This window comes from Salmo trutta, chromosome 28 (genome assembly GCF_901001165.1).
Source record: "Salmo trutta chromosome 28, fSalTru1.1, whole genome shotgun sequence".
Taxonomy (NCBI): Eukaryota; Metazoa; Chordata; class Actinopteri; order Salmoniformes; family Salmonidae; genus Salmo; species Salmo trutta.
The window spans coordinates 10885270-10957358 of NC_042984.1; the positions used below are offsets into that span (position 1 = coordinate 10885270).

The 72089-nt window shown below is 45.0% G+C and overlaps 2 protein-coding genes across 2 annotated transcripts in view; one reads left to right on the top strand and one right to left on the bottom strand.

Moving 5' to 3' along the window:
- Window positions 1-4370: 4370 nt before the first annotated feature.
- Window positions 4371-26509, top strand: rnd1b (Rho family GTPase 1b). Its single transcript, XM_029718590.1, has 5 exons — window positions 4371-4792; window positions 5307-5394; window positions 20618-20727; window positions 21062-21196; window positions 22881-26509. The coding sequence occupies exons 1-5, from the start codon at window positions 4673-4675 to the stop codon at window positions 23124-23126; spliced, it is 699 nt and encodes a 232-aa protein (XP_029574450.1). The 5' UTR covers window positions 4371-4672; the 3' UTR covers window positions 23127-26509.
- Window positions 26510-64421: 37912 nt separating this feature from the next.
- Window positions 64422-72089, bottom strand: part of cacnb3b (calcium channel, voltage-dependent, beta 3b) — a 61621-nt gene continuing 53953 nt past the window's right edge. The window contains exons 7-14 of the mRNA XM_029718591.1: window positions 71748-71828; window positions 70050-70108; window positions 69753-69853; window positions 69091-69242; window positions 68147-68242; window positions 67770-67940; window positions 67486-67541; window positions 64422-65768 (exon numbers count right to left, since the gene is read on the bottom strand). Coding sequence (XP_029574451.1) covers window positions 67512-67541; window positions 67770-67940; window positions 68147-68242; window positions 69091-69242; window positions 69753-69853; window positions 70050-70108; window positions 71748-71828 — 690 coding nt within the window. The 3' untranslated portion in view covers window positions 64422-65768; window positions 67486-67511. The remainder of the gene's footprint in view (window positions 65769-67485; window positions 67542-67769; window positions 67941-68146; window positions 68243-69090; window positions 69243-69752; window positions 69854-70049; window positions 70109-71747; window positions 71829-72089) is intronic.

Consider the following 72089-nt stretch of genomic DNA (forward strand, 5'->3'; position numbering starts at 1 on the left):
TCTCCCTTCTCCTCTGTCCTCTCCCTTCTCCTCTGTCCTCTCCCATCTTTATCTCCTGCACAACCCCAGGCACTTTCATCCCCTGTTGTCATCCATCTGTGGTTTCTGAGGACAGAATAATTGAAATGAAGCCAGAAAGATACATATGTATACAGTATATGCAGAGTAGATTAATATCGTTGGTGTGTTATGAATGCAATGTCCAGAATAGAGTAGGCTACAGTAGGCTACTGTGAACTCAATGGATTGATCCTTGTGAAAGATTGTCCCATGCAGTGAACAAGCTTCCAATGAGCAGACAAGCAGTTTGTTGACAGGCAGACTGATTAGACTAGTGAGGCTGTATGAGGAATAATTCATTTCAGACCAGGGAGAAAGTGTTGTTGTAATAGAAGTGATTTGGAGTCATTTAGCAACACCTCTAAACATCGGCCCCACGGCAGTCTCAGTGAAAAGGTGTTACCAAGGTATCATTATAATCTGTCTGAGCTATTCACACAGTCACCAGACAGGTGGGAGATGACTGGAGTCAGTGTGACAGTTCAGAGCCTGTTGCTGCGTCTGTACCACCCAGCCCAGCTGGTAGGTTTGATGCCGGGAGTGGAACAGCGCAGAAGGGTGTATATGTGTTACAATAGGGTTCTCTCCAGCTCTCACCACTGAGCGCTTTAATTAGACTAGGCCAGGCTGTGGGGAGAGGAGAGCAGCCCTGGCACACTGTCTACAAGCCTGCCTGATAGTCTTTCTCACTCCCTCCCTCCCTCCCTGAATCTCCCCCTCCCTCCCTCCCTCCCTCCCTCCCTCTATCTGCTTTGTCTCCTCCTCATCCTCAGAGCTGCTGCAGCACCTCAGACAGATATCACTGTGTCGCAGCACCCCAGACAGATATCACTGTGTCGCAGCACCCCAGACAGATATCACTGTGTCGCAGCACCCCAGACAGATATCACTGTGTCGCAGCACCCCAGACAGATATCACTGTGTCGCAGCACCCCAGACAGATATCACTGTGTCGCAGCATCCCAGACAGATATCACTGTGTAGCAGCACCCCAGACAGATATCACTGTGTCGCAGCACCCCAGACAGATATCACTGTGTAGCAGCACCCCAGACAGATATCACTGTGTCGCAGCACCCCAGACAGATATCACTGTGTAGCAGCACCCCAGACAGATATCACTGTGTCGCAGCATCCCAGACAGATATCACTGTGTCGCAGCATCCCAGACAGATATCACTGTGTCGCAGCATCCCAGACAGATATCACTGTGTCGCAGCACCCCAGACAGATATCACTGTGTCGCAGCACCCCAGACAGATATCACTGTGTAGCAGCACCCCAGACAGATATCACTGTGTCGCAGCATCCCAGACAGATATCACTGTGTCGCAGCATCCCAGACAGATATCACTGTGTCGCAGCACCCCAGACAGATATCACTGTGTCGCAGCACCCCAGACAGATATCACTGTGTCGCAGCACCCCAGACAGATATCACTGTGTAGCAGCACCCCAGACAGATATCACTGTGTCGCAGCACCCCAGACAGATATCACTGTGTTGCAGCACCCGAGACAGACATGCCAACTGTAAATCTACAATCAGAGCAGTGTGATGGAAACAAGATGTATTGGGCTGTAAACGTCTGACTGATGTCGATAGGAGGATGAATACTGTGTGACTCATACGAACAAAGGCAGATTGGCTTGGCCCAACAGAGCCATAAAACCAGGAGGGGAATGAATTGTTGACAGATAAGTAAATTGGCTAGCTGTGACGGAGGGGGTTCGGTGAACCACACTCATACGATGAGTAACATTGCCTGAGACCTGGCTAATGGCTTGTGATTAATGGCTTGTGATAACTCCCCAAGGTAATGTAATACCTAGGTTTTAGCTCCACGGGCTAACACAATACAATCTTGTAGCAGAGACAGGCTGGAGACGGATTTGAACCCAGTTTCCTAGTCACTAGGGAGGAGGGTTATTATATTAATATTAATTGACTTTTGTATTTTGATTTACAGCAAGTTGTCTTAAGTGGATAACCTTAAGGTGTGAAATGTAACGTCTGTCTCTGGAATGATTATGTGATTAGGTGATACTTCTGAGTTCTGACTCGACCCCTGGCAGCATCTGGTCCCTTACAAGGGGTCTTGGACCCCCGAACTGTCTCTGCTCAACCAAACAAATAGCATAAAATACACCTGTCTTGGCCCCTCCTATAGCCATTCATTATCTCACTATCTCTAGAGTTGTATTTTATTTGCTCATCCACTCAAACAGCATGGAATACAATCTCAAAGAATTAACATCTGCTGATTGGCTCAAACAGCATGGAATACAATCTCAAAGAATTAACATCTGCTGATTGGCTCAAACAGCATGGAATACAATCTCAAAGAATTAACATCTGCTGATTGGCTCAAACAGCATGGACTACAACCTCAAAGAATTAACATCTGCTGATTGGCTCAAACAGCATGGACTACAACCTCAAAGAATTAACATCTGCTGATTGGCTCAAACAGCATGGAATACGACCTCAAAGAATGAACATCTGCTGATTGGCTCAAACAGCATGGAATACAATCTCAAAGAATTAACATCTGCTGATTGGCTCAAACAGCATGGAATACAACCTCAAAGAATTAACATCTGCTGATTGGCTCAAACAGCATGGACTACAACCTCAAAGAATTAACATCTGCTGATTGGCTCAAACAGCATGGAATACGACCTCAAAGAATGAACATCTGCTGATTGGCTCAAACAGCATGGAATACAACCTCAAAGAATGAACATCTGCTGATTGGCTCAAACAGCATGGAATACAACCTCAAAGAATGAACATCTGCTGATTGGCTCAAACAGCATGGAATACAATACCAGGATCCTGGATTCAGACATGGGTCATTGCTCCTATAGCCTCTCTCACCAGCTCACTATCTCAACTATCTAGCTTGTCAAACAGCACAGGACACACCTTTGTGTACCAATTAACCAGCATCCTGAATACAGACATGGGTCAACATGTCATTTGTTAGCAATTATAGTCAATTGCTAGGTGCAAAAAAACGAAATAACTATTTTTTTTCATCAATGGATTTGAAAGATTTAACTGTGACAAACTAGGGGCCAGTTCCCCATGGGTATGAGTTATTGAGATAAAGCCAGGAGGTTTTTAGGTGTTGAGCTCAATTAGATCCGACTTGTGAAATTCCACTTAATTTGCAGTCAGACAGACAAACAATACTAAGATCACAACCCCATGATACACAAACTCCTGGATCACAGGGCTTCGATGCAAATCACAAAGAGTCAATGCAAATGGGCTCTGTTGGGACGAGTCAACAGATCCTCATGACTAACCTAACATTGCTTTCTCTTATCAGCTATTTATTTTGTGAAGTTGACAATTAAAGTTAAATAGATGGATGACAAATCAAGGATTGGAGCTCAAACTACTTGTTGAAAAAATATCTATAAAAATATGATGATGGTTCATTAATTCCCAACCGTCTCCTCTGGGACCACCAGCCCTAAACTGGCATACCTGATTCCATTAGGCAACTATCACCAAGCCCTTGACTAATGGAATCAGTTGTACCAGTTCCGGGCTACAACAACATTGTGTGAAATGTCTGGTGGTCCCTGAGAAGAGGGTTGGGAAGTGATGGTTTAGATTACTTTGAAAACTTAATCATTGTCATTATTTCTGCAGACAAATTAGATTTAGTCCATCCCACAACTCTGCCCAGTGATTTGAGCCTGTGGTTCTGATGAAAGCAGACTAATTATCTAACAGTGGAAATTGTCTGTTGACTATTGTCCTCAGCCCTGATGCCTAGAAAAAGGGTCCCAAATGGGTTCTTTGGCTGTCCCCATAGGAGAACCCTTTTTTGTTTCAGGTAGAACCCTTCTGGGTTCCAACTAGAACCCTCTGCGCACCTTTTATCTAAGAGTTCTTTGATCTATGGATCTTGCAGAGTTAAGTCAATCTAATGATTTAATTGGTGACCTTAAAGCCTAGATCTAGAGCAACAGACCAGACCATACTCAATGTCCTGAGGAATAATATGCCAACTTGATTTAATGAGTGACCAACATACTAATACTGCAGCCTGCATATATTATTTGAGTGTAATGAAATGCAAATGAACAAGTAGGCTAGAATAACTGCCATTGGAAATAGTGAGGTTTATGGTTACAAAGTTTGTTTATTCTTTCAGATTTGTGTTGGACTTGGATCTCTCCAGCACATGTATTGCCATCTTGACTTTAAGCCCTAGAGAAAAACTGTCTTGTACATAAACCAAGTAATAATAATTTTATGTGGATTATTTAGGTTTTAAATTGTATTTCTATAACTACCTGGCATAAGGCAAAATAACCCATTTAATTTCAGCGGTCGGGGACAATAGAACTCTGGGGCTGTGGAAGAATTACAAGAAAGTCAGGGAAACCGCGCGCCCATTGGCTGTTGGAGCGCACTATAAAGAGCCGCAGTGTTGACTCTCATTCCATCAAATGCAAGCATCCTTTTAGGACTAGACCACACTTTAGAATAGGCTACGGTGCTCTACCGCTACCAAGGACGTTTTTCTTTTGGATTTCGCCTTTTTACCCGTTTTCTTTAATAAAGACTTGCGTTCTTGACTGTTACAAATATGAAGGAAAGGAGAAATCCACAGCCGTTGGTGGTGAGATGTAAACTGGTTCTTGTTGGGGATGTTCAATGCGGAAAAACTGCGATGTTGCAAGTCCTCGCGAAGGATTGTTATCCAGAGGTATGTGAATATTTGTTCTCCTGTTGCAATACTATCATTTTAAGATACACATTATATATGTTCTGCAAAGCTTCCGTATTGATTGAGCAAATGTTTCTGAGGATTTGATCAGCCTCACAAGCGGCTCTTTTAAAAGTTGAGAATAAACTGACGATAGATTCATTTCAGATAAGAGCATCATCTGCTTCGGGCCAGGATGCCTGTATCTACTACATGATGCGCATGTCCAATAATTCACAGTTTTCACATTGGATTATATCATATGTTCTGCTGTAGACTTCTGATGATCACATTGAAATGGGTTTCATCACCACATTGAAAAAGGCAGATATTATCATGCAGCATTTTTTCCATTTATTTTTATTGGGCTAGCCTACTAATTCGTTTACACTCAAATGTTTACTATTTTAGAAGACTGTATTTCATTTAAATGTAGATCTGAATTCTGAAAATAAAGTCCATCACTTGTAGCAGGGAGGATATTAACAGACTGCTATGTCCTTCCTCTCCACAGACTTATGTGCCCACAGTGTTTGAGAACTACACAGCGTGTCTGCAACTAGAGGAACAGCGCGTGGAGCTCAGTCTGTGGGACACGTCAGGTAACTACATCCTCTCATCCTATATCATCAACCTATATCCTCTATCACTAGTTCAGGGGTACTCTGGGCAGAGCAAAACGAACTTGGTGGTACATTAAACATTTTGAGAATCACTGATCTATATGAACTGGCCACAGTGGCCTACATTATACCAAGCCTTTTAGAGCCCTAAGACCTTGTTGAGGGGCCCTCCTTCCAGCTTCACTTTTGAGAACAGAATATACAGTACAGTTCAAAAGTTTTAGAACACCTACTCATTCAAGGGTTTTTCTTTGTTTTTTTATATTTTCTACATTGTAGAATAATAGCGAAGACATCAAAACTATGAAAGAACACATATGGAATTATGTAGTAACCAAAAAAGTCTTAAACAAATCAAAATATATTTTATATTTGAGATTCTTCAAACAGCCACCGTTTGCCTTGGTGGCAGGTTTGCACATTCTTGGCATTCTCTCAACCAGCTTCACCTGGAATGCTTTTCCAACAGGCTTGAAACAGTTCCCACATATGCTGAGCACTTGTTGGCTGCCTTTCCTTCACTCTGCGGTCCGACTCATCCCAAACCATCTCAATTGGGTTGAGGTCGGGTGATTGTGGAGGCCAGGTCATCTGATGCAGCACTCCATCATTCTCCTTCTTGGTCAAATAGCCCTTACACAGCCTGGAGGTGTGTTGGGTCATTGTCCTGTTGAAAAACAAATGATAGTCCCACTAAGCCCAAACCAGATGGGATGGCGTATTGCTGCAGAATGCTGTGGTAGCCATGCTGGTTAAGTGTGCCTTGAAAACTAAATAGATCACAGACATTGTCACCAGCAAAGCACACCCACACCATAACACCTCCTCCTCCGTGCTTTACGGTGGGAAATACACATGCAGAGATCATCCGTTTCATCCAACACCGCGTCTCACTAAGACACTGTGGTTGGAACCAAAAAGCTTCAATTTGGACTCCAGACCAAAGAACACATTTCCACAGATCTAATGTCCATTGCTCGTGTTTCTTGGCCCAAGCAAGTCTCTTCTTATTATTGGTGTCCTTTAGTAGTGGTTTCTTTGCAGCAATTCGACCATGAAGGCTTGATTCACACAGTCTCCTCTGAACAGCTGATGTTGAGATGCGTCTGTTACTTGAACTCAGTGTGCAATTTCTGAGGCAGGTAACTCTAATGAACTTATCCTTTGCAGCAGAGGTAACTCTGAGTCTTCCATTCCTGTGGCGGTCCTCATGAGAGCCAGTTTCATCATTTGCGACTGCACTTCAAGAAACTTTAAAAATTCTTGAATTTTCCAGATTGACTGACCTTCATGTCTTAACCTCCCTGGTTAAGGTGGGACGTTTGCATGTGGCGCGAAATACAAATACCTCATAAATGCTATAACTTCAATTTCTCAAACATATGACTATTTTACACCATTTTAAAGACAAGACTTTCGTTAATCTAACCACACTGTCCGATTTCAAAAAGGCTTTACAGCGAAAGCAAAACATTAGATTATGTCAGGAGAGTACCCTGCCAAAAATAATCACACAGCCATTTTCAAAGCATGCACATATGTCACAAAAACCAAAACAACAGCTAAATGCAGCACTAACCTTTGATGATCTTCATCAGATGACACTCCTAGGACATTATGTTATACAATACATGCATGTTTTGTTCAATCAAGTTCATATTTATATCAAAAACCAGCTTTTTACATTAGCATGTGATGTTCAGAACTAGCATACCCACCGCAAACGTCCGGTGAATTTACTTAATTACTCACGATTAACGTTCACAAAGTACATAACAATTATTTTAAGAATTATAGATACAGAACTCCTTTATGCAATCGCGGTGTCAGATTTTAAAATAGCTTTTCGGCAAAAGCACATTTTGCAATATTCTGAGTAGATATCACAGCTAGCTAATTTGACACCCACCAAGTTTGGCCCTCACCAAACTCAGATTTACTATTAGAAAAATTGGATTATCTTTGCTGTTCTTCATCAGAATGCACTCCCAGGACTTCTACTTCAACAACAAATGTTGTTTTGGTTCGAAATAATCCATAGTTGTATTGAAATAGGTCTGTTTTGTTCGTGCGTTGAGGTCAGTATCCGAAGGGTGACGCGCGGGTGCATTTCGTGACAAAAAATGTCAAAATATTCCATTACCGTACTTCGAAGCATGTCAAACGCTGTTTAAAATACACTATTCTCGTAAAATAGCGATAATATTCCAACCGGGCGACGTTGTATTCGTTCAAAGAGAGAAAGAAAAAAATGGAGTCCTCTCATGCACACGCGCTCCAGTGTCAGTGTTCCCTGCGTGACCACTCACAAACAGTCCTGCTTTTTTTCACCCAGAGACTGCAGAGCTCTCATTCCACTTTCTGGCGCATTCTTAGAGCCATTGGAAGCCTTAGAAAATGTCACGTTACAGCAGAGATGCTGTATTTTTGATAGAGATGCCCTAGAAGGACAACAAATTGTCAGACAGGGCACTTCCTGCATGGAATTTTCTCAGGTTTTGGCCTGCCATATGAGTTCTGTTATACTCACAGACACCATTCAAACAGTTTTAGAAACTTTAGAGTGTTTTCTATCCCAATCTACTCGTTTCTGGGTAAGAGTAGTAACCAGTTTAAATCGGGTACGTTTTTTATCCGGCTGTGAAAATACTGCCCCCTAGCCCCAACAGGTTAAAGTAATGATGAACGGTCGTTTTTCTTTGCTTATTTGAGCTGTTCTTGCCATAATTTGGACTTGGTCTTTTACCAAATAGGGCTATCTTCTGTATTCCAACCCCACCTTGTCACAACACAACTGAATGGCTCAAACGCATTAAGGAAAGAATTTCCACAAATTAACTTTTAAGAAGGCACACCTGTTAATTGAAATGCGTTCCAGGTGACTACCTCATGAAGCTGGTTGAGAGAATGCCAAGAGTGTGCAAAGCTGTCATCAAGGCAAAAGGTGGCTATTTGAAGGATCTCAAATATAAAATATATTTTGATTTGTTTAACACTTTTTTTTGATTACTACATGATTCCATATGTGTTATTTCATAGTTTTGATGTCTTCACTATTATTCTACAATGTAGAAAATATTAAAAAATAAAGAGAAACCCTTGAATGAGTAGGTGTTCTAAAACTTTTGACCGGTAGTGTACCTATGTGAGACTAAGTACAGGAACAGACTGTGTGGAAAAATATTGAAGACAGACTCTCCCCAATACAACCCAACATTTCAGAGTTATGTGCATACTTTCAAGCACAGCCTTCTCATGAACCTGTGGTGAGTTATTCACAATTTTTTATGAACAAATAAGGTTTTATATGTAAGATGGCTAAATAAAGAGCAAAATTATTGATTATTGTTATTTGTGCCCTCGTCCTATAAGAGTTCTTTGTCCCTTCCCACTAGCCGGGTTGTGACAAAAACTCACACTCATTATATCAGGTTTCAGGTATCAGGTTTCAGGTATCAGGTATCAGGTTTCAGGTTTCAGGTAAGTGTAGATTGTGGTGAAGTAACAATGTTAATTGCAACAACAGGGGCAGGCAAACGACAGGTCAAGGCAGACGGGTCGATAATCCAGAGTAGTCAAATCAAATCAAATCAAATTTATTTATATAGCCCTTCGTACATCAGCTGAAATCTCAAAGTGCTGTACAGAAACCCAGCCTAAAACCCCAAACAGCAAGCAATGCATGTGAAAGAAGCACGGTGGCTGGGAAAAACTCCCTAGGAAAAACTCCTGAGAAAGGCCAAAAACCTAGGAAGAAACCTAGAGAGGAACCAGGCTATGAGGGGTGGCCAGTCCTCTTCTGGCTGTGCCGGGTGGATATTATAACAGAACATGGTCAAGATGTTAAAATGTTCGTAAATGACCAGCATGGTCAAATAATAATAATCATAGTAATTGTCGAGGGTGCAACAAGCACGTCCGGTGAACAGGTCAGGGTTCCGTAGCCGCAGGCAGAACAGTTGAAACTGGAGCAGCAGCATGGCCAGGTGGACTGGGGACAGCAAGGAGTCATCATGCCAGGTAGTCCTAGGGCTCAGGTCCTCCGAGAGAAAGAAAGAAAGAAAGAAAGAGAGAATTAGAGAGAGCATATTTACATTCACACAGGACACCGGATAAGACAAGAGAATACTCCAGATGTAACAGACTGACCCTAGCCCCCCGACACATAAACTACTGCAGCATAAATACTGGAGGCTGAGACAGGAGGGATCAGAAGACACTGTGGCCCCATCCGATGATACCCCCGGACAGGGCCAAACAGGCAGGATATAACCCCACCCACTTTGCCAAAGCACAGCCCCCACACCACTAGAGGGATATCTACAACCACCAACTTACCGTCCGAAGACAAGGCCGAGTATAGCCCACAAAGATGTCCGCCACGGCACAACCCAAGGGGGGGCGCCAACCCAGACAGGAAGACCACGTCAGTGGCTCAACCTACTCAAGTGACGCACCCCTCCCATGGACGGCATGGAAGAACACCAGTAAGTCAGTGACTCAGCCCCTGTAAAAGGGTTAGAGGCAGAGAATCCCAGTGGGAAGAGGGGAACCGACAAGGCAGAGACAGCAAGGGCGGTTCGTTGCTCCAGCCTTTCCGTTCACCTTCACACTCCTGGGCCAGACTATACTTAATCATAGGACCTACTGAAGAGATAAGTCTTCAGTAAAGACTTAAAGGTTGAGACTGAGTCTGCGTCTCTCACATGGGTAGGCAGACCATTCCATAAAAATGGAGCTCTATAGGAGAAAGCCCTACCTCCAGCCGTTTGCTTAGAAATTCTAGGGACAATTAGGAGGCCTGCGTCTTGTGACCGTAGCGTACGTGTAGGTATGTACGGCAGGACCAAATCGGAAAGATAGGTAGGAGCAAGCCCATGTAATGCTTTGTAGGTTAGCAGTAAAACCTTGAAATCAGCCCTTGCCTTAACAGGAAGCCAGTGTAGGGAAGCTAGCACTGGAGTAATATGATCAAATTTTTTGGTTCTAGTCAGGATTCTAGCAGCCGTATTTAGCACTAACTGAAGTTTGTTTAGTGCTTTATCCGGGTAGCCGGAAAGTAGAGCATTGCAGTAGTCGAGCCTAGAAGTAACAAAAGCATGGATTAATTTTTCTGCGTCATTTTTGGACAGAAAGTTTCTGATTTTTGCAATGTTACGTAGATGGAAAAAAGCTGTCCTTGAAGCAGTCTTGATATGTTCTTCAAAAGAGAGATCAGGGTCCAGAGTAACGCCGAGGTCCTTCACAGTTTTATTTGAGACGACTGTACAACCATCCAGATTAATTGTCAGATTCAACAGAAGATCTCTTTGTTTCTTGGGACCTAGGACAAGCATCTCTGTTTTGTCCGAGTTTAAAAGTAGAAAATTTGCAGCCATCCACTTCCTTATGTCTGAAACACAGGCTTCTAGCGAGAGCAATTTTGGGGCTTCACCATGTTTCATTGAAATGTACAGCTGTGTGTCGTCCGCATAGCAGTGAAATTTAACATTATGTTTTCGAATGACATCCCCAAGAGGTAAAATATATAGTGAAAACAATAGTGGTCCTAGAACGGAACCTTGAGGAACACCGAAATTTACAATTGATTTGTCAGAGGACGAACCATTCACAGAGACAAACTGATATCTTTCCGACAGATAAGATCTAAACCAGGCCAGAACTTGTCCATGTAGACCAATTTGGGTTTCCAATCTCTCCAAAAGAATGTGGTGATCGATGGTATCAAAAGCGGCACTAAGATCTAGGAGCATGAGGACAGATGCAGAGCCTCGGTCTGACGTCATTAAAAGGTCATTTACCACCTTCACAAGTGCAGTCTCAGTGCTATGATGGGGTCTAAAACCAGACTGAAGCGTTTCGTATACATTGTTTGTCTTCAGGAAGGCAGTGAGTTGCTGCGCAACAACTTTTTCTAAAATTTTTGAGAGGAATGGAAGATTCGATATAGGCCGATAGTTTTTTATAATTTCTGGGTCAAGATTCGGCTTTTTCAAGAGAGGCTTTATTACTGCCACTTTTAGTGAGCTTGGTACACATCCGGTGGATAGAGAGCCGTTTATTATGTTCAACATAGGAGGGCCAAGCACAGGAAGCAGCTCTTTCAGTAGTTTAGTTGGAATAGGGTCCAGTATGCAGCTTGAGGGTTTGGAGGCCATGATTATTTTCATCATTGTGTCAAGAGATATAGTACTAAAACACTTTAGTATCTCCCTTGAGCCAAGGTCCTGGCAGAGTTGTGCAGACTCTGGACAATGAAGCCCTGGAGGAATACCCAGATTTAAAGAGGAGTCCGTAATTTGCTTTCTAATGATCATGATCTTTTCCTCAAAAAAGTTCATAAATTTATTACTGCTGCGGGCCAAGGTACAGGACGGCAGGCAGGCCCAGGGTCAGTTCAGGCAGAGTTCGTTAAACCAGAGTAGGGGCCAAGGTACAGGACGGTAGGCAGGCCCAGGGTCAGTTCAGGCAGAGGTCGTTAAACCAGAGTAGGGGCAAAGGCACAGGACGGCAGACAGGCTTAGAGTCAGGACAGACAAGGGTCAAAACCAGGAGGATGAGAAAAAGAGAGACTGGGGAAAAGTAGGAGCTGAGAAAAATGCTGGTTGACTTGAACAAACAAGACGAACTGGCACAGACAGACAGAAAACACAGGTATAAATACCCAGGGGATAAGTGGGGAAGATGGGCGACACCTGGAGGGGGTGGAGACAAGCACAGGTGAAACAGATCAGGGCGTGACACATTCTTATGTTTAATATATTTTTTGTATAGTGTGTGTGTGTGGCAGGCTTACAATGATGGCAAAAAACACAATTTGAGAGTGCGCTGGAGGTCGAATGTTTGAAGGGGTACGGGACTATAAAAAGTTTGGGCACCACCTCTGTAGATGATCCAGGTCCACTAGATAATTATTGAAACTGTTTGATATTGTTCAGGACAGGTAGCTCAGACTACATGCTCTCTCCATCATTGTCCAGGAGTGAACTAACAATACACCTTTAGGATGAAAGCTGTCTTTTCTTAAGGCATAGATCCAGACAGACGTGCACTACTCTGCTATTTCTTCCACAGTGTCCTGATGCAGCAAGCTAGTCCTATTGTTCCTGTACAGTCATTTCTCTGTTGACGTTCAGAACATCAAACTACTCTGATATTTCTTCCACAGTGTCCTGATGCAACAAGCTAGTCCTATTGTTCCTGTACAGTCATTTCTCTGTTGACGTTCAGAACATCAAACTACTCTGATATTTTTCTCCACAGCTTCTCATTATTCCACACACGTTTCACGGCAGCTGGTTAATTCAATTTGACCCTTTGATAATGAGGAGAATCATTAGCTATTTATGGACAGATCTATATGCACACACACCCATGTTCTTTGTTTTCTTTTTGTAGGTGGTGGTGCAGTACCTTTTTCCTGGGTTGTTCTGTACATTACATTGTAAATAAATTAGCTTGGTTATGTCATATTTAATGAATGGTGACATTGTCGGCTAGTGTGGTGTACACTGAGTGTACAAAACATTAAGAACACCTGCTCTTTCCATGACATAGACTGACCAGTTGAAAGCTTTGATCCCTTATTGATGCCACTTGTTAAATCCACTTCAGTCAGTGTAAACCAGTGGTTCCCAAACCTTTTATAGTCCCGTACCCCTTCAAACATTCAACCTCCGTCTGCGTACCCCCTCTAGCACCAGGGTCAGCGCACTCTCAAATGTTTTATAGTCCCGTACCCCTTCAAACATTCAACCTCCGTCTGCGTACCCCCTCTAGCACCAGGGTCAGCGCACTCTCAAATGTTTTATAGTCCCGTACCCCTTCAAACATTCAACCTCCGTCTGCGTACCCCCTCTAGCACCAGGGTCAGCGCACTCTCAAATGTTTTATAGTCCCGTACTCCTTCAAACATTCAACCTCCGTCTGCGTACCCCCTCTAGCACCAGGGTCAGCGCACTCTCAAGTATAGTTTTTTGCCATCATTGTAAGCCTGCCACACACACACTATATGATGCATTGATTAAACATAAGAATGAGTGTGAGTTTTTGTCACAACCCGGCTCATGGGAAGTGACAAAGAGCTCTTATAGGACCAGGGAACAAATAATAATATAATAATAATCAATAATTTTGCTCTTTTTTTAACCATCTTACATATAAAACCTTATTTGTTCATCTAAAATTGTGAATAACTCACCACAGGTTAATGAGAAGGGTGTGCTTGAAAGGATGTACATACTGTAACTCTGCAATGTTGGGTTGTATTGGAGAGAGTCTCAGTCTTAAATCATTTTCACACACAGTCTGTGCCTGTATTTAGTTTTCATGCTAGAGAGTGCTGAGAATTCCCTCTTACATAGGTATGTGGTTGTAAAGGGCATCAGTGCGATTTGCCAAGGCAGGATACTCTGAGCGCAGCCCAATCCAGAAATCTGGCAGTGGCTTCTAATTAAATTAAATTTTTACAGAACCACTTGTTGCAATTTTGATGAGGCTCTCTTGTTCAGATATTGGTAAGTGGACTGGAGGCAGGGCATGAAAGAATCCAGTTGTTTGTGTCATCCGTTTCGGGAAAGTACCTGTGTAATTGCGCACCAAACTCACTCAGGTACTTCGCTATATCACATTTGACATTGTCCGTAAGCTTGAGTTCATTTGCACACAGAAACTCATACAATGATGGAAAGACCTGTGTGTTGTCCTTGTTAATGCAGACAGAGAAGAGCTCCAACTTCTTAATCATAGCCTCAATTTTGTCCCGCACATTGAACATAGTTGCGGAGAGTCCCTGTAATCCTAGATTCAGATCATTCAGGTGAGAAAAAACATCACCCATATAGGTCAGTCATGTGAGAAACTCGTCATCATGCAAGCGGTCAGACAAGTGAAAATTATGGTCAGTAAAGAAAACTTTAAGCTCGTCTCTCAATAAAAAAAAACATGTCAATACTTTGCCCCTTGATAACCAGCGCACTTCTAAATGTTGTAAAAGCGTTACATGGTCGCTGCCCATATCATTGCATAGTGCAGAAAATCTACGAGAGTTCAGGGGCCTTGCTTCAACAAAGTTAACCATTTTCAGTGTAGTGTCCAAAACGTCTTTCAAGCTGTCAGGCATTCCCTTGGCAGCAAGAGCCTCTCGGTGGATGCTGCAGTGGACCCAAGTGGCGTCGGGAGCAACTGCTTGCACGTGCGTTACCACTCCACTATGTCTCCCTGTCATGGCTTTTGCGCAATCAGTACAAATATCAACACATCTTGACCACCAAAGTCCATTTGATGTCACAAAGCTGTCCAGTACTTTAAAAATATACTCTCCTGTTGTCATGGTTTCCAGTGGTTTGCAGAAGAGGATGTCTTCCTTAATTGACCCCCTTCATAAACATAACGGACATATACCAGGAGCTGTGCCAGGCCCGCCACGTCTGTTGACTCATCCAGCTGTAACGCATAGAATTCACTGGCTTGTATGCGAAGCAGTAATTGTTTCAAAACATCTCCTACCATGCCACTGATGCGTCGTGAAACAGTGTTGTTTGATGAAGCCATTGTCTGTATAGTTTTTTGGGGCCTTTTCCCCCAGCATTGTCCCAGCCATATCCGTGGCAGCAGGAAGAATTAAGTCTTCCACAATAGTATGGGGTTTGCCTGTCCTAGCCACTCGGTAGCTCACCAAATAGATGCTTCTAGCCCCTTCTTATTAATGGTATCTGTTGCTTTTATACATGTCTTACTACTCAAAAGTTGTCTTAATTCTCGCTCAAAAAAACTCCTGTGGCTTATTTTTCAAATTGGAATGTTTTGTTTCAAAATGTCTGCGCGAGAGTGAAGGTTTCATTGAGTTGTGAGATAGTACTTTTGCACATATAACACACTGTGGCTGAGGAAAGGCACTACTTCCAATATAAGTGAACCCCAAATCAATGTACTTCTCATCATATTTGCGCCTCTTCGATGGTCCAACGTCCCTGTCTGATGTTCGGTGCTTTCCCGGGTAAGGGGTCAGTAGCTCTTCGGCTGCATCAGATTCACAACTGGCAGTGTCCATGCCTGCTGGGCTAACAACAAGTATAGAATTACTGATGCTAACACTGGATGTGCTCGTGGAAGCAGAACAACTTGTGTCGTCGACAGGTGCAGGTGTAGTACTGCTGGTAGTAGTAGTACTACCAGTAGAGCTGGTATGTGTCTCTATGGACGCGGGCCTTACTCTTTTTTTTACCATTTATCCATTTTCGAGCAAACGGAATGAGCAGCAGCTACGTTTGGCTACATACGGACCGTTAGTGGAATTCCTGCGAGAGAGTAACTGTTAATGTGATTGGATGTTAATTATTTGCCTAGGCAACCTGTATTTGACATTGTGTTGTTATTTCGCTGAATACTAGATGGTTTAATTGTATTTTTGGCAGTGAAACGAGGATACTCAGGTGAGAAAAAAAACTCGCCCAAATAAATTCAGCAAAAAAATAAACATCACTTTTTCAGTACCCTGTCTTTTAAAGATAATTCGTAAAAATCCAAATAACTTCAAAGATCTTCATTGTAAAGGGTTTAAACACTGTTTTCCATGCTTGTTCAATGAACCATAAACAATTAATGAAAATGCACCTGTGGAACGGTCGTTAAGACACTAACAGCTTACAGACGGTAGACAATTAAGGTCACAGTTATGAAAACTTAGGACACTAAAGAGGCCTTTCTACTGACTCTGAAAAACACCAAAAGAAAGATGCCCAGGGTCCCTGCTCATCTGCGTGAACGTACCTTAGGCATGCTGCAAGGAGGCATGAGGACTGCAGATGTGGCCAGGGCAATAAATTGTGATGTCCATACTGTGAGATGCCTAAGACAGCGCTACAGGGAGACAGGACAGACAGCTGATCATCCTCGCAGTGGCAGACCACGTGTAGCAACACCTGCACAGAATTGGTACATCTGAACATCACACCTGCGGGATAGGTACAGGATGGCAACAACAACTGCTCGAGTTACACCAGGAACACACAATCCCTCCATCAGTGCTCAGACTGTCCGCAATAGGCTGAGAGAGGCTGGACTGAGGGCTTGTAGGCCTGTTGTAAGGCAGGTCCTCACCAGACATCACCGGCAACAACGTCGCCTACGGGCACAAACCCACTGTCGCTGGACTAGACAGGACTGGCAAAAAGTGCTCTTCATTGACGAGTCGCGGTTTTGTCTCACCAGGGGTGATGGTCGGATTCGCGTTTATCGTCAAAGGAATGAGCGTTACACCGAGGCCTGTACTCTGGAGCGGGATCGATTTGGAGGTGGAGGGTCCATCATGGTCTGCGGTGGTGTGTCACAGCATCATCGGACTGAGCTTGTTGTCATTGCAGGCAATCTCAGCGCTGTGCGTTACAGGGAAGACATCCTCCTCCCTCATGTGGTACCCTTCCTGCAGGCTCATCCTGACATGACCCTCCAACATGACAATGCCACCAGCCATACTGGTCGTTCTGTGCGTGATTTCCTGCAAGACAGGAATGTCAGTGTTCTGCCATGGCCAGCGAAGAGCCCGGATCTCAATCCTATTGAGCATGTCTGGGACCTGTTGGATCGGAGGGTGAGGGCTAGGGCCATTCCCCCCAGAAATGTCCGGGAACTTGCAGGTGCCTTGGTGGAAGAGTGGGGTAACGTCTCACAGCAAGAACTGGCACATCTGGTGCAGTCCATGAGGAGGAGATACACTGCAGTACTTAATGCAGCTGGTGGCCACACCAGATACTGACTGTTACTTTTGATTTTGACCCCCCCTTTGTTCAGGAATACATTATTCAATTTCTGTTAGTCACATGTCTGTGGAACTTGTTCAGTTTATGTCTCAGTTGTTGAATCTTGTTATGTTTATACAAATATTTACACATGTTAAGTTTTCTGAAAATAAACGCAGTTGACAGTGAGAGGACGTTTCTTTTTTTGCTGAGTTTATATAGCCCCGGTGGAAAATATAAATGGACTGTTTGAAAATGTGAAGAAGAAAAACATATTTGGCGTACCCCCGATGGCATGGCGCACACCAGTTTAGGAATACCTGCTGTAGATGAAGGGGGGAGACAGGTTGAGGAAGGATTTTTAAGCCTTGAGACAATTGAGACATGGATTGTGTATGTGTGTCATTCAGAGGGTAAATTCACAAGACAAAATATTTATGTGCCTTTGATGGGGTATGGTAGTAGGTGCCAGGAGCACCAGTTTGTGTCAAGATCTGCAATGCTGCTGGGTTTTTCACACTGAACCGTTTTCCATGTGTATCAATAATGGTCTATCACCCAAAGGACATCCAGCCAACTTGATACAACTGTGGAAAGCATTGGAGTCAACATGGGCCAGCATCCCTGTGGAACACTTTCAACACCTTGTAGAGTCCATGCCCTGATCAATTGAGGCTGTTCTGAGGGCAAAAGGGGGTGCAACTCAATATTAGGAAGGTGTTCCAGTGTATATGGTGTACATAACCGTAAGGGGAAAGATATATATATTATATTCATTAGATACCAGTTGGAAGACCTTTTTAATCAGAGTTAACATGATTATCCATCTAAGCCTCTCATTTATAATTAGATGAAGAGATAAGAATCACCTTCCGCTGATGCCAAATATAATCAATAAACAAGAGCGAGAGACTCAAGTAACCAAGGCGTGTTTGTTTGTGTGTGTGGCTGTGTGACTGTGTGTGTGCTGCTGTGTGAGTGCATGTGTGACTGTGTGTGCCTGCGTACGTGATAGCATGCGTTTTCATGCATGTGTGTGTGCCCCAACATTGTTTTAACAGAGAATTGTGTAGAGCAGTAGCTGGGTAGGTGGGTGGGCAGTAGGACAGCAGTGTATAAGATGATTGGCAGTTGCGGCCAGCCTTTAAGGAGGGGTGGGAGGAACGCCTGATGCAGATGGAGGATTCCAAGGCTGTTGCTGTGGTAACGGCAGAGGGACTGGGGGTATTACGCTGCGCTGAGTGGAGGGAAGACTAGGGGGTGTGTAGAGGGGGCGAGAGGGGGGAGAGGGAGAGAGAGGGGGGTAGTTGCTTAAGGATTCCGAGTACATGAGTGGGAGCGTCTGCCTGCTCTGCTGCTCCCAGCCAGCCTCACTGTTCTGTTCCACTTGTTTAATCCAGTGATAAAAATATCAATGTGGATTTAGTGTCTTGATTGTCATCTTCTCCCACTCTGAAACACCAATAGGGGAGAGGAGAGGAGGATAAGGGAGGAGAGAAGATGAGAGCAGATGGGAGGAGAGGAGGATGGAGAGGCGAGGTGGATAGGAGAGGAGATGGGAGGAGAGGAGATGATAAGGGAGAAGAGAAGAGAAGGAAGGGAGGAGACGTTAGGAGGATAGGGAGGAGAGGAGGAGGATAGGGAGGAGAGAAGGATAAGGGAGGAGAGAAGATGAGAGCAGATGGGAGGAGAGGAGGATGGAGAGGCGAGGTGGATAGGAGAGGAGATGGGAGGAGAGGAGATGATAAGGGAGAAGAGAAGAGAAGGAAGGGAGGAGACGTTAGGAGGATAGGGAGGAGAGGAGGAGGATAGGGAGGAGACGTTAGGAGGATAGGGAGGAGAGGAGGAGGATAGGGAGGAGAGGAGGAGGATAGGGAGGAGAGGAGAGAAGGAAGGGAGGAGACGTTAGGAGGATAGGGAGGAGAGGAGGAGGATAGGGAGGAGAGGAGAGAAAAGATAGAGGGGAAAGGGACAGCAAAGTAAAGCTCAGCATGAGAAGTGATACCCCTCACAGATTACCCCTGGTCTCTGTCCTCTCTTTCTGTCTCTCCCTATATGTCTCTTTGTCTCTGTCTCACTCAATTCAATTCAAGGGGCTTTATAGGCATGGGAAACATATGTTAACATTGCCAAAGCAAGTGAAGTAGATAATATTCTAAAGTGAAATAAACAATAAAAATGAACAGTAAACATTACACTCACAGATGTTCCAAAAGAATAAAGACATTACAAATGTCATATTATGTATATATACAGTGTTGTAAAAATGTGCAAATGGTTAAAGTACAAAAGGGAAATTAAATAAACATAAATATGGGTTGTATTTACAATGATGTTTGTTCTTCACTGGCTGACCTTTTCTTGTGGTAACAGGTCACAAATCTTGCTGCTGTGATGCCACACTGTGGTATTTCACCCAGTAGATATGGGAGTTTATCAAAATCTGGTTTGTTTTCAAATTCTTTGTGGATCTGTGTAATCTGTGGGAATATGTGTCTCTAATATGGTCATACATTTGGCAGGAGGTTAGGAAGTGCAGCTCAGTTTCCACTTCATTTTGTGGGCAGTGTGCACATAGCCTGTCTTCTCTTGAGAGCCAGGTCTGCCTACGGTGGCCTCTCTCAAAAGCAAGGCTATGCTCACTGAGTCTGTACATAGTCAAAGCTTTCCTTAAGTTTGGGTCAGTCACAGTGGTCAGGTATTCTGCCACTGTGTACTCTCTGTTTAGGGCCAAATAGAATTCTAGTTTCATCAGTTTTTTTGTTAATTCTTTCAAATGTGTCAAGTAATTAGCTTTTTGTTTTCTCATGATTTGGTTGGGTCTAATTGTGTTGCTGTCCTCTGTGGGGTGTGTTTGTGTTTGTGAACAGAGCCCCAGGACCAGCTTGCTTAGGGGACTCTTCTCCAGGTTCATCTCTTTGTAGGTGATGGCTTTGTTATGGAAGGTTTGGGAATCGCTTCCTTTTAGGTGGTTGTAGAATTTAACGGCTCTTTTCTGGATTTTGATAATTAGCGGGTATCGGCCTAATTCTGCTCTGCATGCATTATTTGGTGTTTGACGTTGTACACTGAGGATATTTTTGCAGAATTCTGCATGCAGAGTCTCAATTTGGTGTTTGTCCCATTTTGTGAATTATTGGTTGGTGAGCGGTCTCCAGACCCCAATGGCAATGGGTTCTATAACTGATTCAAGTAATTTTTGCCAGATCCTAATTGGTATGTCGAATTTTTATGTTCCATCCTCTGTCTCTACTGTGCTCAACTAAATGTTGTTTCTTCTTGGATATGATGTCTCCTTTCTGCATTATATTGTTAAAAGAAAACAGTCTACTATCATTTTCCCTGGACAGTATTTGGTGAGGGTGTTAGACCAAACTATTTTTGTTTTACGACATGTTCTTCCCTTTACTGCATCTGAATGTTGTTTTGGACGTCTGTTAATAAGTCTCTGTCCTCTCCTCTAGGTTCTCCCTACTATGACAATGTGAGGCCTCTCTGTTACAGTGACTCTGACGCGGTGCTCCTCTGTTTTGACATCAGCCGCCCAGACACCTTCGACTGTGGGCTCAAGAAGGTAATGGCTCCCATCTCTCACTTTATCTTTCTGTCTCTGTCTTTTCTCTCTCTAAACAGTATTCCTAACTGTCTGCAAGTCCTCAGAGATTCTATCAATCCAGCCACCAGGCTCAAATTATCTGGCTTTTATTGGGCTTTTCAAAACTTGCTATTCAAAATAGAGACTAGGCAACGTATTGTTGCTTCCTAGTTTATAGCTATGTGATTCACCAGGTCCGTAGGCTATTTATCTAGGTAATCATGGGGAATTACATTTGTAATTTGGTTAACTACCCCAAATCATGACTTGTTCATTATCATGTGGGTAAATATCTGCTCTGTTTTCTCTCCAGTGGAAAACAGAGATCTTAGATTTCTGCCCCAGCACACGCATCCTTCTCATTGGCTGTAAGACCGACCTGCGCACAGATGTCTGCACCCTGATGGAGCTGTCCAATCAGAAACAGGTCCCCATCACCCATGAGCAGGTGAGACTGAGAGGACACACATAGGCGAGGGTTTTCATTAGCCGATAATAGCCGGCTTTTGTCCGCATTTTTTTTTTTTAAAGCAGATAAAGAAAATTGCTGCCGGCAAATTGTCCGGGAGAAGAAGAAGAAAAAAACATTGCGAAATAATTTTTTTTAGCCTCATTGATGGAAATACCAGTCGAAGGAAATACATTTGACTGGTCATGCTTATCGTCCTATAAGTTGATTTGCATAATTCTGTGGAATTAAATTGGCATGTGTGTACAGTAGCCTATATTCCTTATGTAGGCTGTTTTATTTATCACACATGTACAGCATGCAGATACAGAGCCTTGGAGTGGAAAATCTGTCAGACGGCGCAAGAGCTGCTGCTGCTGAATCTTGTGGTGCTTTCAAGACAACTGGAAACTCTGAAAAATACGAGGTCAAGTCATGGCGTCAGTGATCTTCAGGTCGGAAAGTCCCGAGTTTTAATTCCGAGTTGGATTTTTCCCAGTCAGACCTAGTTATTTTCCCAGTTGTCTTGAACGCACTGAAGAAATAAATCTTAGATTTCTAAGTTCCCAGTTGTTTTGAATGCACTGAAAAAGAAATCTTAGATTTCTGAGTTCCCAGTTGTTTTGAATGCAGCATCAAACAGCAACAGAAGGCAGGCTTCATTAGCACATCACACACCACTTTGCAATATTGCTTGAGGCAGTATGCATTTTTAAAAAACATACTGAATGTTTTAATAGATATTATGAGGCATGTCTTACCTTGCTTCAAAGTAGCCTGTTAGATCTCCTCTCTTTCTACATCTGTAACGGATGATTTCATCTCTGTCACATGAAACCGCTCTCATGAGCAGTGCCCTTTTGACAACGGTGTTTTCCTACTAAGTGTATTATGGAATGCACATTTCAGCGTAGCCTACTGCTTTATAATGTGAAGAAATAATAGTTTACCAACATTTTAAGCTAAAACTTCTAATCTGTTGCATCAGACAATTTTTTGTTGTATGTAGCCTGGTTGTATTAATTTGGGATCTTTTGTCCCACAACTATCCCAGAGTCTGTTTGGAATAGGCTGTTTCTATCTCCACAAGCTGACCAATAGAATAGGTAGCCTAAACTTTTCTACTATAGTAGATTGACATAGGCTAGTGATTTAGCTGTTTGTTACTTGTCTTGTCTGAGGAAAACTAAATGTGGACAGGTATTCTAACATCTTCAAAGCGCACATCAGAATTTGTAAGAATGAATTACCGTATTCTAAATGTGATTTCTGTCATTCTGAGCACCGTGGGTGGACGCCCTAATCAGGTTACACATCCAATGCATATGGGTTCGGTCAATTTCTCAAATGTCTGTTAAATTAAAATGTTGCCAGTCAAATGTCCGGTGCCATGTTTTCCTAACGGACACACACACACACACACACACACAGACACACAGACACACAGACACACAGACAGACAGACAGACAGACAGACAGACAGACAGACAGACAGACAGACAGACAGACAGACAGACAGACAGACAGACAGACAGACAGACAGACAGACAGACAGACTCACTCACTCACTCACTCACTCACTCACTCACTCACTAGGGCCTGTTCAGACAGAGATGTATGGTGAAATCTATTGTGTGGAACAGAATAAGCTCTCAGCCGCTCTCCTCTGCCTCCTCCTCCCCAGGGTTCCTCCATGGCCAAGCAGCTTGGAACTGAGGCCTACCTGGAGTGTTCAGCGTTCACCTCAGAGAAGAGTATCCACAGTGTGTTCCGTACGGCCTCTCTGGCTTGCATCAACAAGCTGCAGCCCCTCCCCAAGCCCAGCCCCACCCGACGCTTATCCAAGAGGCTCCTCCATCTGCCCAGCCGCTCCGAGCTGCTCTCCTCCACCTTCAAGAAGGAGAAGACCAAGAGCTGCTCCGTCATGTGAGTGGAGACCCGGGGCGGAGGGGCTTTCGCTCCCTTCCAACACGCTGCTCCGATTCCCCAGAACCCCTTGACTGTTTGGTTCGGGGAAGGTGGGGTTGGTTTCATCACGATAGCTTTATCATGAGAAGGCTCTTCTTCCATGTTGAATCCTTCCTCACCCCCCCCCCCCCCGCCCCCAAAGTGAAATACATTCAGAATAGGTGGACACCTTGTCCTGAACTACACTTCAGTGCATATCTCATCTTTTTCAGTACTGTATCTTAGCTTTTTGATCATCAGCAAACCATTCTTCTCACCTGTTACAGTAACGGTATGCAACCATGATGGTGTGACATCACTACTATTTAGGCACATGTTGATTTGTCCAAATTGGAGAAATGTGCAACGTGTGACAAAGCTTTAACATTGGGATGTAAAAATGCCTCTCAAGACAATTAAATACCTATTTTTCAAAAAAAATTAGCATGAAAATATATTACTGAAAATTGTATCCCTTCTGCACTAGAGTGTCAACTATAAGGTGTAGCAACATGAGCAAATCAGTGGTCAAACGGTGTTTGTGCTCTTCTTGATTAAGGACCAACGGGGGCTGACTGATTGAGAGAGATGTGGAGAGAGGAGTGTTTGATGGGATCGTAGCATGAACAGAGGGCCATTACATTTCTCATTGTCTCGGCCGTGAGGAGAGGAGGTCTTGACGGATAAGGGCTGATTGCGTGAACAGGAAGGTGTCAGGCAGACAGACAAGCAGGCAGGCGGACGAACGGACAAGCAGACAGGCAGGCAAGCAGGCAGACCAACATGCAGGCAGACAGACAGACAGATATACACACAGACAGACAGACAGACACCAGTGTGAGCCATCTGCTCTCAGTCAGTGGAGTACCAGGTTACAGAGGAAAAGCACATAACAGATGGATTTTGGAGCTTTGGGAGAAGAAAAGAGGGAAGTCACAAAACAATGTGTATGTACTGGAGCTTCCAGAGATAGAAAACAATGTGTATGTACTGGAGCTTCCAGAGATAGAAAACAATGTGTATGTACTGGAGCTTCCAGAGATAGAAAACAATGTGTATGTACTGGAGCTTCCAGAGATAGAAAACAATGTGTATGTACTGGAGCTTCCAGAGATAGAAAACAATGTGTATGTACTGGAGCTTCCAGAGATAGAAAACAATGTGTATGTACTGGAGCTTCCAGAGATAGAAAACAATGTGTATGTACTGGAGCTTCCAGAGATAGAAAACAATGCCAATGTACTGGAGCTTCCAGAGATAGAAAACAATGTGTATGTACTGGAGCTTCCAGAGATAGAAAACAATGTGTATGTACTGGAGCTTCCAGAGATAGAAAACAATGCCAATGTACTGGAGCTTCCAGAGATAGAAAACAATGTGAATGTAGCTGAGAATTGTCTGATGAGGAGTGCTTTGATGAAGAAGAAACCACTTCCAGGGAGTGGGGTATTGTTTTAACCGGGGCCACAGACACAACAGTTTAATGCAGCTCTGTCAAGAGATCTGTGAAGTTACATCCGATAATGGCTGCCAGGTCAGTGTTGCAATTCCTTGAGGTGATTATTTAAAGGACTGTCTGTTTGAAACTAGAAGATGCTGCTTAAAAACTTGGCTGAATCCACTGGGGAAATGTGATGTCCGGTTCACAAAATCCTACTACAGAAGAACGTGTTGTAGCATCACAGTATTTTAATAATCAACAATGATCAAACAGTATACAGTTTCCATTATACCATTCATATAATATCCCCGAAGTTTCATCCTGAATTTTGGAAATATGGCTGTTGATTTATTTAATTTTCAACAATGTAATGTAGCACTCCACTTCATTTAGTCTCCTCTCTTCAGAAATGTTTCTTCTCTTCCTTCCTTTTCTCTCTTTCTCTCGTTGTTCTGTTACACCTCAAGTCCCAGCATCATGGATTGGATTCCAGTCCAATGTGACACTAAACTAGGACCCTTTTTTAGCTTTAATCTTTTGCTTCTTGGTTATAATTGTGTATGTGCTCGGCTTTAACTATCAAGCAATAATGATTTAAGTGATTGTGATGCAAAGTCAGCTGATCGAGAGGCCAATATATCCTGCTGCTACTCCATGGACATACATACAGTATAGCAAAACAAACTGAACCATCCTTTCTGCTGTAGAATCAAGATGGCGTCCAATCTGGTTCCTCTTTCCCTTCTTCTGTCACGTCAGTAGCCACTGGTATGTAAGGTAACCAATGACATCTCTTGCTGTGCCACTAAAGAGTTTGGAATTTGAGTCCGAAGGGGAATAATGCTATTTGAAGATGTCAGTGAGTTTATGCAGTATCGTTGGGAGACGAGTGAGTTAAAGAAATGACACTGAGAGAATCTGGTTTTAAACATTCGGCTCTAGTCACTGTTGGCACTATTGAAGCTTTTTCCATTGGGGTACATTATGTGGAAGCCTCCTAACTTTTAACAATCAATGTGTGAAAAGGGGCTAGGGTATATGGAAATATTTAGGGAGTTAGAGGAACAAGTAATATAAAATAAAAACATGCAGGCTGGCCAAAGAAAGAAGATGTTTTTTCCATTATTCATTTTGGGGTTTGTTGTGTTTTTATTTTGGTATTAAAGCTTGAATTGAATCATTTTTGTGTATGTGTGTGTGTGATTGAGACAGTGTTTGTTAACCTATGTGGTGAGCTGTGGACGACCCCCATGGTAATCAGTCAGTCGGTGATTTGATTTGCACAAAGGCTCTAGTTCCTTGGTCACACACTGGAATTCCTCAGCATTGCCTAGCAACAGTTCAACACAGGAAACCAATCCAGACTCAGAATGGCTCATTGGTTGGTTGGTAGCACAGATAGGAAGTAAAGGAGGGCGTAACGTACAAGGAGACATTTCCACAGTCAATGGAAGTGCAGATTCTGCTTCTACCTCAAGGGTTGATCGGAATTTGGATTCAGAATATTTTTTCTTGAGTTTCCTTATAATTCCAAGTTCCAAACTCATACAGGGGGCTCAGGTCCTGGATATAGAAACATTTCATGGATCATATCAGTTAACATGCAGTCAGTCATTATGTAGTACAGTGAGTGTGTGGTACATTGGTGCAGTCTAACTCCTAGCATGTGCTGTAACAGTTTGATTGTGCAAATCTTATTTTATAATATGTGTAAAGACATTAAAGAATGTTGCAGGGAAATGCTTGATTCAAACGATGAAAGACAAATATGTTGTTGTTGATGTGAATATTTATTTGATAGCTATTATAGCTATTTATTTATTTTTGTAGCTTTTTTGGTTGACATGTATTTGTTTGAAATCTATTTTGGACATTGGACTTTCTCTCCTTTTCTTGTGCTCTGTTAATAAAGCTTGTGACTGGCACCAGGCGCTGCTGCAGTACTTATTTCCTAACTACAGAGTTATACATTTCAGTTGCTTTTATGATTGAACTGACAACACATATCTTCAGCTGTTTATTTATTTCACCTTTATTTAACTAGGCAAGTCAGTTAAGAACAAATTCTTATTTACAATGACGGACTACGCCTGCCAAACCTGGAAGATGCTGGGCCAATTGTGCGCCACCTTATGGGACTCCCAATCACGGCCGGTTGTGATGCAGCCTGGATTCAAACCAGGGACTGTAGTGTGATGTCTCTTGCACTGAGATGCAGTGCCTTAGACCGCTGCGCCACTCGGGAGCCTAAACTGTAATGCCACATTGTATACAGGTATTTCATGCAGAATTACAGTATTTATAGAGTGACAGTTAGGATATAATTACTGTAATTACTAAGTGACAATTAAGATAGATTTACAGTATTTACAGAGTGACAGTTAGGATTCAAGTGAACGACTGACATTGTCAGTTGCTTGCGTCATGTTTGCTATAGACCTCAGGCTCTTATCTGAACCACTGTGTGTGTGTGTGTGTGTGTGTGTGTGTGCGTGCGTGTGCGTGTGTGTGTGTATATGCCTGATGGAAGCCACAGGGTGATTGTTTTCTATCTGAGAGGCTATTGACACCATCACAAAGGACAATGATTGCACCCAATGTTCAATCACACATCATTGACCATGACAATGTCAGCCACTTGACAGCCAGACCCTATCAGTCCTCTTAGTCTGTGTGTGTTTTTGATGTCTGTGTGTGCGTCTCATTGACTTCCTTAACACTTCTTCAGGATTGGTGGGTCCCCTGGGGGGACGGTTGAGCTAACATGCGCTAATGTGATTAGCATGAGGTTGTAAGTAACAACAACATTTCCCAGGACATAGACATATCTTTTATGGGCAGAAAGCTTCAATTATTGTTAATCTAACTGCACTGTCCAATTTACAGTAGCTATTACAGTGAAAGAAAACCATGCTATTGTTTGAGGAGAGTGCACAGTTTTGAACATGAAAAGTTATTAATAAACAAGAGGTTAAAGAAAGGCCACACCATTTAAAGTAGTTCATTGATGATCTGGCACATTAACTCTGGTAGACTGGCCAATCACCATCTTATCGCATCAGTTTAAACATGCAGTGAGGTCATCATTGTCAGACAGACAACTCAATGAGAATCAGTGCTGAACATTTCCTTCTCCATTTAGATTGGAGAGGGAAGAGAGAGTGGATCAGAATAGATTAAATGCAAATATTAGGATGAGCAATGTCGGAGTGGCATTGACTAAAAACAGTAAAATAGAATACAATATATACAGTTGAAGTCGGAAGTTTACACACACCTTAGCCAAATACAATTAAACTCCGTTTTTCACAATTCCTGACATTTAATCCTAGTATAAATTACCTGTCTTAGGTCAGTTAGGATCACTACTTTCTTTTAAGAATGTGAAATGTCAGAATAACAGAGAGAATTTATGACTTATTTATTTCAGCTTGTATTTCTTTCATCACATTCCCAGTGGGTCAGAAGTTTACATACACTCAAATAGTATTTGGTAGCATTGCCTTTAAATTGTTTAACTTGGGTCAAATGTTTCAGGTAGCCTTCCACAAGCTTCCCACAATAAGTTGGGTGAATTTTGGCCCATTCCTCCTGACAGAGCTAGTGTAACTGAGTCAGGTTTGTAGGCCTCCTTGCTTGCACATGCTGTTTCAGTTCTGCCCACACATTTTCTATAGGATTGAGGTCAGGGCTTTGTGATGGCCACTCCAATACCTTGACTTTGTTGTCCTTAAGCCATTTTGCCACAACTTTGGAAGTATGCTTGGGGTCATTGTCCATTTGAAAGACCCATTTGCGACCAAGCTTTAACTTCCTCACTGATGACTTGAGATGTTGCTTCAATATATCCACATAATTTCCCTACCTCATGATGCCATCTATTTTGTGAAGTGCACCAGTCCCTCTTGCAGCAAAGCACCCCCACAACATGCTGCTGCCACCCCCATGCTTCACGGTTGGGATGGTGTTCTTCGGCTTGCAAGCCTCACCCTTTTTTCCTCCAAACATTATGGTCGAACAGTTCTGTTTTTGTTTCATCAGACCAGAGGACATTTCTCCAAAAAGTATGATCTTTGTCCCCATGTGCATTTGCAAACCATAGTCTGGCTTTTTTTATGGTGGTATTGGAGCAGTGGCTTCTTCCTTGCTGAGTGGCCTTTCAGGTTATGTCGATATAGAACTTGTTTTACTGTGGATATAGATACTTTTGTACCTGTTTCCTCCAGCATCTTCAAAAGGTCCTTTGCTGTTGTTCTGGGAGTGATTTGCACTTTTTGCACCAAAGTACGTTCATCTCTAGGAGACTGAATGCGTCTCCTTCCTGAGCGATATGACGGCTGCGTGGTCCCATGGTGTTTATACTTGCGTACTATTGTTTGTACAGATAAACGCGGTACCTTCAGGTGTTTGTAAATTGCTCCCAAGGATGGGAGGTCTTGGCTGATTTCTTTTGAGTTTAACCGTGATGTCAAGAAAGAGGCACTGAGTTTGAAGGTAGGCCTTGAAATACATCCACAGGTACACCTCCAATTGACTCAAATGATGTCACTTAGCCTATCAGAAGCTTCTAAAGCCATGACATAATTTTCTGGAATTTTTCAAGCTGTTTAAAGGCACAGTCATCTTAGTGTACGTAAACTTCTGACCCACTGGAATTGTGATACAGTGAATTATAAGTGAAATAATCTGTCTGTAAACAATTGTTGGAAAAAGTATTTGTGTCATGCACAAAGTAGATGTCCTAACCGACTTGCCAAAACTATAGTGTGTTAACAACAAATTTGTGGAGTGGTTGAAAAACGAGTTTTAATGACTCCAACCTAAGTGTATGTAAACTTCCGACTTCAACTGTACATATGAGATGAGTAAAGCAGTATGTAAACATTATTAAAGTGACTAGTGTTCCACTGTTAAAGTGGCCAGTGATTCCATGTCTATGTCTATTTGGCAGCAGCCTCTTTGGTGCAGGGTTGAGTAACCGGGTAGTTGCCAGCTAGTGATGGCTGTTTAACAGTCTGATGGCCTTGAGATAGAAGCTGTTGTTCAGTCTCTCTGTCCCAGCTTTGATGCACCTGCACTGACCTCCCTTCTGGATGATAGCGGGGTGAACAGGGGTGAACTGGCCAATGTGACCTAACAGTCTGTCTCACCATCTTATCTTGGTCCCCAGATACCTAGCTCTAATTACTCAGAGGAATCTGTGCCATCAGGTCACATCTGCAAGTCAAATCCATCTCCATGACGTTAAAGCAAAGGCGTGTCCTAGTTTGTGTCGTTTCATCTGTTCTTACTTGTGTATTGGCTGAATCAGAGAATATTTGTTTTTTTGTTGTCTACCAAAGAGTTGCTCTCGCTCTCTCTCTCTCTCTCTCTCTCTCTCTCTCTCTCTGCCATCTGTGAAATTGTGTTTTTCCACCTAGTGACTGCTGCTGTTTAAATCCCTCTCTATGCATGAGAGAGGAACACAGTTCCACAGTGGATTAACTTCCCAAACAGGCCGACGGGTTTCCAAATCCCCATGTTGCTTTTACAACACAACAGTATGGTTGGTTCCAACACTAAACATGTCCTCAAGGGTACCTCAAGCAAAGAATGAACGACTTCTAGTGAGTGAATGGAACAGGTTTTTCTACGACACCTCTGACGGCTGTGAGACCGTGGAGCCTTACCTAGGTTGTGTTCAGTAGGGCACAGCGTAGCAAAGCATTTTGCAATGGAAAACTAACATCTCTGTTCTTATTGAACAAATTCAGGTAGTCCCTCCCAATTTCAGAACATTTCCACATTGGGGCGACAGGTAGCCTAGTGTTTAGAGCATTGGACTAGTAACCGAAAGGTTGCAAGATCAAATCTTTGAGCTGACAAGGTAAAAATCTGTTGTTCTGCCCCCAGTTAACCCACTGTTCCTAGGCTGTCATTGTAAATGAGAATTTGTTCTTAACTGACTTGCCTAGTTTAATAAAGGTTAATTAAATAAATAAAATGACCCTAATCTCTAACAGAGAAAACGGGAACACCACTCAATGATGAGCTCTGCTTCTGTACACTCATACACACACAAACATACTACACACTGTCTCTTCCTCTGTCTTTGTCTCTGTTGCAGTGCAGAGCCAGGCCAGCACACCCGAAACCATCCATTTCCCATTCAGCCAGTTTGTCTCATAAAGGGAAACTATGGCAGGGCTCAGCAGAGCATGATGGCACAGCCACACTACGGATAAGTCCCTAATAGCACCCTATTCCCTATACACTGAGTGTACAAAACATTAAGAACACCTGCTCTTTCCATGACAGACTGACCAGGTGAATCCAGGTGAAAGCAATGATCCCTTATTGATGTCACTTGTTAAATCCACTTCAATCAGTGTAGATGAAGGGGAGGAGACAGGTAAAAGAAGGATTTTAAAGCATTGAGACAATTGACACATGGATTGTGTATGTGTGCCATTGATATGGTGTATGGTAGTAGGTGCCAAGTGTACCTGTTTGTGTCAAGAATTGCAATGCTGCTAGGTTTTTAACGCTCAACAGTTTCCCGTGTGTATCAAGAATGGTCCACCACCCAAAGGACATCCAGCCAATTTGACACAACTGTGGGAAGCATTGGAGTCAACATGGGCCAGCAGGCCTGTGGAACGCTTTCAACACCTTGTAGAGTCCCATGCCCTGATGAATTGAGGCTGTTCTGAGGGAAACTCATTATTTTATTTAACCTTTATTTAACTAGGCAAGTCAGTTAAGGACACATTTTTATTTTACAATGACGGACTACTTGTAAAGCCCCCCCCCCGGGCCAAACCCTCCCCTAACCCGGACGACACTGGGCCAATTGTGCGCCGCCCTATGGAATTCCTGATCACGTCCGGTTGTGATACAGCCTGTTATCAAACCCGGGTCTGTAGTGACGCCTCTAGCAAGTGGCCTTAGACCGCTGCGCCACTTGGCAAGCTAATGTTAGGAAGGTGTTCCTAATGTTTGATATACTCAGTGTATAGTGCACTACTTTTGAGTAGGACCTATAGGGCTCTGGTCAAAAGTAGTGCACTATGTACACTGAACTAATATATAAATACAGCATGCAACAATTTCTAAGATTTTACTGTGTTACAGTTCATATAAGGAAATCAGTCAATTGACAAAATCAGTCAATCCATAATCTATGGATTTCACATGACTGGGAATACAGATATGCATCTGTTGATGACAGATACCTTTTTAAAAAAAGGTAGGGGTGTGGATCAGAAAACCAGTGTCTGGTGTGACCACCAGCGCGACACATCTCCTTCGGGATCAGGCTGCTGATTGTGGCCTGTGGAATGTTGTCCGACTCCTCTTCAATGGCTGTGGGAAGTTGCTGGATATTGGCGGGAACTGGAACACGCTGTCGCACACGTCGATCCCAAAGCATACCAAACATGCTCAATGGGTGACATGTCTGGTGAGTATACAGGCCATGGATGAACTGGGACATTTTCAGCTTCAAGAAATTGTGTACAGATTCTGGTGACATGGGGCTGTGCATTATCATGCTGAAACATGAGGTGATGGCGGCGAATGAATAGGACGACAATGGGCCTCAGGATCTCGTCACGGTTTCTTCAAATTGCCATCGATAAAATGCAATTGTGTTCATTGTCCGTAGCTTATACCTGCCCATACCATAACTCCACCACCACCATGGGGCACTCTGTTCACAATGTTGACATCAGAAAACCGATCGCCAACATGACGCAATACATACACGCATCGGTACAGCTGAAACCGGGATTCATCCATGAAGAGCACCCTTCTCCAGCGTGCTAGTGGCCATCGAAGGTGAGCATTTGCCCACTGAAGTCGGTTACGATGCTGAACTGCAGTCAGATCAAGACCCTGGTGAGGATGACGAGCACGCAGATGAGCTTCCCTGAGACTGTTTCTGACAGTTTTTTCAGAAATTCTTCGGCTGTGCAAACCCACAGTTTCATCAGTTGTCCGGGTGGCTGGTCTCAGAAGATTCCGCAGGTGAAGACGCTGGATATGGAGGTCCTGGGCTGGCGTGGTTACAAATTGGTCTGCGGTTGTGAGGCTGGTTGGATGTACTGCCAAATTCTCTAAAATGGCTTACGGTAGAGAAATGAACATTACATTCTCTTGCAACAGCTCTGGAGGACATTCCTGCTGTCAGCATGCCAATTACACGCTCCCTCAAAACTTGAGATATCTGTGGCATTGTGTTATGTGACAAAACTGCATATTTTAGAGTGGCCTTTTATTGTCCCCGGCACAAGGTGCACCTGTGTAATGATCATGCTGTTTAATCAGCTTCTTGATATGCCACACCTGTCAGGTGGATGGATTATCTTGGCAAAGGAGAAATGCTCACTAACAGGGATGTAAACAAATTTGTGCACAAAATTTGAGAGAAACAATCTTTTTATGCATATGGGACATTTCTGGGATCTTTTATTTCAGCTAATGAAACATGGGACCAACACTTTACATGTGGCATTTATATTTTTGTTCAGTATAAGAAATAGGGTTCCATTTGAGACGCCACACTACATGTCACTACATATCCTCACCGTCTCGCTACCCTCTCCTTTGTAGGCTCCTTTATTCTCCCACACGTTTTCAGGGATAGTGGAGAGCTTCATTACCACACAAACAATTGGCTGTGTGCATACTGATGTGATGTTTCCTACAGTGTCCTGTGTGCATACTGATGTGATGTTACCTACAGTGTCCTGTGTGCATACTGATGTGATGTTTCCTACAGTGTCCTGTGTGCATACTGATGTGATGTTTCCTACAGTGTCCTGTGTGCATACTGATGTGATGTTACCTACAGTGTCCTGTGTGCATACTGATGTGATGTTTCCTACAGTGTCCTGTGTGCATATTGATGTGATGTTTCCTACAGTGTCCTGTGTGCATACTGATGTAATGTTTCCTACAGTGTCCTATGTGCATGTTGATGTGATGTTTCCTACAGTGTCCTGTGTGCATATTGATGTGATGTTTCCTGCAGTGTCCTGTGTGCATGTTGATGTGATGTTTCCTACAGTGTCCTGTGTGCATATTGATGTGATTTTTCCTACAGTGTCCTGTGTGCATATTGATGTGATGTTTCCCGCAGTGTCCTGTGTGCATACTGATGTGATGTTTCCTACAGTGTCCTGTGTGCATACTGATGTGATGTTTCCTACAGTGTCCTGTGTGCATATTGATGTGATGTTTCCTACAGTGTCCTGTGTGCATACTGATGTAATGTTTCCTACAGTGTCCTGTGTCGGTGATACTGTATGTCTTAGCCACCTGATGGACGACACCCGGATATCCTTGGCCATCTCTTTATCTGCATAATGAATGTGATGATATTGTTATTATTTGTATGACATCATCTTCACACAATTTTGTAGTATCACTACGCATCTCTAAAGACATTTGAATGGTTACTGTAATTGATGATGATGATGACTAGCCTACTGTCGTCTCCCTTCCTCAACCCTCTGTACACCCAAACTCCGTACACCCAAACTCGGCCCTGGTTCCTTGTGAGAGCATCAAGTCATTTCTCCTTTTTACAGACTCAGCAGAAATCTCCTTGTTTCTAGGATACATCCTGCCGTGTTAAAGAGGACAAGGCCAACGACGTGTCTGGGATGTGTCTGGGACTCAGTCAAGCAAGTTAGGAACACACATACGCACACCCACAAACACCCACACACACACACAGACAGACACACACACACACACACACACACACACACACACACACACACACACACACACACACACACACACACACACACACACACACACACACACAATGTTGACCTGGATGAGTAATCATTGGTGTAGTCTAATCTGTTTATTTGTGCACATGAGGATGTATATTTACCTGCATGGTCCCATTTTCAATTTCACAAAAGTCGTCTTTGGTAAATGACAATGCAGATAAATAAATCACTGCAATCTTTTTGCTAAATATACCCATACCCATTTTTTTTGTAGCCCTGGTTCCCTGTAGTCCTGGTTCCCTGTAGCCCTGGTTCCCTGTAGCCCTGGTTCCCTGTAGCCCTGGTTCCCTGTAGCCCTGGTTCCCTGTGGCTCTGGTTCCCTGTAACCCTGGTTCCCTGTGGCCCTGGTTCCCTGTAGCCCTGGTTCCCTGTGGCTCTGGTTCCCTGTAACCCTGGTTCCCCGTGGCCCTGGTTCCCTGTGGCCCTGGTTCCCTGTGGCCCTGGTTCCCTGTAGCCCTGGTTCCCTGTGGCCCTGGTTCCCTGTGGCCCTGGTTCCCTGTAGCCCTGGTTCCCTGTGGCCCTGGTTCCCTGTAGCCCTGGTTCCCTGTGGCTCTGGTTCCCTGTAACCCTGGTTCCCTGTGGCCCTGGTTCCCTGTAGCCCTGGTTCCCTGTGGCTCTGGTTCCCTGTAGGCCTGGTTCCCTGTGGCCCTGGTTCCCTGTGGCCCTGGTTCCCTGTGGCCCTGGTTCCCTGTAGCCCTGGTTCCCTGTGGCCCTGGTTCCCTGTGGCCCTGGTTCCCTGTAGCCCTGGTTCCCTGTGGCCCTGGTTCCCTGTAGCCCTGGTTCCCTGTGGCTCTGGTTCCCTGTAACCCTGGTTCCCTGTGGCCCTGGTTCCCTGTAGCCCTGGTTCCCTGTGGCTCTGGTTCCCTGTAGGCCTGGTTCCCTGTGGCCCTGGTTCCCTGTAGCCCTGGTTCCCTGTACCCCTCGTCCCTGTTGCCCTGGTTCCCCGTGGCCCTGGTTCCCTGTAGCCCTGGTTCCCTGTGGCTCTGGTTCCCTGTTGCCTTGGTTCCCTGTGGCCCTGGTTCCCTGTAGCCCTGGTTCCCTGTAGCCCTGGTTCCCTGTAGCCCTGGTTCCCTGTGGCCCTGGTTCCCTGTAGCCCTGGTTCCCTGTAGTCCTGGTTCCCTGTAGCCCTGGTTCCCTGTGGCCCTGGTTCCCTGTAGCCCTGGTTCCCTGTGGCCCTGGTTCCCTGTGGCCCTGGTTCCCCGTGGCCCTGGTTCCCCATAGCCCTGGTTCTCTGTAGCCCTGGTTCCCTGTGGCCCTGGTTCCCTGTTGCCCTGGTTCCCTGTTGCCTTGGTTCCCTGTTGCCTTGGTTCCCTGTTGCCTTGGTTCCCTCATGCCCTAGTTCCCTGTTGCCCTGGTTCCCTGTGGCCCTGGTTCCCTGTTGCCTTGGTTCCCTGTTGCCCTGGTTCCCTGTTGCCCTGGTTTTAAAACAATACAATACATTCACATACAAAAGACAACACACAGACGCTCACAAACATCAACGATGTCCCACCTGCCCAGACCCACCTGTTCTCGCACCTGCACAAGACACACCTGTTCTCGCACCTGCCCAGACCCACCTGTTCTCGCACCTGCCCAGACCCACCTGTTTTCACACCTGCCCAGACCCACCTGTTCTCACACCTGCCCAGACTCACCTGTTCTCACACCTGCCCAGACCCACCTGTTCTCACACCTGCCCAGACCCACCTGTTCTCGCACCTGCCCAGACCCACCTGTTCTCACACCTGCCCAACCCACCTGTTCTCACACCTGCCCAGACTCACCTGTTCTCGCACCTGCCCAGACCCACCTGTTCTCACACCTGCCCAACCCACCTGTTCTCACACCTGCCCAGACCCACCTGTTCTCACACCTGCCCAGACCCACCTGTTCTCACACCTGCCCAGACCCACCTGTTCTCACACCTGCCCAGACCCACCTGTTCTCACACCTGCCCAGACTCACCTGTTCTCACACCTGCCCAGACCCACCTGTTCTCGCACCTGCCCAGACCCACCTGTTCTCACACCTGCCCAACCCACCTGTTCTCACACCTGCCCAGACTCACCTGTTCTCGCACCTGCCCAGACCCACCTGTTCTCACACCTGCCCAACCCACCTGTTCTCACACCTGCCCAGACCCACCTGTTCTCACACCTGCCCAGACCCACCTGTTCTCACACCTGCCCAGACCCACCTGTTCTCACACCTGCCCAGACCCACCTGTTCTCACACCTGCCCAGACTCACCTGTTCTCACACCTGCCCAGACCCACCTGTTCTCACACCTGCCCAGACCCACCTGTTCTCACACCTGCCCAGACCCACCTGTTCTCACACCTGCCCAGACCCACCTGTTCTCACACCTGCCCAGACCCACCTGTTCTCACACCTGCCCAGACTCACCTGTTCTCACACCTGCCCAGACCCACCTGTTCTCACACCTGCCCAGACCCACCTGTTCTCACACCTGCCCAGACCCACCTGTTCTCACACTATCTACAGTGCCTGCGCTACTCACTGCCACATGTCCTTAAATTGCCCCATTTTGTTCCTTTCTGTCGCCCACGCTCTTTCAGCACTTAGATAATGAAGCATCAGATTTTTTCCCCATTGTTTTAATGATGGAGGATTGGTTGATTTCAACTTTTAAAGTCTACTTTTTTTCCCAAGATAATTGACGAGAAGAGTTTGTTCCAACCCATCAGTATCTCACTGCACCCTCATATGAACTGTCTTGAAATAAGCAGACAGATGGATTAACAGAAGATTTCTTTCTAACTTTCTACACACACACACACACACACACACACACACACACACACACACACACACACAAACACAGAAACACACACAGAGTATAAACACACACAAAGAGTATAAACACACACACAGAATAAACACACACACAGACACACACACAGAGTATACACACACACTCCCAGCCTCTCTCTGTGACCAGGCAACAGCACACAAAGGCCAAGGCATGCTCTGATGTGCATAATGTGACAGAGTCTGAGAGAGCTGGGCTGTGCTCTGAACACACGCGCACGCACGCACGCACGCACGCACGCACGCACGCACGCACGCACACACACACACACACACACACACACACACACACACACACACCTGTGGATTTGGCTGCCATCCATGTCCTGTGTCTGCACAAGCTGAACAACAAGGAAGCCTCAGCCTGTGTGTGTGTGTGTGTGTGTTTATGCACATGTGTGTGTGTGTGTGAGCATGAGTGTGTGTAACACTCTTGCCAAGCCTCATCTGAACTGCACTGATGGAGAAACTAGCAACTATCCGAGCCACTGCTCTGTCTGTCCTTCCTGCTCCTGGGTGCTGCCGTGCTGATTAATATGCTGGATTAGGTCGTCTCAACACATATTGTAGCGTTGATGATTACATTGTATTGTGTGTGCTGTGTCTCTCCTGTCTGTGTCTCGTCACCCCCCATTCTGTTAGTTGATCCATACAGACTGTGATGATTGCTACTCCGCTAAAGCATTATACAAATCTAGTGTCACCACTTAAAAAGGCCTAGATGATGAACATATTTCCACCATTTGTATCTATCAGCAATGATTCAACACACATTTAGCTTTATTATTTTAATAAAAGCCTCTCATCGAGGCACAATAAACACAGACAGGAAAGAAAGATCTGGAAAGATCACACGTCACTAATACTAATCAACCTAGTGTGTGTGTGTGTGTGTGTGTGTGTGTGTGTGTGTGTGTGTGTGTGTGTGTGTGTAAGGTCCTCTGTCCATTGCAGAGAGGGGAGTTGAGAGTAGAAAGGGGAGAGGAGAGTAGAATGGGGAGAGGAGAGTAGAAAGGGGAGAGGAGAGTAGAAAGGGGAGAGGAGAGTAGAAAGGGGAGAGGATGGACTAAAAACAGCAAGAGCGGGAGGGAGACAAAGGGGGAAGCAGGACACTGCAGGCACCACTCTCTGCCTGTCTTTGATCCCGTCACTCAGGTGACTCCCCTATAGGAAACCATGGCTACAGGTGACTCCCCTATAGGAAACCATGGCTACAGGCCGGAGCATGTGCCTTAGTGGGGTGGAAGAGTGTGAGATCGGTGTTTAGCTTCCTGAAGTGGAATGTATGCATTTATACACTGACCGCAAAGTGAGCAGTGAGGAGGAGGAGGCACATCGTGTTGACCACTGTTCTCTGACCTGGGGTGGGGTGGGGGGGGATCAGCTGGGGATGGCAAAGATGGGTCAGCTCTTCTAGGTTACTGCCTCTTTACTAATCCAACAGCAACACTCTTCCCTCATTCCCATCTCTGACTGAACAGGTTATAGACTATCGGCTGGAGACTGGACGTCACGACTTCCACCGAAGTCGGTCCCTCTCCTTGTTCGGGCGGTGTTCGGCGCTCAACGTCACCGACCTTCTAGCCATCGTTGATCCATTTTTCATTTTCCATTGGTTTTGTCTTGTCTTCCATCACACCTGGTTCCAATCTCATCAATTACATGTTGTTACTGTTTCCCCTCATGTCTTTGTCGGTGATTGTTTGTTGTATGTATTGGTGCTAGTTATGTTCTGGTGTGCGACGGGTTTTGCACCCTCTTATTTTATATTGTATAGTTTTTGTATATTCATTAAACTGCTCCATTTATACCAAGTTCACTCTCCTGCGCCTGACTTCCCTGCCACCAGCACGCATCCATTACAGAATCACCGACCCGAACTATGGAGTCAGCAGGAGAAGGTACCCCGGCCATTGAGGTGGAGGAGCGCGTCCAGGAGCATGCAGTAATACTTCACCATCTTGGCACCGCCATGGATCGCATTGTCCAGACAATGGACCACTGGGAGAGACAGGGAGTGCTTCCAGCGCCTCCACCAGCACAACCGGGGTCTCTCTTGAGCGCCCCTTTCCCGCCTGAGCCCAGTGGGATCCGTCTCTCCTTGCCACAGGAGTATGACGGGGGGGGGGGGCTGCGAACTGCCAGGGATTCTTACTACAATTAGATCTCTATCTGGCCACCGTCCACCCGGCTCCATCGGGCCGTGAGAGGGTGTCCGCCCTCGTCTCGTGCCTCACCGGGAGAGCCCTGGAGTGGGCCAATGCCGTGTGGAGAGAGGGAGATGCGGCGTTGGACCAGTTTGAGGAGTTCACCCGGCGTTTCCGGGCAGTCTTCGACCACCCGCCCGAGGGTAGAGCGGCGGGTGAGCGCCTCTACCATCTGAGGCAGGAGACGAGGAGCGCCCAGGAGTTCGTCCTGGAGTTTAGGACCCTGGCTGCCGGCGCGGGATGGAACAACAGGGCCCTGATCGACCATTACCGCTGCAGTCTGCGCGAGGATGTCCGTCAGCAGCTGGCCTGCAGAGACACCACCCTCACGTTTGACCAGCTGGTGGACCTGTCCATCCGGCTGGACAACCTGCTGGCTACTCGCGGATGTTCAGATCGGGGTCTGGTGGTTCCATCCTCCCACACCCCCTCTCAGATACTCATGGAGCTGGGAGGGGCAGTGCGCAGAGAGACCGGAGGGGGTTCCCGCTTGTGCACCATCTGTGGCCGCAGAGGTCACACTGCCAGTCAGTGCCGGGTTGGTTCCTCTGGGTATCGAGGCAGCAGGCAGGGCGCTCTGGCGTCACCCCAGGTGAGCCGGCACCATTCTCACCCAGAGCCCTCTGTTGCACATGTGTTTGTGTTTGTCACGTTCCCTGAGTTTTCCCCGCATTCCCAGCATAAGGCGCTCGTTGATTCAGGTGCAGCTGGGACTTTTATTGATAGTGCTTTAGCCCATAGTTTAGGGATCCCCATCGTTCCCGTGGATGTGCCCTTCCCCGTTCATGCCTTAGATAGTCGACCATTAGGTTCAGGGTTGATTAGGGAGGTCATTGCGCCTTTGGGCATGGTCACGCAGGGGGGTCATACGGAGAGAATTAGTCTCTTCCTTATTGACTCTCCTGCGTTTCCCGTGGTGCTGGGCCTACCCTGGTTAGCTTGTCATAACCCCACTATTTCTTGGCTACAGAGGGCTCTCACGGGGTGGTCGCGAGAGTGCTCAGGTAGGTGTTTAGGGGTTTCTGTTGGTGCTAATACGGTGAAGAGTCCAGACCAGGTCTGCACTGTGCGCATTCCCCCTGAATATGCCGATTTGGCTCTCGCCTTCTCCAAAAAGAAGGTGACTCAATTACCACCTCATCGAAGGGGCGATTGTGCGATAAATCTCATGGCAGACGCTGCACTTCCCAGGAGTCACGTATATCCCCTCTCCCTCTCGGGTCCTCAGCCAATCCAGTTTGTTACACAGAGGGGGTAGTCATTTACATTTCAGACAGTCCAGGTCACAACGGGTAACCACACAGTTGTTTCTCTTACTTCGCACACTCTTCATAACACACGCTTCCCATTCTCTGCCCTGTTGTACAGGCCGCTTCTTCTTCTTTCCGCCAGTGCTCCCTGGCTTAATAATCCACAGGCTCGCCTCGTTGGGGCGAGAAGTCCATATAATGCTCGGGGGCGGAGCCCCGCGGGCTGCAATATATCTCCCTTCAATAACCACTCCCCTCACCACTCCCTGCCGTCTGCCACAATGTATAGACCAGTGAGATCACACAACAAGAACAGAGGAACATTATGGGCTCAGCTCTCACTGGCCACAGCCTGGTTCTATGTAGATGTCACAGGAAGGAAGAGAAGATGCTGAGGAAAAACAACAACAATCTGTGTGTTCAGACTGCAAGATAAATCGGATTTGAATCTAAATAACATTTGATCTTTCTTCTCTGTGAAATTTAGTCACATTAATTAAGTACAACATGACTCTCTCACTGCAATATGAGCAAGCAGCCAGTGAATGTTGAGCTCATTGTCATGACAACATCAGGTATGTAGTCGGTCTTTTACATCATAGGGAGACTTCAACTGCTCTACCAGTTACTATATCCAAGATGATACAAGACTAGGACTAGACATGACATTCACTTTGCTGTTAATGTCCTGTAGCCCAGTCATGGTGGTAATGTCCTATAGACCAGTCATGGTGGTAATGTCCTGTAGCCCAGTCATGGTGGTAATGTCCTGTAGCCCAGTCATGGTGGTAATGTCCTGTAGCCCAGTCATGGTGGTAATGTCCTATAGACCAGTCATGGTGGAAATGTCCTGTAGCCCAGTCATGGTGGTAATGTCCTGTAGCCCAGTCATGGTGGTAATGTCCTATAGACCAGTCATGGTAGTAATGTCCTGTAGCCCAGTCATGGTGGTAATGTCCTGTAGCCCAGTCATGGTGGTAATGTCCTATAGACCAGTCATGGTGGTAATGTCCTGTAGCCCAGTCATGGTGGTAATGTCCTGTAGCCCAGTCATGGTGGTAATGTCCTGTAGCCCAGTCATGGTGGTAATGTCCTATAGACCAGTCATGGTGGAAATGTCCTGTAGCCCAGTCATGGTGGTAATGTCCTGTAGCCCAGTCATGGTGGTAATGTCCTATAGACCAGTCATGGTAGTAATGTCCTGTAGCCCAGTCATGGTGGTAATGTCCTGTAGCCCAGTCATGGTGGTAATGTCCTATAGACCAGTCATGGTGGTAGTGTTCTGTAGCTCAGTCATGGTGGTAATGTCCTATAGACCAGTCATGGTGGTAATGTCCTATAGACCAGTCATGGTGGTAATGTCCTATAGACCAGTCATGGTGGTAATGTCCTGTAGCCCAGTCATGGTGGTAATGTCTTGTTGCCCAGTCATGGTGGTAGTGTCCTGTAGCCATGGTAGTAATGTCCTATAGACCAGTCATGGTGGTAGTGTCCTGTAGCCATGGTAGTAATGTCCTATAGACCAGTCATGGTGGTAATGTCCTATAGACCAGTCATGGTAGTAATGTCCTGTAGCCCAGTCATGGTAGTAATGTCCTGTAGCCCAGTCATGGTGGTAATGTCCTGTAGCCCAGTCATGGTGGTAATGTCCTGTAGCCCAGTCATGGTTGTAATGTCCTGTAGCCCAGTCATGGTGGTAATGTCCTGTAGCCATGGTGGTAATGTCCTGTAGCCATGGTAGTAATGTCCTATAGACCAGTCATGGTGGTAATGTCCTATAGACCAGTCATGGTAGTAATGTCCTGTAGCCCAGTCATGGTAGTAATGTCCTGTAGCCCAGTCATGGTGGTAATGTCCTGTAGCCCAGTCATGGTGGTAATGTCCTGTAGCCCAGTCATGGTGGTAATGTCCTGTAGCCCAGTCATGGTGGTAATGTCCTGTAGCCCAGTCATGGTTGTAATGTCCTGTAGCCCAGTCATGGTGGTAATGTCCTGTAGCCATGGTGTTAATGTCCTGTAGCCATGGTGGCAATGTCCTATAGACCAGTCATGGTAGTAACGTCCTGTAGCCCAGTCATGGTAGTAACGTCCTGTAGCCCAGTCATGGTGGTAATGTCCTATAGACCAGTCATGGGGGTAATGTCCTGTAGCCCAGTCATGGTGGTAATGTCCTGTAGCCCAGTCATGGTGCTAATGTCCTATAGACCAGTCATGGTAGTAATGTTCTGTAGCCCAGTCATGGTAGTAATGTCCTGTAGCCCAGCCATGGTGGTAATGTCCTGTAGCCATGGTAGTAATGTCCTGTAGCCATGGTGGTATTGTCCTATAGACCAGTCATGGTGGTAATGTCCTGTAGCCCAGTCATGGTGGTAATGTCCTGTAGCCCAGTCATGGTAGTAATGTCCTGTAGCCCAGTCATGGTGGTAATGTCCTATAGACCAGTCATGGTAGTAATGTCCTATAGACCAGTCATGGTAGTAGTGTTCTGTAGCCCAGTCATGGTTGTAATGTCCTGTAGCCCAGTCATGGTGGTAATGTCCTGTAGCCCAGTCATGGTGGTAGTGTTCTGTAGCCCAGTCATGGTAGTAATGTCCTGTAGCCCAGTCATGGTGGTAGTGTTCTGTAGCCCAGTCATGGTGCTAATGTTCTGTAGCCCAGTCATGGTAGTAATGTCCTGTAGCCCAGTCATGGTGGTAATGTCCTGTAGCCATGGTAGTAATGTCCTGTAGCCATGGTGGTAATGTCCTATAGACCAGTCATGGTGGTAATGTCCTGTAGCCCAGTCATGGTAGTAATGTCCTGTAGCCATGGTGGTAATGTCCTATAGACCAGTCATGGTGGTAATGTCCTGTAGCCCAGTCATGGTGGTAATGTCCTGTAGCCCAGTCATGGTGGTAATGTCCTATAGACCAGTCATGGTAGTAATGTCCTATAGACCAGTCATGGTAGTAATGTCCTGTAGCCCAGTCATGGTGGTAATGTCTTGTTGCCCAGTCATGGTGGTAGTGTTCTGTAGCCCAGTCATGGTAGTAATGTCCTGTAGCCCAGTCATGGTGGTAGTGTTCTGTAGCCCAGTCATGGTGCTAATGTCCTATAGACCAGTCATGGAAATAATGTTCTGTAGCCCAGTCATGGTAGTAATGTCCTGTAGCCCAGTCATGGTGGTAATGTCCTGTAGCCATGGTAGTAATGTCCTGTAGCCATGGTGGTATTGTCCTATAGACCAATCATGGTGGTAATGTCCTGTAGCCCAGTCATGGTGGTAATGTCCTGTAGCCCAGTCATGGTAGTAATGTCCTGTAGCCCAGTCATGGTGGTAATGTCCTATAGACCAGTCATGGTAGTAATGTCCTATAGACCAGTCATGGTAGTAGTGTTCTGTAGCCCAGTCATGGTTGTAATGTCCTGTAGCCCAGTCATGGTGGTAATGTCCTGTAGCCCAGTCATGGTGGTAGTGTTTTGTAGCCCAGTCATGGTAGTAATGTCCTGTAGCCCAGTCATGGTGGTAGTGTTCTGTAGCCCAGTCATGGTGCTAATGTTCTGTAGCCCAGTCATGGTAGTAATGTCCTGTAGCCCAGTCATGGTGGTAATGTCCTGTAGCCATGGTAGTAATGTCCTGTAGCCATGGTGGTAATGTCCTATAGACCAGTCATGGTGGTAATGTCCTGTAGCCCAGTCATGGTGGTAATGTCCTGTAGCCCAGTCATGGTGGTAATGTCCTATAGACCAGTCATGGTAGTAGTGTTCTGTAGCCCAGTCATGGTTGTAATGTCCTGTAGCCCAGTCATGGTGGTAATGTCCTGTAGCCCAGTCATGGTGGTAGTGTTCTGTAGCCCAGTCATGGTAGTAATGTCCTGTAGCCCAGTCATGGTGTTAGTTTTCTGTAGCCCAGTCATGGTGCTAATGTCCTGTAGCCCAGTCATGGTAGTAATGTCCTGTAGCCCAGTCATGGTGGTAGTGTTCTGTAGCCCAGTCATGGTGCTAATGTCCTGTAGCCCTGTCATGGTGGTAGTGTTCTGTAGCCCAGTCATGGTTGTAATGTCCTGTAGCCCAGTCATGGTGGTAATGTCCTGTAGCCATGGTGGCAATGTCCTGTAGACCAGTCATGGTAGTAATGTCCTGTAGCCCAGTCATGGTGGTAATGTCCTATAGACCAGTCATGGTGGTAATGTCCTGTAGCCCAGTCATGGTGGTAATGTCCTGTAGCCCAGTCATGGTGGTAATGTCCTGTAGCCCAGTCATGGTGGTAATGTCCTGTAGCCCAGTCATGGTGGCAATGTCCTGTAGCCCAGTCATGGTGGTAATGTCCTGTAGCCCAGTCATGGTAGTAATGTCCTGTAGCCCAGTCATGGTGGTAATGTCCTGTAGCCCAGTCATGGTAGTAATGTCCTGTAGCCCAGTCATGGTGGTAATGTCCTGTAGCCCAGTCATGGTAATAATGTCCTATAGACCAGTCATGGTAGTAATGTCCTGTAGCCCAGTCATGGTGGTAATGTCCTGTAGCCCAGTCATGGTAGTAATGTCCTATAGACCAGTCATGGTGGTAATGTCTTGTAGCCCAGTCATGGTGGTAATGTCCTGTAGCCATGGTAGTAATGTCCTATAAACCAGTCATGGTAGTAATGTCCTGTAGCCAAGCCATGGTGGTAATGTCCTGTAGCCCAGTCATGGTGGTAATGTCCTGTAGCCCAGTCATGGTGGTAATGTCCTGTAGCCATGGTGGTAATGTCCTGTAGCCCAGTCATGGTGGTAATGTCCTGTAGCCCAGTCATGGTGGTAATGTCCTGTAGCCAAGTCATAGTGGTGGTGTTCTGTAGCCCAGTCATGGTGGAAATTTTTTGTTGCCCAGTCATGGTGGTAATGTCCTGTAGCCCAGTCATGGTGGTAATGTCCTATAGACCAGTCATGGTAGAAATGTCCTGTAGCCATGGTAGTAATGTCCTATAGACCAGTCATGGTGGTAATGTCCTGTAGCCGAGTCATGCTAATAATGTCCTATAGACCAGTCATGGTAGAAATGTCTTGTAGCCCAGTCATGGTGGTAATGTCCTGTATCCCAGTCATGGTAGTAATGTCCTATAGACCAGTCATGGTGGTAATGTCTTGTCGCCCAGTCATGGTGGTAATGTCCTGTAGCCATGGTAGTAATGTCCTGTAGCCCAGTCATGGTGGTAATGTCCTGTAGCCATGGTAGTAATGTCCTATAGACCAGTCATGGTGGTAATGTCCTGTAGCTCAGCCATGGTGGTAATGTCCTGTAGCCCAGTCATGGTGGTAATGTCCTGTAGCCCAGTCATGGTGGTAATGTCCTGTAGCCATGGTGGTAATGTCCTGTAGCCATGGTGGTAATGTCCTGTAGCCCAGTCATGGTGGTAATGTCCTGCAGCCCAGTCATAGTGGTGGTGTTCTGTAGCCCAGTCATGGTGGAAATGTTTTGTTGCCCAGTCATGGTGGTAATGTCCTGTAGCCCAGTCATGGTAGTAATGTCCTGTAGCCATGGTAGTAATGTCCTGTAGCCCAGTCATGGTGGTAATGTCCTGTAGCCCAGTCATGGTGGTAATGTCCTGTAGTCCAGTCATGGTAGAAATGTCCTGTAGCCCAGTCATGGTGGTAATGTCCTGTAGCCCAGTCATGGTAGTAATGTCCTGTAGCCCAGTCATGGTGGTAATGTCCTGTAGCCATGGTGGTAATGTCCTGTAGCCCAGTCATGGTGGTAATGTCCTGTAGCCCAGTCATAGTGGTGGTGTTCTGTAGCCCAGTCATGGTGGAAATGTTTTGTTGCCCAGTCATGGTGGTAATGTCCTGTAGCCATGGTAGTAATGTCCTGTAGCCCAGTCATGGTGCTAATGTCCTGTAGCCCAGTCATGGTAGTAATGTCCTGTAGCCCAGTCATGGTGGTAGTGTTCTGTAGCCCAGTCATGGTGCTAATGTCCTGTAGCCCTGTCATGGTGGTAGTGTTCTGTAGCCCAGTCATGGTGGTAATGTCCTGTAGCCCAGTCATGGTGGTAATGTCCTGTAGCCCAGTCATGGTGCTAATGTCCTGTAGCCCTGTCATGGTGGTAGTGTTCTGTAGCCCAGTCATGGTGGTAATGTCCTGTAGCCCAGTCATGGTGGTAATGTCCTGTAGCCCAGTCATGGTGGCAATGTCCAGTAGCCCAGTCATGGTGGTAATGTCCTGTAGCCCAGTCATGGTGGTAATGTCCTGTAGCCCAGTCATGGTGGTAATGTCCTGTAGCCCAGTCATGGTAGTAATGTCCTGTAGCCCAGTCATGGTGGTAATGTCCTGTAGCCCAGTCATGGTAATAATGTCCTATAGACCAGTCATGGTAGTAATGTCCTGTAGCCCAGTCATGGTGGTAATGTCCTGTAGCCCAGTCATGGTAGTAATGTCCTATAGACCAGTCATGGTGGTAATGTCCTGTAGCCCAGTCATGGTGGTAATGTCCTGTAGCCATGGTGGTAATGTCCTGTAGCCCAGTCATGGTGGTAATGTCCTGTAGCCCAGTCATGGTGGTAATGTCCTGTAGCCCAGTCATAGTGGTGGTGTTCTGTAGCCCAGTCATGGTGGAAATGTTTTGTTGCCCAGTCATGGTGGTAATGTCCTGTAGCCCAGTCATGGTGGTAATGTCCTATAGACCAGTCATGGTAGAAATGTCCTGTAGCCATGGTAGTAATGTCCTATAGACCAGTCATGGTGGTAATGTCCTGTAGCCCAGTCATGCTAATAATGTCCTATAGACCAGTCATGGTAGAAATGTCCTGTAGCCCAGTCATGGTGGTAATGTCCTGTATCCCAGTCATGGTAGTAATGTCCTATAGACCAGTCATGGTGGTAATGTCTTGTCGCCCAGTCATGGTGGTAATGTCCTGTAGCCATGGTAGTAATGTCCTGTAGCCCAGTCATGGTGGTAATGTCCTGTAGCCATGGTAGTAATGTCCTATAGACCAGTCATGGTGGTAATGTCCTGTAGCTCAGCCATGGTGGTAATGTCCTGTAGCCCAGTCATGGTGGTAATGTCCTGTAGCCCAGTCATGGTGGTAATGTCCTGTAGCCATGGTGGTAATGTCCTGTAGCCATGGTGGTAATGTCCTGTAGCCCAGTCATAGTGGTAATGTCCTGCAGCCCAGTCATAGTGGTGGTGTTCTGTAGCCCAGTCATGGTGGAAATGTTTTGTTGCCCAGTCATGGTGGTAATGTCCTGTAGCCCAGTCATGGTAGTAATGTCCAGTAGCCATGGTAGTAATGTCCTGTAGCCCAGTCATGGTGGTAATGTCCTGTAGCCCAGTCATGGTGGTAATGTCCTGTAGTCCAGTCATGGTAGAAATGTCCTGTAGCCCAGTCATGGTGGTAATGTCCTGTAGCCCAGTCATGGTAGTAATGTCCTGTAGCCCAGTCATGGTGGTAATGTCCTGTAGCCATGGTGGTAATGTTCTGTAGCCCAGTCATGGTGGTAATGTCCTGTAGCCCAGTCATAGTGGTGGTGTTCTGTAGCCCAGTCATGGTGGAAATGTTTTGTTGCCCAGTCATGGTGGTAATGTCCTGTAGCCATGGTAGTAATGTCCTGTAGCCCAGTCATGGTGGTAATGTCCTGTAGCCCAGTCATAGTGGTGGTGTTCTGTAGCCCAGTCATGGTAGTAATGTCCTGTAGCCCAGTCATGGTGGAAATGTTTTGTTGCCCAGTCATGGTTGTAATGTCCTGTAGCCATGGTAGTAATGTCCTGTAGCCCAGTCATGGTGGTAATGTCCTGTAGCCCAGTCATGGTGGTAATGTCTTGTAGCCCAGTCATGGTAGTAATGTCCTGTAGCCCAGTCATGGTAGTAATGTCCTGTAGCACAGTCATGGTTGTAATGTCCTGTAGCCCAGTCATGGTGGTAATGTCCTGTAGCCCAGTCATGGTGGTAATGTCCTGTAGCTCAGTCATAGCGGTAATGTCCTGTAGCCCAGTCATGGTGGTAATGTCCTGTAGCCCAGTCATGGTGGTAATGTCTTGTTGCCCAGTCATGGCAGTAATGTATTGTAGCCCTGTGAGCAGTGACAACAAAGACCATACCAACACATGCCACCACCAAACCCTCCCTGTATAGCGACTGGGGACACACTCGGTGACTTTTACTTGCTCCTCCCTGGCTTCGTCAGCAGGAGTTGAATAGGTCATGGCAGGAGGTGAATAGGTCATGGCAGGAGGTGAATAGGTCATGGCAGGAGGTGAAAGGTCATGGCAGGAGTTGAATAGGTCATGGCAGGAGTTGAATAGGTCATGGCAGGAGGTGAATAGGTCATGGCAGGAGGTGAAAGGTCATGGCAGGAGGTGAATAGGTCATGGCAGGAGGTCGATAGATCAGTTGAAAGGTCATGGCAGGAGTTGAATAGGTCATGGCAGGAGGTGAATAGGTCATGGCAGGAGATGAATAGGTCATGGCAGGAGATTAACAGGTCATGGCAGGAGTTGAATAGGTCATGGCAGGAGTTGAATAGGTCATGTCATGGCAAGTGGTGATAGGTCATGGCAGGAGGTGAATAGGTCATGGCAAGAGGTCAATAGATCATGGCAGGAGTTAAAAGGTCATGGCAGGAGGTGAATAGGTCATGGCAAGAGGTCGATAGATCATGGCAGGAGGTGAATAGGTCATGGCAGGAGGTGAATAGGTCATGGCAGGAGGTGAATAGGTCATGGCAGGAGGTGAATAGGTCATGGCAGGAGTTGAATAGGTCATGGCAGGAAGTGAATAGGTCGTGGCAGGAGTTGAATAGGTCATGGCAGGAGTTGATTAGGTCATGGCAGGAGGTCGATAGGTCACGGCAGGAAGTCGATAGGTCATGGCAGGAGTTGAATAGAAAACCGACTGCATTGGGCCTTTAACATGTTGGGCCCAATTCTTGACTTACAGTGCAACTCACAGTTCAGTGTTAAGATCATCAATGCTTAGGATGTTGTAGGTATGGAAGAGAAACCGTGGTGTGTGACGGCAACATTTCAAAGGTCAAGGACAACATGCGTTGGTAATCCTGTTTGATATTGTTTTCCTATCTCGCAGGAAAGTAATACTTCACCAGTTTCTCCACACACAGTCGTGTGGTATTCTCTCTCTCTTCTCTTCCTCCTCCTCCTCCTCCCTCGCTTATTAGCCTAAAGACTTCTCAGGCATCTAATGGCAGTTTGTGGAGATGTGCAGTGTGTGTGTGTGTGTGCGTGCATGTTCGTTTGTGAGTGTGTGCATCACCACACAACTAAAGGAATGAGGTTGGAAGATAAAAGAGGGCCCAGGTTAGGTCATGAAATAGAGCCCTGTTACCATGCAACACAGTCTGCTGCTCTGTCAGAAGAAATTACTTCAGAGCTTCCTTTTCTATGTCCTTCCTCACTATCTTCGCTGTCTTTCTCTTCTTATCTTGGGACTTTGATTGGCTAGTTGTGTAAATATGCATGACTCTTCCTGATCCTGTGCTTTTCATTTTGATGTGGACCTGTGAAGTACAGTACATTCGGGAGCACTGCTGCCTGAAATCATCTAACAGTCTTCATGGTATTCATGAAACTATGCAGTATTTTGCTTTTTTATGTGTTATTTCTAACATTGTTATCCCAGGTAATCTTAGGTTTTACTACATACAGTCGGGAGGAACTATTGGATATAAGAGCAACGTCAACTCACCAACATTACGACCAGGAATACGACTCTCCCGAAGCACATTCTCTGTTTGGCCTACCACCCAGGACAATGGCTCGGATCCCAGCCGGCGAGCCAAAACAACGACGCCGTAGAAGAAGGGGCAGACTGAGCGGTCTTCTGGTCAGGCTCCGTAGACGGGTACATCGCGCACCGCTCCCAAGCATACTACTCGCCAATGTCCAGTCTCTTGACAACAAGGTAGAAGAAATCCGAGCAAGGGTAGCATTCCAGAGAGACATCCGAGACTGTAATGTTCTTTGTTTCACGGAAACATGGCTCACTCGAGACACGCTATCTGAGTCGGTACAGCCACCTGGTTTCTTCACGCATCACGCCGACAGAAACAAGCATCTCTCTGGTAAGAAGAAGGGTGGGGGTGTATGCCTTATGAATAACGAGACGTGGTGTGATCATAACAACATACAGGAACTCAAGTCATTTTGTTCACCTGACTTAGAATTCCTCACTATCAAATGCCGACCGCATTATCTACCAAGTGAATTCTCTTCGATTATAATCACAGTCGTGTATATCCCCCCTCCCCAAGCAGACACATCGACGGCCCTGAAAGAACTTCATTGGACTCTATGTAAACTGGAAACCACATATCCTGAGGCTGCATTTATTGTAGCCGGAGATTTTAACAAGGCTAATCTGAAAACAAGGCTCCCCAAATTCTATCAGCATATCGGTTGTGCTACCAGGGGTAGCAAAACCCTAGACCACTGTTATTCTAACTTCCGCGACGCATATAAGGCAATCCCGCGCACTCCCTTTGGAAAAGCTGACCACGACTCCATTTTGTTGCTCCCAGCCTATAGACAGAAACTAAAACAGGAAGCTCCCGCCCTCAGGTCTGTTCAACGCTGGTCCGACCAATCGGATTCCACGCGTCAAGATTGCTTCGATCACGTGGACTGGGATATGTTCCGCATTGCTGCGAACAACAACATTGACGAATATGCTGACTCGGTGTGCGAGTTCATTAACAAGTGCATCGGTGATGTCGTACCAACAGCGTCTATTAAAACATTCCCCAACCAGAAACCGTGGATTGATGGTAGCACTCGCGCAAAACTGAACGCACGAACCACTGCTTTTAATCAGGGCAAAGTGACCGGAAACATGACCGAATATAAACAGTGTAGCTATTCCCTCCGCAAGGCAATCAAACAAGCTAAGCGTCAGTACAGAGACAAAGTGGAGTCGCAGTTCAACGGCTCAGACACGAGAGGTATGTGGCAGAGTCTACAGTCAATCACGGACTACAAAAGAAAAACCAGCCCCGTCGCGGATCACGATGCCTTGCACCCAGACACCCTAAACAAGTTTTTTGCTCGCTTTGAGGACAATACAGTGCCACCGACACGGCCCGCTACCAAAACCTGCGGGCTCTCCTTCACCGCAGCCAACGTGAGTAAAACATTTAAACGTGTTAACCCTCGCAAGGCTGTAGGCCCAGACGGCATCCCCGGCCACGTCCTCAGAGCATGCGCAGACCAGCTGGCTGGTGTGTTTACAGACATATTCAATCAATCCTTATCACAGTCTGCTGTCCCCACATGCTTCAAGAGGGCCACCATTGTTCCTGTTCCCAAGAAAGCTAAGGTAACTGTGCTAAATGACTACCGCCCTGTAGCACTCACTTCCGTCATCATGAAGTGCTTTGAGAGACTAGTCAAGGACCATATCACCTCCACCATACCTGACACCCTAGACCCACTCCAATTTGCTTACCAACCCAATAGGTCCACAGACGACGCAATCGCCATCACACTGCACACTGCCCTAACCCATCTGGACAAGAGGAATACCTATGTAAGAATGCTGTTCATCGATTACAGCTCAGCATTTAACACCATAGTACCCTCCAAACTCGTCATTAAGCTCGAGACCCTGGGTCTCGACCCCGCCCTGTGCAACTGGGTCCTGGACTTCCTGACGGCCATGCACGCATCCAACTCAATCATCAAGTTTGCAGATGACACTACAGTGGTAGGCTTGATTACCAACAACGACGAGACGGCCTACAGCGAGGAGGTGAGGGCCCTCGAAGTGTGGTGTCAGGAAAATAACCTTGCACTCAATGTCAACAAAACAAAAAAGATGATCGTGGACTTCAGGAAACAGCAGAGGTAGCAGCCACCTATCTACATTGACAGGACAGTAGTGGAGAGGGTGGAGAGTTTTAAGTTCCTCGGCGTACACATCACGGACAAACTGAAATGGTCCACCCACACAGACAGCGTAGTGAAGAAGGCGCAGCAGCGCCTCTTCAACCTCAGGAGGCTGAAGAAATTCGGCTTGTCACCAAAAACACTCACAAACGTTTACAGATGCACAATCGAGAGCATCCTGTCGGGCTGTATCACCGCCTGGTACGGCAACTGCTCCACCCATAACCGGAAGGCTCTCCAGAGGGTAGTGATGTCTGCACAACGCATCACCGGGGGCAAACTACCTGCCCTCCAGGACACCTACACCACCCGATGTCACAGGAAGGCCAAAAAGATCATCAAGGACAGCAACCACCCGAGCCACTGCCTGTTCACCCCGCTATCATCCAGAAGGCGAGGTCAGTACAGGTGCATCAAAGCTGGAACCGAGAGACTGAAAAACAGCTTCTATCTCAAGGCCATCAGACTGTTAAACAGCCATCACTAACATTGAGTGGCTGCTGCCAACATACTGACTCAACTCAAGCCACTTTAATAATGGGAAAATTGATGTATTCAATTTATCACTTGCCACTTTATATTATTTATATTAGATAATGTTTACATAACCTACATTATTCATCTCATATGTATATACTGTACGCCATACCATCTACTGCATCTTGCCATCTTGATGTAATTAGATGTATCACTAGCCACTTTAAACAATGCCACTTTATATAATGTTTTCATAACCTACATTACTCATCTCATATGTATATTCTGTACTCTATACCATCTACTGCATCTTGCCTATGCCGTTCGGCCATCACTCATTTATATATTTTTATGTACATATTCTTATTCATTCCTTTACACTTGTGTGTATAAGGTAGTTGTTGTGAAATTGTTAGGTTAGACTACTTGTTAGATATTACTGCATGGTCGGAACTAGAAGCACAAGCATTTCGCTACACTTGCATTAACACCTGCTAACCATGTGTATGTGACAAATACATTTGATTTGATGTCTTCTCTTCCTAATTATGTTCAAAGAGGAAAAGCAAGTGATCAGTTAGAAAACAACTTTTTGATGATAAAAATGCACAGGTAAAGTTCAAAGCCCATTATTTCATGGTTCCCAGTCAAATAACACATGTACTGTAACTTACTGTAAAGACAACCTTTTGTAAGGCTATATAAGGCTATGAGTCTAAGGTTAATTAACTGAGTGTCAGTCATGTGTGCCAGTCCTCCATTTGTCCTAAATGCTGGTTTACAGTTGTACTATACCAAGTATAAACCAGCCTTAAGACTTCAATCCGATGCCGTGCTGATCTGACATACAGTAGAGACAGCAGTGGATCAAATCATCTACTTTAGGCCTAATCCGGTGAAATTAAAAACATCCCAATTGAGTTCTATATGTTCACACAGGACAATGCATGTTGCCTTTTACTAGTGGTTTTGGTTGGCTCACGTGTGGTCCGCAGCCCGGAACCTCCAGCGGCGGTCCGCAGCCCGGGCCTCCAGCGGCGCCCGCAGCCCGGAGCCTCCAGCGGCGGCCCGCAGCCCGGAGCCTCCAGCAGCGGCCCGCAGCCCAGAGCCTCCAGCGGTGGCCTGCAGTACAGAACCTCCGGCGACGAGCCAGAGTCCGGTGGCACAAAAGCGGAGGGATCAGTGGGCGGAGCAGAACCGCCTCCTCTGCTGGAGGATCCGCGGGATGAGAAGGTTATGTGTACTGCACCAGAGCCGCCATAGACAGTAGTTACCCACCCTACTCTCCCTTTTTTTTGGGGGGGGGGTTTGTTGTTGTTGTTCAACCTGGGTTTGTGGGAGATTGTCTTTGAGTTAGTGTTTGTTTCACCTCTGCGTCACGGTTTGTTGTTTTGTTATTCAGTTTATTTATATGTATTGCATAGTTTCACAGTTCAATAAAAATGTGGAACGATAATCACGCTGCACTTTGGTCCGCTCCTTCCTACGACAGCCGTGACATACCTTGTATAAGATAAATAATTGTTATAACTTGTATTAGAGTATTAATTGCTATACCTTGTATTAGAGTAATAATTTCTATACCTTGTATTAGAGTAATAATTTCTATACCTTGTATGAGATAAATAATTGTTATAACTTGTATTAGATTATTAATTGCTATACCTTGTATTAGAGTATTAATTGATATACCTTGTATTAGTGTTAATTGTGTAAAGGTTGTGCGCTGCTGGTACGAAGTCAGGTGCAGGAGAGCAGTGAGTTGTGATCAGGTGCACTTTATTTGGCAGAAGCACAAAAGACAGACGCAACTGCGTCAAAAATCCTCCAGCCACAGGTAAAAGTAAATAAGCGCAAAAACACTCACAAATATACAAATGTATGACAAATACATACAACGGGTCAAAATACGATACCCGGGGGGGAAAAACCAGTCTGGGCATCACACTAAACATGTAACAAAACAATTTCACACAAAGACATGGGGGTGAACAGAGGAATAAATACATGCAGTGTGATTAGGGAATGTAAACCAGGTGTGCAGGCAACAAGACAAAACAAATGGAACAATGAAAAATGGAGCGGCGATGGCTAGAAGACCGGTGACGCCGACCGCCGAACGAACAAGGAGAGGAGCCGACTTCGGCGGAAGTCGTGACAAATTGTTATACCTTGTATTAGAGTAATAATTGTTATACCTTGTATTAGAGTAATAATTGTTATACCTTGTATTAGAGTAATAATTGTTATACCTTGTATTAGAGTATTAATTGTTATACCTTGTATTAGAGTAATAATTGTTATACCTTGTATTAGAGTATTAATTGCTATACCTTGTATTAGAGTATTGTATTATAAATGTGGTGTAAATGATAGATAGCCAGCCAGCCAGCCAGCCAGCCAGCCAGCCAGCCAGACAGACAGACAGACAGACAGACAGACAGACAGACTTTTCACTCAGCGTGTATTGAGAGAGGCAGACGGCCTATGGGTGTGGACTTTGAGAACACTCAGCACATGGATGAATGAGTAAACCTACAACATGGTACTACAAAAATCTCCTTTCTCTACAGAAATATCCCTGAATAGTTCATAAAGCATCTGATATTCAGCAACATTATTGTAAACCAGTCATTTTTCCATTAGGATGAAGAACACATGCCATGTTCCCCTGTTGTCTTTAGTTAAGGTGGTAGGTAATTACCCACTAGGCACAGACGTCAGTTCATCGTCTAGTTTTGATTTACATTTGGTTTATTTGTCAACTTACCTGATTTCAACATGAAATCAACAACACATCTCACCAATGCCCCGTTGATGACTTTTTGCTAATCCAATCAGTTTTCCATGTTTATTCAATGTCATCACATAGATTTTTGTTTGTTGAAATTACTTGGAAACGTTGATTCAACCAGTTTTTGTTTGCCTAGTGGGTACTGACTGACCACCATCTCTCTCTCTCTCTCTCTCTCTCTCTCTCTCTGATGAACTGTGACTGTTGTTTATTCAAGATGACCTCTTGTAACCCGGAGACCTAATGCTGTGTTGATACAAGTGGGCAACTAAATGCTTCTTGTAACCCGGAGACCTAATGCTGTGTTGATACAAGTGGGCAACTAAATGCTTCTTGTAACCCGGAGACCTAATGCTGTGTTGATACAAGTGGGCAACTAAATGCTTCTTGTAACCCGGAGACCTAATGCTGTGTTGATACAAGTGGGCAACTAAATGCTTCTTGTAACCCCGGAGACCTAATGCTGTGTTGATACAAGTGGGCAACTAAATGCTTCTTGTAACCCCGGAGACCTAATGCTGTGTTGATAAAAGTGGGCAACTAAATGCTTCTTGTAACCCTGGAGACCTAATGCTGTGTTGATACAAGTGGGCAACTAAACGCTTCTTGTAACCCGGAGACCTAATGCTGTGTTGATACAAGTGGGCAACTAAATGCTTCTTGTAAACTGGGAGTAACGAGTTGTGTGGGTTTTGGTGCTTTGAACTCGTTGAGAACGCTGATTGGCTAAATGGCAAACAAGCTGCATCAACCATAAACTAAAAGTACAGCGATCATGCTCGCAAACAAATGATAGTGTTCAAAAACCTCATTAAGAGATTTATTTTCATAAATAATGTTTTGTTACATACATTTTGGAAAAAGCTGTTTTCGAGGTAATTTCCTTAGTATGTGACATCAGAGTTGAGCATGTGGGAGAAGTTGGAGCACAGGGATGATAGACGAGTTTCTCACTAGTAATTACCATTTTGAGGGGCGTTCAAGTGGATTCTTCCCAGTCCTATGCTGCTATTTACGAATTTACGAGATGTTATGAAAGCAGCATTAAGTCAGCAGCATAGGTACAGTAAGCTCTTCATCTTTTAAAGAGATAGTTCAGCACTTTACCCAGAGTCAGATGAACTCATGAATAGCGTTATAATGTCTCTTCGTGCAGTTTGAAGGTAGTTTCTGGAGACATTGCCAGATAGCGGTTGCGCAATGACTGAAAGTCTACAGGAGCAGCTAGCCCAGGTCTCTGTTAGTAAGTGTGTTCTCTATGGGCCCTGGTCAAAAGCCCAGGTCTCTCTGTTAGTAAGTGTGTTCTCTATGGGCCCTGGTCAGAAGCCCAGAACTCTCTGTTAGTGAGTGTTCCCTATGGGCCCTGGTCAAAAGCCCAGGTCTCTCTGTTAGTGAGTGTGTTCCCTATGGGCCCTGGTCAGAAGCCCAGAACTCTGTTAGTAAGTGTGTTCCCTACGGGCCCTGGTCAGAAGCCCAGGTCTCTCTGTTAGTAAATGTGTTCCCTATGGGCCCTGGTCAGAAGCCCAGAACTCTGTTAGTAAGTGTGTTCCCTACGGGCCCTGGTCAGAAGCCCAGGTGTCTCTGTTAGTAAATGTGTTCTGTCATGACGTTGCCCTCTTTGGGTACAGCGAGCACCATCCCCCTCTCCCTCTCTATACCCTTTCACCAGGCTCTGTAAGAGAGGTCGTAAATTCCTATGAGGAGACCCTCTCCTCATGGCCACAGTATAGAGAGGGAGTGAGTTTCATAGAGAGGACAAAGGAATTTCTTCCACCTCACAGAACTGGAGAACCGAACGACATTTATGTTCTGGAGAAGGTATCAAAGATCGGTGAAGAATCCAGCTACGAACTGGTCCGTTTGGTACAATTTTGTGAAACTCATGAGAGACAATATGGCCACATTACCATAACGCTGTTTATACAATAGCCTCAGCTATGAGGCATACATCTAATTGTTGTATAAAATAAATGAGTGGGGATGGAACTGTTTTGTGAAATTGTGTGATGTGATTTTGGACTGTTTAATGAAGGAAACTCCAATTCCCTTTAGAGTTTAACTAAATCAGAGGACCGCCCATGAGCACAGTTATGGTCTGGCGTCATGGGACAGGCCCTTTTCTGCTCTTCCGAATAAAACCCCCACCAAGGTTTTCTATCACCAGACCGAGCTTACCTCAATTACGAGATGGCCAGGGTTTGAGACCATGCATTTCTCTTGATTAACTTTTAACCATACCACGTGGTTAAACTCTTAGACTATTGATACCGACAGAATAAGAACAACTCTTTGATATTAATTACTAGTCTGCAGCTAGGAATTCGGTATCATTGTACGCGAAGACCGACAACCGCCGAAACAGCTATTCTATAACGACATGAATGAATGTTACTCTGAACTATCCATTCTAACCACGACAGAGAGAGAGAGAGAGGGCGGACAGACTCTCCAACAGAAACTAACTTTTCAACAGAGATCCCGACGACACACTGAGCATAAATATATATATTGATTGCAATTGTTCCCGAATGAGTGAGCGTTCATGTGCAAAGGATTAGCATTTCAATTGTTATATTCAACTCTGTAGTGTCTCCTCAGTTGACCCCCCCCCCCCACTCCCCTTTTGTCTAACAAGCCGCCATGCCGGTTTAGCCCACTAGGGCACATTCTCCTATCATTTCCTTGTAAACATATCTACTGTTTGTTATGCATTTCTGTGAATTACCTAGTTAGTAAATAAATTATTTTAAGACAATTGATGTATGGATGGCTCATAGTGAAGACTGGGTTCGTGCAGATAACCAACAATTTACGACGTTTGGAATGAGACTAACGTGAGGTAAATAATAATTCATTAATTCGAAGACTAATTGATTTGTAAACCCTGATGTAGAGAATATGGTTGTAAACCCTGATGTAGAGAACAGGGTTGGAAACCCTGATGTAGGGAATATTATTGGAAACCCTGATGTAGGGAATAGGGTTGGAAACCCTGATGTAGAGAATATGGTTGTAAACCCTGATGTAGAGAATAGGGTTGGAAACCCTGATGTAGAGAATATTATTGGAAACCCTGATGTAGAGAATATTATTGGAAACCCTGATGTAGGGAATATTATTGGAAACCCTGATGTAGAGAATATTATTGGAAACCCTGATGTAGAGAATATTATTGGAAACCCTGATGTAGAGAATATTATTGGAAACCCTGATGTAGAGAATATTATTGGAAACCCTGATGTAGAGAATAGGGTTGGAAACCCTGATGTAGAGAATATGGTTGTAAACCCTGATGTAGAGAATAGGGTTGGAAACCCTGATGTAGGGAATAGGGTTGGAAACCCTGATGTAGGGAACAGGGTTGGAAACCCTGATGTAGGGAACAGGGTGCCATTTGGGACTCAGCCAGTGTGTCCCCAGTCCCACTGCCAGGAGGCCACGTAATGGGACTCAGACAGTGTGTCCCCAGTCCCACAGCCAGGAGGCCACATAATGGGACTCAGACAGTGTGTCCTAGTCCCACTGCCAGGAGGCCACATAATGGGACTCAGACAGTGTGTCCTAGTCCCACTGCCAGGAGGCCACATAATGGGACTCAGACAGTGTGTCCCCAGTCCCACAGCCAGGAGGCCACATAATGGGACTCAGACAGTGTGTCCTAGTCCACAGCCAGGAGGCCACATAATGGGACTCAGACAGTGTGTCCTAGTCCACAGCCAGGAGGCCACATAATGGGACTCAGACAGTGTGTCCTAGTCCCACTGCCAGGAGGCCACATAATGGGACTCAGACAGTGTGACCTAGTCCCACTGCCAGGACGCTACGTCACCACTGGCACTGACACCTCTTGTAACGAAGCCAAAGACACTACATTTGAAACCTCTCTGATGTCACATAGCCTTGTTTAGCCTGCTGGCTGGCACACAGGACATGAATGGGGAGACAGTGACCACAGCATCAGAGAGGGAGAGAGAGGGGGTGGGGCGGCTGGACCTCCCTGACCAAAGGCTTTAACCTTCTGGCTGGCACACTGGACATGAGCAGATAGACAGGGACCACAGCATCAGAGATACAACTAGATGAGAGAGTGAGTTCTGTTCCTAACCAATCATCATCCTCCCCCCCAGTCTCCCAGGTAACAGACATGATACAGTCCAACAAGGTAAACACTTCCATCTGCTGGTGACATAGTGGTTGTTTCTGTCCAATCACGCAACTACTGTTGAATACTGGACAAATTATGTGATGGGGAATTTTCTGAAATAACAAAGCCAGAGCATTTGTAAACATCAGTACATCTGTTTATTCATTTCTGTTCTTATTTTTCATAATGTGCTATTGAAAACAGATGTGTTCTGTACATTATCGGGTACAGCAGGTTAGTAGGACATTTCATATGTTGACTTTTCTGAACATTGTTGTTATTACACCAGACATCATATTCAGTATTGGAGGTGGTGGTGGGTACAGCAGAGTTACATTTAGTGCATGTATTGCAGTATAAATATAAATCAGACATAAAAATAAAAATAGTGCAATTTTTACCCCGTCTTAAACAGAAGAGGAGTCTTGATAGGTTCAGCTACTGTTTTGTCGAAGCTAGAAGACTTTGTATTGCATACAGAATTTAGGTATGTCGGGGGAAAAACGATTGAAAATTATAATAGTAAAAAATTGTGCTTTGGATATCCAAAGATTTTACTTGTTTAAAAAATATATATAAATTACCTGCGATAAAAATGGAATGCAAGTGAGATTGATTCAGATTGTTGTGTTTCAGCAGTGAAACTGTGCTTGGGTGGTGTATGTGTGTGTGTGTGTGTGTTGTGTAGTTCTCAAGCCTTATACTGTCTCTCAAAACTGCAAAAATGTTAGGTTAGAGGTCAATCAATGGAAATAATAACAGTGGTTGCATCTGAAACGGCCTCCTGTCCACTGTAATGCACATCGTTTGACCAGGGCACATGGGGCTCCCGTCAAAAGTAGTGGACACATTCAGTGTTTCATACTTAAAAGAAAGAAAATACACTATTTATATATAAATACATGCTTATGAGGCTTTGAAGACATGATCATATAAGTAGGTCTACAGTACATTTCCTAGATGTTGTCTGTCAACATATGTTGATTTTGTGCACCTTGATATTACTGAGGAAGAACTGAGAATTAATTATAAACTGGGTGGTTCGAGCCCTGAATGCTGATTGTCTGACATCCGTGGTATATCAGACCATATACCACGGGTATGACAAAACAAATATATTTTTTAAGTTGGTAACCAGTTTATAATAGCAATAAGTCACCTCGGGGGTTTGTGGAATATGGCCAATATACCACAGCTAAGGGCTGTATCCAGGCACTCCGCGTTGAGTTGTGTCTAAGAACAGCCCTTAGCCATGGTATATTGGCCATATAGCATACCCCCTCAGGCCTTATTGCTTCAATATACAATATATACAAATATGTAATGATACATAAATACTGAATACATAATATGATTGTCATCCATTCATTTTCTCTTCAGAATGACAAGTGAAAAGCTGTAGTGACTTAGTATGGTCCTGGAAAGCCCTTCTACTTAGAAAGAAATATGACATGTCCTTTATACTTGGAAAGAAATATAACCCGTCCTTCTAGTTAGAAAGAAATATAACATGTCCTTCTAGTTGGAAAGAAATATAACATGTCCTAGTTAGAAAGAAATATAACATGTCCTTCTAGTTGGAAAGAAATATGACATGCCCTTCTACTTAGAAAGAAATATGACATGTCCTTTATACTTGGAAAGAAATATAACCCGTCCTTCTAGTTAGAAAGAAATATAACATGTCCTTCTAGTTGGAAAGAAATATAACATGTCCTTCTAGTTAGAAAGAAATATAACATGTCCTTCTAGTTAGAAAGAAATATAACATGTCCTTCTACTTAGAGAGAAATATAACATGTCCTTCTACTTAGAAAGAAATATGACATGTCCTTCTACTTAGAGAGAAATATAACATGTCCTTCTAGTTAGAAAGAAATATAACATGTCCTTCTAGTTAGAAAGAAATATAACATGTCCTTCTAGTTAGAAAGAAATATAACATGTCCTTCTAGTTAGAAAGAAATATAACATGTCCTTCTACTTAGAAAGAAATATGACATGTCCTTTATACTTGGAAAGAAATATAACATGTCCTTCTACTTAGAAAGAAATATAACATGTCCTTCTAGTTAGAAAGAAATATAACATGTCCTTCTAGTTAGAAAGAAATATAACATGTCCTTCTAGTTAGAAAGAAATATAACATGTCCTTCTACTTAGAAAGAAATATGACATGTCCTTCTACTTAGAAAGAAATATAACATGTCCTTTATACTTGGAAAGAAATATAGCATGTCCTTCTACTTAGAAAGAAATATGACATGTCCTTCTACTTAGAAAGAAATATGACATGTCCTTCTACTTAGAAAGAAATATGACATGTCCTTTATACTTGGAAAGAAATATGACATGTCCTTCTACTTAGAAAGAAATATAACATGTCCTTTATACTTGGAAAGAAATATAGCATGTCCTTCTACTTAGAAAGAAATATGACATGTCCTTTATACTTGGAAAGAAATATAGCATGTCCTTCTACTTAGAAAGAAATATGACATGTCCTTCTAGTTAGAAAGAAATATAACATGTCCTTCTAGTTAGAAAGAAATATGACATGTCCTTCTACTTGTAAAAAATAAATATGTTGTCATGCACATACATTTAATTAACTAACTGTGGTAGTAATTCATTTTTATTAATGTATAGTTTTATGTAATGATAAACCAATACTTATGTGAGTGTTTTTCTGCACTGAGATGCGTGCTGCTCTGTGCTTTAAGCTCTTGTTTTCTTGGGAAAGCTTCAGGTCTGTACTACTATGCAAAAAAACATACATGTAGCTCCTTTAAAGAAACCTTATAAAGGTGTTGTATAATTTAACCAGTAGTTTTGAAAGTAGCGCTCATGAGCCAAAACGTTTGGTGAAAATGGTGCACAACATCATCCATTTCATATGATGCTGTGCACCATACAGAATACTAAGCCTTGTCTCAAGATAGTAGGTTGGTGGTTGAAGATTTCCCTCTAGTGGTTTGGGGGCTGTGCTTTGGCAAAGTGGGTGGGGTTATATCCTGCCTGTTTGACCCTGTCCGGGGGTATCGTCGGACGGGGCCGCAGTGTCTCCCGACCCCTCCTGTCTCAGCCTCCAGTATTTATGCTGCAATAGTTTATGTGTCGGGGGGCTAGGGTCAGTCTGTGATATCTGGAGTATTTCTCCTGTCTTATCCGGTGTCCTGTGTGAATTTAAGTATGCTCTCTCTAATTCTCTCTCTCTTTTACTATCCCTTTCTCTCTCTTTCTCTCAGAGGATCTGAGCCCTAGGACCATGCCTCAGGACTAACTGGCCTGATGACTCCTTGCTGTCCCCAGTCCACATGGCTGTGCTGCTGCTCCAGTTTCAACTGTTCTGCCCGTGGCTTTGGAACCCTGACCTGTTCACCAGACGTGTTACCTTGTCCCAGACCTGCTGTTTTCACCTCTCTAGAGACAGCAGGTGCGGTAGAGATACTCTGAATGATCGGCTATGAAAAGCCAACTGACATTTACTCCTGAGGTGCTGACCTGTTGCACCCTCAACAACCACTGTGAATATTATTATCTGAGCCTGCTGGTCATCTATCGACATTTGAACATGGCCATGTTCTGTTATAATCTCCACCCGGCACAGCCAGAGGAGGACTGGCCACCCCTCAGAGCCTGGTTCCTCTCTAGGTTTCTTCCTAGGTTCCTGCCTTTCAAAGGGTGTTTTTCGTAGCCACCGTGCTTCTACACCTGCATTGCTTGCTGTTTGGGGTTTTAGGCTGGGTTTCTGTACAGCACTTTGAGATATCAGCTGATGTAAGAAGGGCTTTATAAATACATTTGATTGATTGATATGCTGCAAAATAAATATAATCCTGAAATTCGTATGATATGTTGCGAATTCCAATTAGTACAATATGTTACGAATTGGTAAAGCCTTAAGATCCCATTCTATCTCGTTAACAAGGTTGGAAGCTCAGAAAAATGGTGTTTGATCTACATATGGTCTACACATCATCATTCTCCTTTTTCCTCAAGCAGAGAGCTATCCGTAGTGAATAGATTACCTATTATATTCAGATTCACATTCTATTATGGTATTACATTGGGTAACATTGAATACTATGTCACTTCAGGTGTCGTGACACAAGCCCACCACTAGAGGTCCCTCGCTCCACACACATGAACGACAGGAAGTGCTATGGACACACTTTGCCCAAGGATTATGAACATACTGACAAGATATACGTCTCTCCTCCCTAAGGGGAGTTGTTGTCCACAAAGCGGCACTGCGGGCTGTCTAGCTCCCGCCTATCCTTTCTTTGGATTGGTGGATACATCTCATTATTGTAATCCTTTTTTAATATTTGCTGAGGGTTGTTGACGTCAACCGCCTGTATTCAATGGAGAGAGATGCTGTGCTACTAACCTCATGCCATGAATATGCAGAGCCACTCCGAATATGAAGTGTTTTTTCCTACTTATATCAGTACACTAGTAACAATTACGAAACTTCTATTCGATCAAATAAACCTCACGTAGCAAATAACCCAGAAATGTTTTTGTTGACCAAATTCAACACTCTCTCATTGACCTCCATCCAAAAACTCCTTGCTTGGTGGGTGAAACAACATAAAATCGCTACATGCTGGAGGGAGACTGATTTGCTGCCGAGTTGGGCCTCTCTCTTCCTCTTCCTCTCTGCTTTGTCACAGTCCTTGTGATTACAGTGGAATGGCTGGATTTACATCATAATTCATAAGAACTGAATTATTGTGGAAGCATAATTTATACACTACTCATCATTGGAGCACTGGAACTTTAACTGAACTAATTATCAGAACTTTAACTGAATTAATTATCAGAATTTTAACTGAACTTGTTACCAGAACTTTAACTGAACTTGTTATAAGAAGTGCTAATCAACTGCTCAAATAGCCTACATTGAGTGTGATGTAGTGTCTGAGGAAACAGATCAGACTGGATTCTGCCAGTAGTAGGAGAGCTACAGTAAAGTTCTGTACTGTAGGCTGTACAGTGATACATTCTGGACAGTCTGGAATTGGTTTTAGGGAGAGTGTTCGTGTGTTGCCTAAATGTTTAGAACTTCCCTACAAATGGTTAACGTATCTCCTCAAGTACTGATGATCTTTTTGGTAAAAAAAAAATTGATATATACATTTCAGGCAGACAAGCAAAAGTGTCTGGTCTGACTCCTCCTATCTCGGTCCCTGTCTGCGATCTGATTGGTGGATTCAATGGCAAAACTACTCTGATCTTCTGTAGATCCATTCTGTTGATACATGATAAATATACATAAGAGTTGTAGATGACAATGTGCAAGTTTGTGCTTTGATAATGTGCTTTGATGTGCTCTGATTCATACATGTTTGATTCCTCTGTGTCACTATATAACGCCTACAGACCGCGGGGAAAACAACAAGGATGCCGTCATTGGCACACATTCCAAAAATCTGATTATACAAAGTGGATATTTTTCAAATCTGTCAAGATCTTTGTGTTCTAACAGGCCCACAATGTGGTTGCTACTGTTTTCGCTGCATAATATTTAGAAATAGTCCTTTTCGTGATTATAAAAAAGTCTGTTAAATGCTAACTCCTGTTCGTATAAGCTGGTAGCGTAGCTAGCATATAGAAATCAGTGGTGGTACTTGAAGCTGTTTTTAAGTGTAAATCAGTTGATTGGTGATGATGACATGAACCTGTATTGGGGTTGACATCCATACAAGCATTTTAATCCAATTTTCACTCCAAAATAGTGTCAAATACACATATAAACAATAGCCTAAATGTAGGCAAATTTTTATGGAGGGCAATGAGGAGATTCTGAATGGCGTTGACATGGAATTTTGGTCGAGTTGGATTGATCTCTTTACCACATCTATAAAGAAAGAGAAAGGTAAGGTCATTACATAGTGTATACCAGCCCAGGTGCCTGAACACATGTGAATACAGTGGTGACCACTCTGCTACTGCCCAGTGGGCCCTAATTCCAGCAAATATTCAGTCAAATCTTTAAATCCTGACTTACAGAAAATTGTAGTGACGGAAGACACTGTGACCTATGCCACACTACGCTACAGTCACTAATAAGCATTACATTACACTTGTTGTTTCAGCATGTTAACTGCACCAACCCATCTGCGTCTGGGGGACAGTTTGGGTTGTACCTACACTACTGTTCAAAAGTTTTGGGTCACTTAGAAATGTCCTTGTTTTTGAAAGAAAAACACATTTTTTTGTCCATTAGAATAACATCAAAATGATCAGAAATACAGTGTAGACATTGTTAATGTTGTAAATGACTACAGTAGCTGGAAACGGCTGATTTTCTTATGGAATATCTACATAGGCGTACAGATGCCCATTATCAGCAACCATCACTCCTGTGTTCCAATGGCACAGGGGGCCTCCCACTCCTCTTTCTATTCTGGTTAGAGCCAGTTTGCGCTGTTCTGTGAAGGGAGTAGTACACAGCGTTGTACGAGATCTTCAGTTTCTTGGCAATTTCTTGCATGGAATAGCCTTAATTTCTCAGAACAAGAATAGACTGACGAGTTTCAGAAGAAAGTTCTTTGTTTCTGGCCATTTTGAGCCTGTAATCTAAACCACAAATGCTGATGCTCCAGATACTCAACAAGTCTAAAGAAGGCCATTTTTATTGCTTCTTTAATCAGAACAACAGTTTTCAGTTGTGCTAACATAATTGCAAACGTGTTTTCTAATGATCAACTAGCCTTTTAAAATGATTAACTTGGATTAGCTAACACAATGTGCCATTGCAACACAGGACTGATGGTTGCTGATAATGGGCCTCTGTATGCCTATGTAGATATTCCATAAAAGATCTGCCGTTTCCAGCTACTCTAGTCATTTACAACATTAACAATGTCTACACTGTATTTCTGATCAATGTCATGTTATTTTAATGGACAAAAAAATGTGCTTTTCTTTCAAAAACAAGGACATTTCTAAGTGACCCCAAACTTTTGAACAGTAGTGTAACTGTTTGGGTGGTACCGCTAAGTGGTTTTGAGTGCTGCTAGCAGGGAGGGTTAGGGTGGGGGTGTAAGGGGCAACAGTGTTTTGTCTAGGACAAGATGGCGGTCCGCTTGTAGTGACTGAGACGCATCACGCTGCTGTGGGAGTACTCAGGGCACTCTGGGAGGACTCTCCAGCAGGGGGCAGCGTGGAGGTGGGGGTCTGTCTTCGTTAGGGGGTGTTTTTCTTTTCCTCCTCCTCTTCCTTGTCATGCTCCTCTCTCTCTCTCTCTCTCTCTCTCTCTCTCTCTCTCTCTCTCTCTCTCTCTCTCTCTCTCTCTCTCTCTCTTGTTCTCTCTCTCTCAGATACAAGCTGCCCTGTCCCCCTGTTGCCCTCCTTCCCTCTCTCCTGGATAGAGAGGGGCTGACCTGTGGAGATGGTGCCTATCCAGACAGGAATTCCTTGCCAATCCCTGGTCCCCCAGTGACCCCTGGTGACCTCTAAATTCTGACCCCTTACATCTGACCCACAGCAGTGGCTGTTCCTTATAGAATCAAATAGAGTAGAATAGAACAGAGAAAAGGGTTAGGGAGGGATAGTGAGGAGGTCCTACTCACCCAGACCTGTGGTAGCTAGGGAGGGATCATTCTATTAACTCTTGAGTCTCGGAGAACTGCAAACACAGAAAGATAAGGATGAATGAGAGAATAGCTAGCAGCAGTAGGACCACAGGTCCAGGAACAGATTATTTGGTGGCGTTCAAGTACTTATTTTTTTCCGGTTACAGTCGCTCTGCACAATTGACAATCTCAGGAAGCGCATTAATAAGATGCACAGCACAATGGCAAATAACACAACCTGGAACTATTGGTCATCATACACCACGCTGAGAGGAGCTCACCTGTTGGCTGGAGTTAGCGGAGGGCGGGGTGACCACGCTCTGGTCCAATAGGGGGTTGAGGGGGGCAGAGCAGGGCAGGTGAGTGGCGCGCCAGTAGATGTCCAGGTACTCTGCCAGGTGTTCACATGCATCCTCCAGCTGGTTCTCATCCAGGATCACATCAAACATCTCCTGAGAGATGAGATAGAATTTAACACAATGTCAAAAACACAATTCAAATTACAACTACTGTCTTGTATCTGAATGGAAAGCCTCAAGGGAATGCTGTTAACACCCCTATCAGACGAGTGTAAGCCTACCATTATGGTGGACAGACACAGTAACATAGATTGTTGTACAATGGAAATAAAAGTATTAGTATTATTTTCATTACATACGGGTGGACACTGGGCTAGTTTGTCCCCTGCCATCATCTGTACATTGAGGTGTTTACTTTGAGATTTCCCCCGAGATTTAATGAGCCTCTGAAGAACCTGGGAGAGAAGAGAAAATAATGAACTTGCTGGCTGACTTGCTGGCTGGCTGACTGACTAACTGGCCGGCTGAATGACTGACTGGCTGGCTGAATGACTGACTGGCTGGCTGACTGACTATATGGCTGGCTGGCTGAATGACTGACTGACTGACTGACTGACTGGCTGACTAACTGGCTGGCTGGCTGAATGACTAACTGACTGACTGACTGGCTGACTAACTGGCTGGCTGGCTGAATGACTAACTGATTGACTGACTGACTGGCTGGCTGAATGACTGGCTGGCAGGCTGGCTGATTAACTGGCTGGCTTAATGACTGACTGGCTGGCTTACTAACTGCCTGGCTGAATGACTGGCTGGATGGATAACTGGCTAACTGCCTGGCTGAATGACTGGCTGGATGGATAACTGGCTAACTGGCTGGCTGAATGACTGACTGAGTGACTGGCTGAATGGCTGGCTGACTAACTGGCTGACTGGCTGGCTCGCTGACTGACTAACTGGCTGGCTGACTGACTGGCTGGCTGGCTGGCTGGCTGGCTGGCTGGCTGACTGACTAACTGGCTGACTGACTGCCCTGACTGACTGACTGACTGACTGACTGGTTGGCTGACTGACTGGCTGAATGACTGACTGCCCTGACTGACTGGTTGGCTGACTGACTGGCTGAATGATTGACTGCCTGGCTGGCTGACTAACTGGCTGACTGGCAGGCTCACTGACTAACTAACTGGCTGACTGACTAACTGGCTGACTGGCTGACTAACTGGCTGACTGGCTGGCTCGCTGACTGACTAACTGGCGGACTGGCTGACTGACTGTGTGCTGGTAGTGGATCAGTCCTTACCTTTGGAGAGGACACCTTAACGTAAATGATGATAGGAGCCAGGGATGTTTTGAGGAGCTGTGCTGGGTGGTTGATAGTGTCTGCGTCCAGAACTACGAGCTGTAGAGTCTTAGCCAGCTCAAAAATCCTCTCAATCTCACTCTGGACCTCAGCTACCACCCCAACACACAGAGAGACAGAGAGAGAGAGAGAGAGAGAGAGAGAGAGGGCTGAGTACAGAGAAAGTGTAATCTGTCCTGAGTGATATACAGATGATGGAACTTAATTCGAGACAGTTTGCTTCAGCAGGAAAATAATCCTAAAGCAACAGGAAATGTGAATTATTATGTGGATTATAATTTATGGCCCTTTTTCTAGGGGTGGGTGAATTTTTCATAAGGGAAAATCAAGCCTGAAATATCAAAGTGGAAATTACAAACTTCAGAAGCCTTTTTAAATCTCAAATACACTACAAGTTTTACATTTCCTTATTGCCCGAAAGTTCTGCAACAGTGTGATCAAATTAATATTCTACATCTGTAGTACATCTATCAACATAGCAGTCTAAACCATGTACTCAGGACTGACAGAGGGTTATTACACACCCTAAATGAAGATGAAAAACAAACAAATGTCTACATTAAAGATGATGAGGGCTGCAGGACAAGTCCTCCTGTACTTACCAAGACTGGAGCGTGTGTTGGACCTCTCCATGATAGCCTTTTTGTTCAATACAGACCTTTTGGCCAATGACAGATCAGCAGTCACCCGCGTGATAGAGATTCTAAAAACATAGATAGTTAGATAGATGGATAGATGGATGGATGGCTGGATGGATGGATGGATGGATTTTTTGTTGTTGTTGACAATATAAGAATACAATTCCATCCAGACAAATGGATACACTGCTTTCAAAATCATAAAGGATTTTTACAAAACAGTTGTAACACTTATTCCATAGTGGTTCTGGCTGTACCCACCTTCCATCAAACCTGTGTTTCAGGAAGTCAAACAGGGCCTTCTGCATCATGTCTGTTACCTGGGAGACAGAGGGGAGTGTGATGATTGGTTAGGAACAGAGAGAACACTGACCCCTGAATATGAATCTTTCTCTCTCTCTCTCTCTGTCTCTCTCTCTGTCTCTCTGTCTCAATGTCTCTCCCTGTCTCCCCCTCTCCCTGTCACCCGTCCCCCCCCTCTCTCTCTAGCTACTCCTCTCCCTGTCTCCACCTGTCTCCCCCGCTTCCTCCCTCTCTGAAATACTTAGAAAGTGAAGGAACACAAATCTGTATGGTGTATTAAATAATGACATAACTTTGTGTGTGGCCTGTTTTTGTGACCATTATGACGTAGAAAACATGGATCTGAGTGTTCCTTCCTTTTCATCTGCAGACATGTTAGTCTGACAGGCTGTGGAGCTTAGAGAGACATGTTAGTCTGACTGTCTGTGGAGCTTAGAGAGACATGTTAGTCTGACTGTCTGTGGAGCTTAGAGAGACATGTTAGTCTGACAGGCTGTGGAGCTTAGAGAGACATGTTAGTCTGACAGGCTGTGGAGCTTAGAGAGACATGTTAGTCTGACAGGCTGTGGAGCTTAGAGAGAGATGTTAGTCTGACTGTCTGTGGAGCTTAGAGAGACATGTTAGTCTGACAGGCTGTGGAGCTTAGAGAGACATGTTAGTCTGACTGTCTGTGGAGCTTAGAGAGACATGTTAGTCTGACAGGCTGTGGAGCTTAGAGAAACATGTTAGTCTGACTGGCTGTGGAGCTTAGAGAGACATGTTAGTCTGACTGTCTGTGGAAGTGGAGCTTAGAAAGACATGTTAGTCTGCTGTCTGTGGAAGTGGAGCTTAGAAAGAGATGGAAAATGAATGTCTTGTGAAATAGGGGATACAACCAAGCACTCCTACTGCTTCTGCTCCCCTACTGTCTCTGGGAGAGAGTGAGAGAGAGAGAGAGTGAGAGAGAGAAAGAGAGAGTGAGAGAGAGAGAAAGAGAGAGTAAGAGAGTCAGAGAGAGGCTGATGTATGCCTCTGGATCATCCACAAAACACATTTCACCAGAGAAATGCATAAATATTTCATAGACACACAAAACAAACTGCTTGTCTCTCAGTCTGCATCCACACAGAAGAGAGAGAGAAAATGTTGAAGCATGGAGAGATTTGATTAAATTATAAGCCTTATCGTTGTGCAGATTTGTTTGTTGGGCTAAGAAGCTCAATACAGTCAAATCGATGACAGTATCGTCTTTTATCACATTACTGACATAACCTACACATCATCTACTCTATGTATTGTGCTTGTACATCAGGCTGGGATTGTGAATGGGCAGTACATATTCTTACTGTATCATAATGTAGTGTCATTCTGGCTCCTGAGTGGCGCAGCAGTCTAAGGCACTGCATCTCAATGCTTGAGGTGTCACTACAGACACCCTGGTTTGAATCCAGGCTGTATCACAACTGGCCGTGATTGGGAGTCCCATAGGGCGGCGCACAATTTGCCCAGCGTCGTCCGGGTTTGGCCAGTGTAGGCTGTCATTGTAAATAAGAATTTGTTCTTAACTGACTTGCCTTGTTAAATTCAATTCAATAAAAAATCTATGGGCTTGGCCCAAGCTTAATGGGCCAAGGAAGGTGTGGTGCGTGTGTGGGTGCGTATCGACCAGCCTCTCACCTCATAGCCTTTCAGTGAGGGCCCCACCAACACCACCGGCCTCATGGAAGGAACAACATCATAGGGTGGGAGATGCTCTGTCTGCAGGGGAGACACACTGGGCTTGAAACGGGCCAACACACACTGGGCTTGGAACGGGCCAACACACACTGCTCTTGGAACGGGCCAACACACACTGCTCTTGGAACGGGCCAACACACACTGCTCTTGGAACGGGCCAACACACACTGGGCTTGGAACGGGCCAACACACACTGGGCTTGAAACGGGCCAACACACACTGCTCTTGGAACAAGCCAACACACACTGCTCTTGGAACGGGCCAACACACACTGGGCTTGGA

Coding starts and splice junctions, on each gene's coding strand:
- rnd1b (XM_029718590.1), top strand. CDS start 4,673: ATGAAGGAAAGGAGAAATCCACAGCCGTTGGTGGTGAGATGTAAACTG. Junction 4,793..5,306: donor CGAAGGATTGTTATCCAGAG/GTATGTGAATAT, acceptor TCCTCTCCACAG/ACTTATGTGCCCACAGTGTT. Junction 20,728..21,061: donor TCGACTGTGGGCTCAAGAAG/GTAATGGCTCCC, acceptor TTTTCTCTCCAG/TGGAAAACAGAGATCTTAGA.